At 32.9% G+C, this 72,089-nt stretch overlaps 5 protein-coding genes and 2 pseudogenes across 5 annotated transcripts in view; 1 reads left to right on the forward strand and 6 right to left on the reverse strand.

The window, feature by feature from the left end:
- LOC114713779 (transcription factor bHLH19-like) overlaps positions 1 to 3,438 on the reverse strand; it is a 4,190-nt gene extending 752 nt beyond the window's left edge. The window contains exons 1-4 of the mRNA XM_028898453.1: positions 3,287 to 3,438; positions 701 to 757; positions 523 to 610; positions 1 to 409 (exon numbers count right to left, since the gene is read on the reverse strand). The exon at positions 1 to 409 is cut by the window's left edge and continues 80 nt beyond it. Of these exons, the coding sequence (XP_028754286.1) occupies positions 1 to 409; positions 523 to 610; positions 701 to 757; positions 3,287 to 3,438 (706 nt within the window). The remainder of the gene's footprint in view (positions 410 to 522; positions 611 to 700; positions 758 to 3,286) is intronic.
- Positions 3,439 to 9,409: 5,971 nt separating this feature from the next.
- On the reverse strand, positions 9,410 to 12,078 carry LOC114713780 (cation/H(+) antiporter 15-like). Its single transcript, XM_028898454.1, has 3 exons — positions 11,890 to 12,078; positions 10,756 to 11,784; positions 9,410 to 10,666 (listed from the first exon to the last, which is right to left on the reverse strand). Exons 1-3 carry the CDS (start codon positions 12,076 to 12,078, stop codon positions 9,410 to 9,412), a joined length of 2,475 nt encoding a protein of 824 aa, XP_028754287.1.
- A 4,759-nt stretch (positions 12,079 to 16,837) lies between these two features.
- LOC114713786 (transcription factor NAI1-like) lies at positions 16,838 to 18,568 on the reverse strand. The gene is made up of 5 exons (XM_028898459.1): positions 18,498 to 18,568; positions 18,340 to 18,412; positions 17,880 to 18,242; positions 17,384 to 17,779; positions 16,838 to 17,237 (listed from the first exon to the last, which is right to left on the reverse strand). The coding sequence occupies exons 2-5, from the start codon at positions 18,382 to 18,384 to the stop codon at positions 17,163 to 17,165; spliced, it is 879 nt and encodes a 292-aa protein (XP_028754292.1). The 5' UTR covers positions 18,385 to 18,412; positions 18,498 to 18,568; the 3' UTR covers positions 16,838 to 17,162.
- A 2,069-nt stretch (positions 18,569 to 20,637) lies between these two features.
- Positions 20,638 to 22,120, reverse strand: LOC114713781 (transcription factor bHLH25-like; annotated as a pseudogene).
- A 2,464-nt stretch (positions 22,121 to 24,584) lies between these two features.
- On the reverse strand, positions 24,585 to 27,029 carry LOC114713789 (COMPASS-like H3K4 histone methylase component WDR5A; annotated as a pseudogene).
- A 5,159-nt stretch (positions 27,030 to 32,188) lies between these two features.
- On the forward strand, positions 32,189 to 35,539 carry LOC114713788 (uncharacterized). The gene is made up of 9 exons (XM_028898460.1): positions 32,189 to 32,696; positions 32,842 to 32,993; positions 33,149 to 33,244; positions 33,345 to 33,407; positions 33,737 to 33,805; positions 33,905 to 34,007; positions 34,120 to 34,191; positions 34,769 to 34,857; positions 35,189 to 35,539. The coding sequence occupies exons 1-9, from the start codon at positions 32,381 to 32,383 to the stop codon at positions 35,336 to 35,338; spliced, it is 1,110 nt and encodes a 369-aa protein (XP_028754293.1). The 5' UTR covers positions 32,189 to 32,380; the 3' UTR covers positions 35,339 to 35,539.
- An 11,325-nt stretch (positions 35,540 to 46,864) lies between these two features.
- LOC114713782 (transcriptional regulator SUPERMAN-like) lies at positions 46,865 to 47,671 on the reverse strand. The gene has a single exon (XM_028898455.1). It carries the CDS (start codon positions 47,669 to 47,671, stop codon positions 46,865 to 46,867), a length of 807 nt encoding a protein of 268 aa, XP_028754288.1.
- Positions 47,672 to 72,089: the final 24,418 nt, after the last annotated feature.

The raw sequence follows: 72,089 nt of genomic DNA on the forward strand, positions 1-72,089 counted from the left end.
CGTGATCTTGGGCTTGGAGTGGATTTCTCGTCACGGTGCCCGTCGTGTTCCTCAGTTTCTGATCATTTATGTCTTCATAGTATGATCCTTGGCAGCTCAAAGGCGAAAAATTCAATACGTTTTCTTCATTCATAGTTTTGAGCTTAACATTGGAACTCTGGTTGGAACATTGGTGCATATTGGAGTGCCCAAAAGAAATCAGCCTGGAAGCAGTATCAGACTTATTGGTCTTCACCTGCAGCTTGCTTGGTCTTGGTACTGGTGGGGCAATAATCGACTGGGGATTCTGTGTTTTCTCGGAGTTGGGACTCTCGTACGAGGAATAACTGTCGGAGACCAACGATTGGAAATCAAGCCCGTCAAAATAATCCACCGGCAACTGCTCAAGCATTGTCGTATCCTCCATCCCCTTATAAATTGAATTAAATAGTCCAACTCATGTTACATGCTGCTCTAGTTTAACTAATATAACTCCATACCAGACTATGATACAATTAATAGTTGATGAGTTTGGGTGCTTACGAAATCCGGCAAGTACATGGCGGAGGTTATTTCCATCATCTGATTCTGAAGAAGTTCGTCGTCGTGGACTTGGAAACGGGATGAGACACTGAGTAGCACCAAAATGACACCACAAAATGTTAATTCTGAGAAATTTGAAGCTTAACTGTTCTGGTTTTGAAGAAGGAGGGTGGCTCACCTAGAAAGAAGGAAGAGAGCAGTGGAATAAGGAGAAGACGATGGATGGACCTGATCACTGAGAGCAGGCAGAGATGAAAGGAAGGAATCGTGAAAGATCAATTATATATAAGAGATCGTACACGCTTCGTACCCCGTAATAACCTAGACACGTGTGAAAATGGAGTTATTATCTGCGTTTAGATGTTAGGATGCCGTTGCTATAACTTCACTCGGTTGATTAGTTTGGTCAAATAGTGGGTTCCATCTTTAATTTCTTCATTAGAATTTGATTGCTTTTTTTCTTTCCTTCATTTCTCAGAAGCACCACGTCAGCAAATGATATGCATGCATTACTTCTCCATATCTCATACCTACCACCACTGAAACTTAATTTCTTCCCAAAGCCTCTCCTCTCTTCTAACTCGTATTTGATTTTGTACCATCATTATCTGAAATTTTTTACTCTAAAGTAAACAGTACAACATGTGTTCCAAATTTCACTCCCCCCCCCCCACACCAACTATTAATAATAATAAGAAAAGAAGATCGAATTTATACGAAGCTTCCCCAAGAATGCTTCTGCAGTTCAAAGCAATTTGAACACGAAACTTGGGGAAAAGCCGAAAAAGAAAAATAAGGATAAAATGAGATCAAACAGAGAAGGGAAAAGTAGAATTATTATCAACAAGCATTGGAGGGTTTTGGAGCTGAGTGATAGCTTATATTCTGGTGTACTTGTTCTGGTAAAGGAGACCGGCCAGAACCGAACTTAGAATTTAAAAAACAAGGTACACCAAGTGTTGATGTGTCATTTAAAAATGGGCATATCTGACCTGTGGCTACGATGTTACATGTGTGAGACATTGGGCGATATCTTTATTCACTGGGAAAAATATCCATCACAGTGTCTGTAAATATATAGTAATTTTTTTTTAATATGCCCGTAGCAATTTATGCAAGTCAGGAGTCAACATAGTAAATCGTAACTACAATAATGATCCGGCGGATATCGCGCAGCCAGAGCCCTTTGTCTAAAAGTCTCTGATTTGATGCGCCCCTTTTACCTATTTTTAATTCATTATATATATATGGGGGATTAATTCACTTAATTATTAGAATTACTGACAACAATAATGATTCAATCATTAATTCTAGAAACTCTGACCCAAGCCACCCAGGCATGGATCATACACAGATAGGTAGAAAGCGATGTGAATGCAAGTGACTGCCAGGAAGGTTATAAACGCGTTCAACAGATTTTGATTTTGACTTAATGTAGTTTATCCAACGTTGTCTCGTTGAGTTATTCAAAGTTCGATACATTTTCATTTGTACTGCTACTAGTTACTGCAGGTCGACTTGATGTAGCGAATGGTATGATTGGCTTTGATAGTTGGATTTATGCTGTTAGTTCTGTATTTTGGAGTTACGGTTGGAATATTGAAGACTTGATTGGATCAAATTCATAGGTTTCTTATGAGATTAATTATAAGTGATTTGATACTGCCGGGTTTTAGCTTCTGCCCTGCCATGTCAGTTTAACCTAGAATTAATTATTTTCTCTTGCACATGCGTTTAATTTACATTCGTAACGGGATTCCCTTGGGGCCAACCCCATCTCAAACTTGACTTCAAATCCAACTTAATTTTAGTAATTCCTCTTTTTATTTTTATAAGTAACAACTACCATTTTCTTTTTTTCCCCCTAAATATAAACAACATTTATAAGTTATTTTAAATTTTTGTAGTAAATTTCCTATTTCACCCATATTAATTACTTATTTTAATACCAAATATATTTATTATCTCATTTCCCAAACTATTATCTTTCTCCATTCACATTTTCTCTCTTTCATATTTTTTTTATTATAGTAATTTTTTTTATTCTCTTTCTTATACTCTTTCTCTCCTCCCACAAATAAGGGTATTTTAGAGAAAGAACTTTTAATTTTTACCTATTTACTATCTTTAACTAATTTTTTTTATTTATGTGATGGAATCTAAAATTACTTATAAAAAAGAATGGAATGAGTATTGTTTCAAGATGTTTCCTCAAAAGCACAATGAGTCGTTCTCACCCGCCTCTTCATCTTGATGGATGACACATGTAAGGGTAAGCAAAACCAAACCGTAACTGATAACTGAACTGAACAGAAATTAATTCAGTTTTTATTTTTATTTTGGTTAATTTTTCAGCTATTTCGGTGTTTGGTGTCCATAAAAAAATATTTTAGTTATAACCAAATAACTAAATATAAACCATTTTTATTATTTTATTTTTTTCTCCCTTTTTTCACTTTTATTTTTCTCCCTTTTTAAAAATATTTTGGTCAGTCCCTGACTTCCTTTAGTCCATTAGTCTCTTGCCTTCTCACTCTCACAAATAGACCCAGAAACCAAGTGGCCAGTAAAACTCTTGCCCTCAAATGCGTAAGCCGCAGCAGCGTAGCCTTTGTCCTTCTTCCCTTCTTAGCTTCTCCTGCCACAAATCACACTGTCATCCGTCTACCGTCATTGCCTCGCCTCCTCACCTCCATTGTTCGTCTCTTTGAATTTCAGGTTTGTGGCTTCTGACGTCCTTTCCTCCATCATCATTTATTCGCACTTCGCCTCTGCTTCATGTCTTCTAGCCTCCTCAACTCCATTACTCAGCTTCTCAGCTTCATCGATTGTGGCCTCCTCAACCCCATTGCTTAGCTTTTGGGCTTCATCTAAGCCTTCCAGTGTGGTGGCATCCTCTCCAGTCTCCTCGATCATCTATGAGCAGTTCTCTCCTTCGATAGTGACATAGGCACACAACGTTACTCTGTATCTACGTGAGGTGTGACTAGTGAGTCTATGAGTGATAGTGTTAAATTTAATTCTCTACATAATATTCCTCAACATTTACCGAACAATAGTGTTAATTGATTTGGCATGTAATTCAATTTTTCAAAAGCGTCATTTGGTTTTTTATACAATCTATTGTAAATAGGTTTTTTTATTCAATTAGATGTCTTCTCATGGTGAAACCATAGGCAATGCTCAAGCGGGAGATGATGGTGCTACTCAAACAATGAAGCCTTCAATGTTAATAGCAAGTGGGACTACAAAAAGAAGAAGCATGAAGCCAAGATCAAAAGTTTAGGAGTATTTCACCAAAATTTATGAATTAAAAAGGTGAAATTAGAGGTAAGTGCAATTATATATTGTGGAAATGATCTTGCATGTGATCCAAAAGCTAATGGAACCACTACACTTAACAACCATTTGAGTACTTGTAAATTGAAGCTCCCTCCCAAAGAACTTGCACAACCTCCTTTAAACTTTAGTGTAGAAGATGACAAAATAGGTTTTGCAAATTGGAAATTTGATCAAGATTCTATTAGAAAAGCCTTGTCATGCATAATAATTACTGATGAATTACCTTTTAAGTTTGTTGATAGGAGTGGGCTTAGGTAATTTATGTCCATTACTTAACCAAAATTTAAAATTCCATCAAGATGGACTATTGCTCGTGACTGTTTTGGAATTTATATTGAGAAAAAAGTTAAATTTAAAGACTATTTGTTGCATAAAAGGCAAAAGGTTTGCCTCACCACTGACACTTGGACTTCCATTCAAAGAATTAATTACATGTGCATTACTGCTCATTTCATAGATGATTCATGAACATTGGGAAAGATGATTTTGAATTTCATTCCAATTTCTAGTCATAAAAATAGGAAAGGATATTGGAATGGAAATGGAAAAATGCCTACTTAAATGGGAATTGAAAGGATGCTCACAATTACAGTGGACAATGCCGGTTCTAATGATGTCATGGTTCAATATTTACAAGGAAAAATTATGAATTGGGGTCACTTAATTATGAAATGTCAATTCTCACATATGAGATATGTTACGCACATAATCAACTTGATTGCTACTGATGGGTTGAGAGAAATCAGAAGTTCAGTGAAAAAGGTTAGAGAAGCAGCTTGCTTTATTAGACAATCACCTCTTTAAATGAGGAAGTTCAAAGAGAGTTGTGAAGATAAAAAGATTCAAAGTAGACAAATCCTATGCTTAGATGTCCCAACTAGGTGGAATTCTAACTATTTGATGTTAGAGATTGCTCAAAAATTTGAAGTAGCCTTTACAAGGTTTAAGGATAAAGATCCTTATTTTTCATTTGATCTTCAAGATGGAAAGGGAGTACTTGAGTTTGAAGATTGGAAGAATGTTAGGAGGATGATCATGATGTTGGGTTATTTTTATGAACTTACTGTGTGGATATATGGCTCTTTATTTGTAACATCCAATACTTTTCTTCATGAAATTTATAAGCTATATCATTTTTTGGATGAGTAGACAAAATGTGATGTCTGGGAGTTGGCTTCCATGGCAAATGGAATGAAAGAGAAATTTGATAAGTATTGAGAAGATCCTATGAAGATGAACCAACTTCTTTACATTGTTGTTGTTCTTGATTCCCGATATAAATTAGATTGGGTGCAATTTGCCTTGTGTAAAATGCACACAAGTGTAATTGGCACAAGTTTGGGGATGCATGTTAAAGAACTTTTAATCCTTTGTATAGTGAATATAAACACTTTTTTCCCCCCTCAACCCAATCTGAAAGGGATTCATTGCATAGCACATAAGAAGATTGTCATAAAGATGATGACCCTATTGTAAAAGTCAGAAAATTGCTTGATATTGAGGAACAAGAGTTCATAAATGATTGTCTTGGTAGAAGAACTAGCAGAACTAAGGTTGGTAGATATTTGAATAAAGAAATTGAGGTTAATAAAGAAGATTTTGATATTTTAGGTTGGTGGAAGCTAAATAATCCTAGATTTTCCTATTCTTTCTCTACTGGTAAGAGATGTTTTGGATATCCCAATTTCCACAGTTGTATCAAAGTCTACATTCAACGCTGGAGGACGAGTTCTAGATTCATTTAGGAGTTCTTTAACTCCTAAAGCTGTGCAAGAAAGGAATAATATCAAAGTTCTTTAATTTCCACAGTTGTATCAAAGTCTAAAATTGGCTTAGACGCTCAATTTGATATGTTGTAGAAGAAGGGAATAATGATATTCAAAAGATAGAAATTGGTGATATTTTTCTTTTACTTCATAACAGTACAAGAATAATATAATGCTTGATTTATTATGATATATGAAGTCTGATTTTGTTTTTCTTTGTGTAAATTTGCAAAAAATTGTATTGGAGGCAACTGTTGATATATTGTAAATGCAATAGGAAAAAAACGACTAAACAAATCTTGTGTTTAATTTTTTTTTTTTTACTCTAAAGTTGTGCACTCTTTAATTTTCTTATTTAATTGTAGTTATTGATGACTTGGCGTTTGGTCGCAAGTTGCATGTAAGGAACTTGGGGACAAGGATTGGCTGAATTTGTTGTAATTTTGAATTTTACATGTTATGTTGTTGGTACTTGGTTAGTTTGTTTGGATTTTAATTATGTTTGGATTTTTATTTATTATTAGTTTGTATGCTCTTATGAATTGATGCTTGAAAGAAGTTGATTATTAGTTATTTTGTCTCATAACATATGTCCTGTGTAATGAAATATATTTGATTTTGGAATTTATAACTTTTATTACACCTTTCAAATATCCAAATTCATTATACAAAAAAAGCACAAAAAATCCATAATTCCTACTATTTACACCCTTTTTGTGCTGGCTGGGCTAATGAATGGGTATGATACTTTTAAAAAAAAAGGCTAAAAAAAGGCCCAATAACCAAACAAGCTTACTAACTAAACTGAATATATTTTGGTTATTTTAGTTCAGTTAGATCACTACATTTGGTTTTGGTTCGATGTCGGCATTATGATATATTTGGTTATCCAGTTATTTCAATTATTTCCATTAACTAAACCAAATAACCAAATACTCATGTTTAGACACATGCCTACATAGAGATAAACCCCCTCTCCACCCACCACAACCTGTAATGTAGTGCATCTTGTAGGATCAACCACAATATATTGAAAGCAATTTGCAGAAGCAATAGGGGGCTAAGGTAAACCCCGTCACCATCCACCACAACCTAAACCTCCTTGCCCTTTGATTTCTATTCCAGCACATAATGTACAGAATGATGTCTAATTTTTATTCATACCCCCCCCCCAAAATTTTTCCGATTTGGTTCTTGTTAGCATCTCCCGTACGTATCTTGACATTTTTAACATGGTATTGAATATCTTTTTTTTTTTTTTGCCGGAGGTATTGAATATAATTTTTTTTGTCGGAGGTATTGATGAATATTATTTTCTCCATCAGCCAAAAACAAAAAAAGTACACATCCTTCCTCTCCCATGCGCATACATCCTTAAAAACATTAAAAAAAAAAAATGCTATTCAATCGAAAAGGAAATTCTTTGCACGAAAATTAAAATTTAAACTTGTAAGGAATAAATGACCCCAAAAAGTGCACATTAATTTGTATTTAGACATGTCAACTTAAATAGATAGGGAAATTCAATAGTAACGGATGACTCAATTATAAATATGACACCAATAAATAATAAATTAATCTTTTTGGCAGACTAAGGGATTGTTTAACATTTGAGTAAAGTATTTTTAAAAAAGACTTTCTACAAATCAAGATAAATTTCTCTATATATTTATTTTGTATGTCGTAAAATTATTTTTAAAATTATGATTTTACTTCTGCCTAAACACCTTCTAAATGATAATAGATGGACAGCCATACGTTATTGTTGTTTTATCACGTTGGAAGACGTACTTAGTGGGCCAATATTCCCATGGACCCAAAACTCAAATCTCAAGGCGACCAACCCGAACATTATCACAAACCTCACGAGATCAGGCCACAGTGGGCCCGATTCCCTAACAGGAAAAGACATGCACAAATGATTGAGCACCGCTCATAAAAGTTGACCTTTTTTGTTTTTCTATTTTATTATTCTATTTATTATTTTTTAATTTATCTAACTTATTACATATATTATTAGTCAGAATTACGTAGGAGTATGTTACATAAGAATTGGAGAGGTATTAATTACTTATTAATAAATTAAAACTTATTTCGTTTTCATGCCCACCTATTATTCATTCTAATACTTGGGGAAAATTAAAAAATAAAAAGAAAAGAAAAGGGGAAACCGTACCCCATAAGAGAAAAAAAAATAATGGTGACCACAAGCAAAACGACAATCTCGAATCCCATCTCAATGTATGTTTCAACGTTAAGAAGAGATGATGAAATCATCGTGATATCTAGTTTTTTAATCGTCTACTCCGAGTAATGTACACCGAAGCCAAGTAATTAAATTAAAATTAAGATAATGACAAGCATGAACTACTAAATCTTTTCATGCATTATCTTGTTTAAGTTGAATCCTGGATGCCTAAAACAGTACTAGAATCATTCTTATATATATATCTGTGTGTGTGTGCGTGTGTGTATATCTCACAAAACACATATTGTGATATTCTTAAAGAACTTGACAACATACATCTCACCAAACTTCAATTATATATTAATGTTAATATTTGCGAGATCTTGTTATTAGCATTAGGTCACATATATATATGAGATGCTGTCAAGAACGCGTCTGGGCACATTAAATTAAAGCTTTACTGGACGCACTCACGCAACGTTTAATTAATATGATGGGCCAAAAAAAAGAGTCTTAATTAAATTATTATGAACCTTTGTGCTGTGCTGTTTCATTATTTGCTTAAGGATTAATATAATTTTTAATCCTTCGAGTTTATCCTCATTTTAGTTTTAGTCCCTCAAACTTTAGACCATTATATTGGTTTTGGTTTCTCAAATTTCTTTTCATTTAAAATATTAGTCCCTATAATATAATAAAAAGCTAAACTATTTTGCTCTTAGAAGGACCAAAATCTATAATTTGAAATTTAAGAGACTAGAACTGAAATGGGGACAAATTTGATGGACTAAAGATTATGTTAACCTTTTGCTTAAGCTCTCTATAACGACAAATTTTGAAATTTGGTCATCCATCACGCGATGAATTAATGAGATTAAGGAAGATCCAATATCATACCATGGTATCACTTATAGATTTAAAATTTTGACAATGAATCAGTACTTTGTGTGTATAAAATTTTAAAAGTAGCGGTATTTGAAATAAGAAAAGCATTGACTGACTCAAACATTTCTTTTTTATAACTAGTTATGATTTAGTAAATGTGACTGAAATTCTGAGAAATTCTCTCGTGAACAATAACAAAAGAAAAGTTATTGAAAACGATAGTTTTAGTAGTTCCTTAGCATCCTAATATAGTGCTCCCAAGTAGTCCTCTTGGTTTGGGTAGATATTGCATTAGTGAAAAGAGACCCCATATACTTATGGTCCCGAATGAATGTTTAGTACATAAACATGCATGAGATTTACTCGTGTTTCATAGAATGGTTACAAAAATGATTTGGAGAATTTGTTGAATTGTGTGTCAATATTGTGTCAGTCGTTAATTAAAAATCTACCTATGGAGCCAAGTAAGCACTTTTTCTCCCATGTTTGCGAGATGCCCAATTCATAATTATAAGTAGAGACATTTAATGACAACAAAAGAACAGAAGGAATTCCTCTATCTGTATGTATTGGGGTTTGGAAAGAAGAAGAAGAAGAAGAATAGAAACAAAATGTTTAGACTTGAAACCGTTAAAGTAAATTTTACTTTGGCTAATTCAAAATTTAAGAGTTACTATTATTCATTAACTCAAAATGGTAATTTATATTATAGTGTGTTTACAAAAGGCTCAGATCCTCCTCCATCAGTCTTTGTGGGGACATCTCTATCCCCAAACATCATAACTCTAGATCCAAATTGCTGGACAGAAAGCAAGGAGGATCGAGAACCGAAAGACTTTGATGTCACTATGTCCCCTATAACTCCAAGTTCTGGGTTATCACACCATTCCATGAAATTTAAAAACATCACCGAGTTCCCACCCCTCCCTCGTCCAATAATGTACAAATCACAGTCGTCTTTATCTAATTCATGGAGAAGTGACATGAATTCCTCACTGTTGTGTACTTCCTCCTCTGAGTATGTTATAGAATCATTGTTATAAACCCCTTTGAATCTGAACGATTCTATACACTCTTCATCTAGCAACTTTTGGCTTTCTTCATCTTCTGCTGCGGAAGATAGCCATTGAATTTCATCGTGGTTTGATGTTTCTGCTTTTGCTGCAGCCTCACCAGACAAAAGAATTCGTATCGTTGAGAGCTTATTTCCCGGATGCCTGGCCATTCTCCAAGCAATGGCTAAGGCTTCACGATCATCAGGCCCTCCGATGAAGATCATCATAATGTGTAAGTTGATTCTGGACAATGACCCAAGACCACGATCCACAAAGATTGCCACAGAACAAGGTGCATCTTGCAGAACATTCTGGTTTATGTTCCTGCATACTTCATCATCATTGCTTGTCTCCAGATCACCATTTACGTCTAGTTCTTTGTGAAAAGGCATGAGAATTAAAGCTGTTCGTTTTTGCTCTGCCAAGTCTTGTATGTCCCGGTGGATGGTTTCATAGTTTGAAACAACATCAAGAGTTTGGACTCTAACTGCAGCACATGCCTCTGCTAGAGTCTTAAAGATGGTGCTAATGTTCTCTGACAATAATTGTGAATGGGAAAGGTTTTGCAGTTCAGAATTATTTGCAGGGTTCCGCTTTATTTGGGAAGCAAAAAGTGCAGTAGCTCGTCCAATGAGTTCAACAAGATGAACTCCAAACACGTGTAATGGAGAAATTCTGGTAGCATTAAATGCTCTTAGGACGTTCACCATGCTTGTAGCTTGCCGAATATTGAGTACATAAGATATAACTCGGACCTCCGAATCCATCCTTAACTTTTCAATGGTCCTTAACCTGACATTCTCGTATCTTTTTCTTGGTTTATATATTGCATTAACCAAAAGAGGCACCAAGATTGTCATCATGAGAACTGCACACACCATAATTGAAAATGCTACCACGGACAAAATCTGCATACGATGATTCAGTTAGTAAGATCTATATGAATAACCAGAGAATATATAGATGTACATGTAAGAAGGATTATTTAATTTTATACCTTTCTATCCCAAGCTGTGTTTAGAATTATGATGGCCAAGACGCCTTTAGAGTTGAGGAGGAGTCCAATACCCACACCATCTCGAATGGGCACACCGAAGAAAAAGGTGGCTATCAAAGTGCTTACAACTTTTGGGATGGATAGCAAGAACATAATTAGGACCATACAAGGCCAATATGTTTGCTGGGCAAGCATGAAGAAGTTAACGGTTAAGCCAGAACGGAAGAAGAAGACAGGTGACATAGCCACAGAAACAAAATCATCCAACTTCCTCATCACAAAATCAGCGAACCTCCCATGAGGTAAAACCAGTCCGTACACAAAAGCCCCTACAATAGAATGCGTGCCAAGCACATCTGTAACAAACGAACAAGCAAAAGTCCCCATCAACACCACCAGCAACAAAGAATTATCCCATGTATCTTCTTCTTCATTCTTGCTCCCCTCAATGTATTTCGTCATGACAGGGCGCAATACGAAGATGCAGAAAGCGATGAACGTTACCGTACCCAACACCGACCAAAAGGCCTGCACATCGTTATTTGCAAATGGGATTAATATTATGAGTAAAAGCCAACCATAGGTGTCGCTAATCATGGCTGTCGTTAAGGTGGCTTTGCCTAGGCCGGTGTAAAGGAGTTTGAGATCAGCAAGAATACGAGCAAGCACAGGAAAACTCGTAATGGTTAGGGCTAAACTCCAGAACAAATAAGCTTTAGCTTTGAATTGATTATCCGCTCTAAATATCAAAATTGACGGCTCTTGGTAAAGTTTTTCTATTAGAGCATAGAAGCCCAATCCCATCAACATTGGGATGATGATACCAGAAATGGCAATGGAAATGCTTCCGGCTTTCTTCTTTTGTACTTTGAGAATGTCATCTAAATTCATTTCCAATCCACTAAGGAAGCAATAACACATGATGCCCATAGCTGCGTATGTTTCAAGGTTGATGACTCCTTCCGAAGGTAGGAGAAAGCGAACCACTATGTTGTCTGTAGCTAAGAAAAGACCCAGACACATACCGGCCTGCACATGAACATCCATAGAACCATGATATATGTTTATTTAGAATATAAGTAAGAAAATGCTCAACTCAATATCATGATATTAATGATTACGACGTGTACTTACAAGAACCTCAGCGATAAGACGAGGTTGATGAAGAGGTCTAAGAATGTAGTGAAAGATGTTGCAGATGAAGATATTGAAAGCAATCTGCAGAAACAATAGGGGGGCGTATTTGGTCAAAATGGAGCCCGTTTTCCAGATCTCATTAGGATTAAATACTTCTTCAACATAACACGCTTTTGCTTCTGCCATGTAGATAATAATTTACTTTCCTTGGCTTCTTGTGACTCAGGAATCACAATCTTTCCGAAAATCTGACTCAGGAATCACAATCGCTCGACTTATATATTAAAATCGGTAAACGATCGAATGCATTAATTGTTACAAAGACATATCAGGGTTTGTTTCATTATTATACAGAAAATAGCTAACACACGTATATTCACTATCATCCTCCTATCTCGAGTCTATGAAAAGGAAGTGATTAACAAATTCTCCCTAACTGAATTGGTTTTTCATCATTTGACACCACTGACAGCATATATTTTTAAATAAATCCGTTTCCATCTCATTTTACTAAGCAGACCAACAATATATTTTTTGCCAGCGACAAATTACAAACAATATAACCACTTGTATTGTATGGATGTAAGTATACTTTTGTATGAGAAAAAGTAAAATAAATTAATATATATAATAAATGAATAGGCACGCAATATGTCAAGATCCTCTGGAAATTCAAAATTCTGGATCTTGATTAATTTATCTTTTTTTTTTGTTTTTAACAAATTTAGTATGATTTATTTTTTATTTACTTGAACTTGAATTAGTTTGATTTCTATTTCATTAATTTGATAAAATTTTTGACAAAAAATTCATATATTAATCAATCATGTAAATATATGAGGGCCACTACATATAGTGTATGTATGTATGTGTATAGACACACAAACACACATGTCAATAAAAATGACAATGCACGTTATAGTATTTACGACGCATTATATTAAATTGTATCTTCAAGACTTCAACTTCCGCTTATATATGAGTATATATACATGTGCGCCTATGCGCCCGTGTACGTGGGTGCGAGAGTGAAAGTGCATCTGCAGTTTCAAATATAATATTACCTGGATGCTTGATATAAAAGCTACTTAACTAATTTGAATAAGTAAAAAAATTAGTTAAATTAATGGTTAAAGTATATATTCAGTCATTTGACTTTATAAAGAGTTTCAATTTGGTCCTTTAACTTTAAAAGTATACTTTTAGTCATTTAATCCTAAAATTGTTAACAAAAAAATAATGACATTGAGATCTTAAATGTTGATAAAACATTTTCACATGCTAACATGTTAAGTTTAATTTTCAAAATAACTGTAATTGTTACAAAAAACCATAATCTATGTCTAACAATTTTAGAATTAAAAGACCAAATGTATGCTTTTTAAAATCAAGGGACCAAATTAAAACTTTGTATAAAGTTAAAACCAAATGTATACTTTAGCCTAAATTAATTATTTGTAATAAATATAAGTTGATTTTCTTAAAGTATGCTTTTAATCATGATTATCTTTGGATGAAAACCTACCCTTACTATGTGTAATCAATAGGGATACTTTAAAGAATAAATTATAATATGGGTGATAAAATGGATTGAGGTATTATATTTAGGACAAAATCTAATATCAACTAGTTCTTATATTAATGATTCGAGATAGTATATTAATGTGGCATTTATGAGATTAATTGAAAATAATCTATGTTTGACGTATTCCAGTTAATCATCCATGTCATATTGATTTACCATTTGATAGCTTTGATTTAACTAATTTGTAATTATATCCCTATTTATAACAATAATAAATCTTAACTCACCATCTTGAGTCAGCTACATGGATCGTAATATTATACTAAAAGAAACTATGTGTGAATTGGTAAACAGAGAGAAGCTCACGGTGGTCAACAAAACAATATATAAATATAAAATATGTGCCCCCGCCCGCGCGCTCGCGCGTCTATATATGGATCCACGCGGAGTACTATGTTTGACAGATCTTATGAACGTTGACCTGGGAATTCACGCGGAAGATGTTAATCAAGCTTTCCTGCACGATCAACGGCACTACCAAATTGAAATATTAAAGCCTAATTAAAGGGTGTTTTATGCTTTCCATTCTTCATTAATTATAGTTCCCTTCAGTGTGATTGAGCAGTGAAGAGATTTTTCCAATGCATTGAAACATAATGACATGTGCCAATGCAGAAGCTTAATTGGTACAGATAGAGCCGGGAAAACAGGCCGAGCCCGTCGGGCCGGCCCTTTTAGGCCCTGAAATTATGAGGGCCGGGCTTGATATTTTTCTCTTAAAATGAAATATAAGCCCTGGAGGGCCGAGGGCTTAAAAGGGCCGGTCCTGGAGGGCCACGGGCCGGCTCTTTTAAGCCCTTTTATATTTTTTATATTTTTTAAATTTTTTTATATAATATTAATGTTATTAATTTTTTACATTGTTAATAATATTTCAAATATTTAGTTATTATTATCATTTTAAAAGTAAATTTAGTTTTAGATAATAATTTATCCAATTAAATTTTTAAAAAATGAGTTAATTTGGACTTTAATAATGATTTGATTTATATTATATGCGTTGATATTTTTAAACTATATATATATATTTGATAATAGAATATTTTTATACTTATATAACTTGTGATTCTATAATTTGAATTAGAAATTCATGAGTTTCAACAGCAATGTTTCTCACATTAAAGTAAAATAATAGTTAGATTGCAAAATTTAAAAATAAAATTCTTATAAAGAAGAAAAACTTGATATTTTTGTTACGAAAGAAAAGTATACTTATGAAAAAAAGTAATTAATTATAGTGATGATGAAGTTTCAAAAGATTAATAATAGTGTTTATTTATTGCACAATTGCATTATAGATAAAACTTTTAGATGTTGTTATCTTGTTAATGAATGTTTTAGATGTTCTTAGATGTTGATGAATATTTATATATGATGATATTTTATATGTGACTTAATTTTATTCATATTTATGTCTTTTATTAATAATTTCATTGATTTATTTTTATAAAAAATATGATAAATATAAAAAATAGTATTTTTTCTTAAACGGGCCAAAAGCCCGCGGGCTGGGCCTAGCAAATTAGGATATTTTTAAAATTCCAGCCCTGGAAGGCCGGCCCTTTTAAGCCCACCAGCTCTGAAGGGCCGGCCCTGATTCCCGACTCTAGATACAGATAATCAGATCGTTAGACAATAACTTAACTCTCTTACCTCAAAATCAATACAGTGTGCTAGTCAACTTATATATAATATTTAACATGAATTGGCCTCTTAATATGTGTATGTATCACTTTTTGCTCACCGCCTCAAAGAGAGAGATATATATATATATATATATATTTGCCAACATTTTTATATTCATATTAATTACAGCTGCTTTAGTAATTAAAACCACAATTAAGATACTCACCCTAGTTGTAGGTTTTTTTAATGAAAATGGTCATTATATATGGTTGTGCCCCTCCATTTGCGAAATACCGATTCATTAGGGTTGTCAGAGATTTAATTACGAAGCCAGAAAGAAAAAAGTCTAAAGGGGCTGCGTTATAATTTCGACAAACTCAAAATAATGCTAAGACATAGATATTTAAGCAAGGGGACCAAACGTATCCATAATTTCAATTTAAGGAGCTACATTAATGCGAAATTCTCTCCTTAAATGATTAATACATAGACGAGAGGCTTAGATAAGCGCATTATTTCAAATAATACAAATTAAACTTTTATTTTATTGTTAGAAAATGAAATTACTATTATCTAATTCAACAGTATGGATATGAGATAAACCCCACCATATTGTCCCTTTATATATCACTTTGCTCTATTAATCTGTTTCATAGCTTTATTATTAACTTCACTTTTTGCATTATTCGCCATTATCAATTATTCAATACAATTCCAATTTTTCAAAACACGCACTGTATCATGCATTAATATAACAGGAATTTGAGTTACATGAAAGGTTAGGTTATATATTATTTATTACAGTATCCTACCGCTGTAGTTTAATTTGTTATATTTTACTGTTAAAGAAACTAGTGGAGCACAAAAACAGGGAAGTTGAGTTAATTTAATGGGAAAAATTTTAAAATGAGTATGAGTTTAATAAGACTATTTGTATCAATAAAGAAATTTTATTAGCTTTTTAAAACAGAATTATATATGACAACTTGATTTTTGACTTAATTTTAAGTTTGACTGGCATTTTCGCGTAAAATGTAAATATGGACAAAAAGATCGATGTAGATACAGCTATTCCAGAATGAACATTATTGACACGTCTAATTGCATATTTAATACCAAGTTGAAATCCATCAAACAAATTGAGATATGAAAATTAATATAGTAAATCTACGTACTCTATCAATACTCCGATGACAACAAATAATTAATGCGATAAAGTATATATAATTTTATTTTTCAAACCAAATATAATTTGAAAAATGATTACTTGACCGATTTTCGACAAATCAAATAATTGAGACATGTGAGTATAGACGCAAATTTGGCATTTATGATATTACGCTTTTAAGGTTGGTTTGATTTGTTTTCTCGCCGTCAAGAAGTAGAAAAAAGTACACTTGATAGATCTATCAATTTTATCGGTGCCATGTGAAATTAAATACTAATTGATAATTGATTTGCCATTCTTTTATTCTATTTTCTTTTTTCTAAGCATATTTATGTCAAACTTTTCATTAATAATTGATAACTAGTTGAAAAAACATATTCGTGTATTTCCTTTGAATAAGAATATTCTTGTCAGCATACATTTAAAAAGTGCAATAATTTTTTTACAATATATGCATAGTTTGATTCTATCTATACAAATATTGTTCGAAACATTTCAAAATTGGATGGCAACCTTGCACGAAGCTCATGAAAAACCAAATGCGAATCACACGACAGAAAGTATTGGAAACTAAAATAATAACATAAGTTGCAGATTTACAAGTTATTAATTCCACAAGTTTCTTAGGAAAAAAACCATGATCAAATCATCAAATCCTATATTTTTCCAATGTGAATGACCAATCCAAGAGTTCTAAGAGTGCCATCGGTTGCACTATCAACATTTACACGGAAGAACTTTAAAAGATCATCCTCATGTCCTTAATGTAAGACTTATTTTGTAATATAATTTGCACTATAAAATGGGTTGTACATTTGAAACCAGAGGAAATAGTAACTTTTTGGTACTATTTTTAGAAGATTTCCTTCCTATTCAAACGCAGCTGTAAAGTTACATTGATTGTGAGAGTGCCATCCTGAGATTTCTAGCGAGCTCTTTCCCGCCCAAGTTGAACTCATCCTCCATCTGCAATAATAATACATAATCAAATCTAAAATCAGATTAATTAGATTCTTATTCTCCAATAACGCAACAAGTGACATATAATTTCCATTCTGAGTTTTATTAATCACAAATTAACAATTAAATTTTACATTAATGACAAAATGTACCTCAGCTATGATGGTGATGTCCAGAATGGAAGTCCCAAATGGCATCACGCTGCTATTTACCACAGACAAGTGGAATTTTTCTATCTCCTTAATTGTCTTCACCATTATTCCTTCTTGTTTCTCGCATTGGACCCGAATTAACACGTTCTTGTCTGAAACCCTTGCTTCAACATCTGCTTCTGCTACTGTTCTATGAGATTCTGAGGGATCAAGGAAGTTTTTGATATTGTCTGATGAATTATTAAACGACATGTCCGTAGATATCAGCTGAGACTTCTTAACAAACACCAAGGATTCTCCAGTTTTCTTCTTCGTCTGTTCTTCCAATATTTTCACTTGTTCTTGAAGCTGCTTCACGTGCTTTATAGCTCCCTCCAGCACAGAAGCCTTATCCGCCTGGAAAAAAAAAAAAGAGATATGTTCAGAAAGAAGACAAGCAACATGGATTTGAGTGATTTATAAACAAGTGAAATAGTTATGTTCTGATAAAGTTAACCCTTTTGAGGCCAGGAATTAGGGCTGAAAGAGCAATGAAGTGCTGGGAGATCTTTCCTCTCCTTATTCTCTCGGCAAGTAAGTGATCTTGTTCTCGAGTGTTTCTACCCTCCGCCATGCCTCTTTCTTTAATTCTTGTTTGAATCTGCAAGTACCCCTTTGAAGGGTCATCAAAAGAAGCCTTGTCTTGTAGCATGAAGACAGAATTTGAACTTGAAGGATTGCTCGTGATGATGCCATTTTCAGAGTTGAAGGTATCTGTATTATTATTATTATTATTCCAACTAGTTCCAAAGTTCTCATGTGATGCACTGCCTAACAATTCATGAGCCCCAAAAGCAAAACTGAAATCACCAGCTATTGCCTGTCAACATGTATATTCAGAAACTGATCAGATTATGTCAACAAGTGTTAATTACAATTGATCAAGGGCATAAAATAATCATGGTCTGATGAATTACCAAATCCTGGAACAAGCTTTCCCAGGATTCCTCCATCGATTCCATTTGGGCTTGTAATATCGATCTGTTTCAACTATTCAAAAATCGAAGTCAAAGGATGGTATAAATTCCAAATTATGAAAACCTAAACAAACGTTTAATCATTCATATAGACATACCAATCAAGCAGAGAGGACTAGGGCATAATCGTAGTGGCCATTTGGGTTTGTATGCTTCATTAATCTACGCAGCTTAAGGATTTCATAAACCTTCAATTCTCTCTCTATATATGTGTGCTACATTTCAGTCATATATGACGTGCTTAAGCTTAATTCTTACACGTAGCGTTTAATTGCTCCACAAATTAATTAAATGGACGCTGGTTAGTCCATGCGCGTTCTTTCTGTATGTTTTGACGAATTGAAGTGATATTAAATAATTGATCGTTGAATTCACATACGTAACAGTACAGTTCTTAATTAACAATTTAAATTAATAAGCAATCCATGCTATATATATATATATATATATATCTTGGAAAGCACATGCAATATATGTACACACATATTTTTTGTTTTTGCACACATAGATACGTGTGTGGTGAGTACATACCTTTTTATTTACTTCCTGGTTTTATGATGAATATAAAAATATACGTACAGGAACCCTAAAGTATTATACAATCGTATATGTGATAATGTCCAGATCAAAATGTTATCCTTATCAAAAATTAAACCAGCCATGAATCGCAGGTCTACAATTGACCTTTCCAGTTGATACTTACACGCAATTCATCAGTACATTTCCATCCATATTCATTCCGATTTTCGGATTTGCAGACCACTGATACCATACGGAAGTGATCGATCATGGTTTTCATTTCTTTTCCTTTTTAAAATTAAATGAAGCAATCAGAAAATGATCGTTCGTATATTAATTCAAGTGTACGACTGCATCTTAAATAAATCTAAACTATCTATTATTACACGAAACGGATTGTTAATTATTAATTATATTAAGTATTGTCAATTGTATATTCATGTTTTTTGATATATTTTTCTTTCTTTTTTTATTACTATATATGGTACTTCTTTCGGCCGATAAAAAGCAATCTCAAGTTTAAAGTGACTTGAGGAGAGTTTATACCAAAAAAATCTGATGACCCATCTCCTTAAAAAAATTTAAGGGCATTCTGAAGTTGTGAAAATTATGACATTAAATTGAGGGCACAGTTGAAAAGAAGCACAAAAACATTTTAAACATAAACTAACCTAACATGTTTTCTTGATGTGTGTAAATAATAAAATTGACTCTCATAAAGACGGAGGGTGCATATATTACTAATCTAGGTTTGAGTATTATTGGGTTTAAATAATAATTGGTCTCCCAACATATATAGTTTTTCCACCCTCAATGCTTAATCCTCTTTGCTCAAGTATACCGATTCTCTTGGTCCATTCCACCTTTTAAGCATTATGATAATTATGATAATTTTTCTTGATGCACATCGATTTCAATTATTTAAAATTTATTGGAAAGTGCATTTGATGGATAAACTAGTTCTTTATGTTTAATTTCTTAAAACCACGCTGGATGGATGGAAGTAAATTAGATTAGAAGTTATATTCATTCTTTTTGGGTTTGGGATTTAGAAATCATATTATGCTGTATTTAATTTTAATCCCAATAAATTGTATTAATCGAGTTGAGTATAGGCTTGCTTAATTATGCTCTTCTATTCACATTTGAATCCATTCCTATGGATTTTCTCCATTACGCTTCCTCCGCTTTTAATCAAAAGTGCAAACAAGTAAACACGAACTATTCAAACACAAACTTATAGAACGAATTTTATAGAGTTTTTGGAAACTCTTTCCCGTCAATTTTGGTCTAATATATCTCACTGTCAATTTGTGAGAGCCCGTGACAGTGACCACACACGTATTCAGCAAAAGCTAGCTACTACTCTGGCAGCATCTCTACTTTAAAAACGGTGATTCAAATTGAAAAATACAATAATAATAAAATTTGAATGGCTCAAATTAATTTGAGATCGATTATATAACTTGTAAGTACACCTGACGGCACAACTTGCTTCTCTCATGAATTTTTTTGTTCTCCTCATATGCATTCAAAGTAAATTTATGTGTTAAACCTTTGTGTGCATTTGAAGAGAACATGATTTGATTTGGAGAAATATATAAATCAATGCTTCGTAAGTTGTCTTGAACAGGATCTATTCATAAACTGGGCTGAGATCGAACCCCCGGTCATGATCCTGCATTATATTTTCCCCCAAGTATAGAAAAAGAAGGCCAATTAATGAAGTCTCAGTTTTTTATTGTATCTGGCTGCATCATCCGAGTGCGACTCACTTAAAATAGCCACTCGTAGGTTCTTTACGAGTTCCCTCATCGTCAAGCTGCAATCTTCGCCCATCTGCAAAATGTTGGTCAACCATGCTTCACATATATATATCTTGACTCATTAGTTAATATTTGTTTCATGAGACGAGAGGATCGATGATTCCGTACCTGAGCAATAACGGTGACGTCAAGATTGGAGTCCCCGAATGGCAAGACGCTGCTATTGACAACATAAAGTTGCAGATTCTGAATCTCTGCTAGTATTTTCACCAAAAGTCCCTTGTGTTTCTGGCAGTGGATCCGAACCAGTACCTCCTTCTCCAACACTCTGCTTCCACTTCAGCAAGTCCTTCTTCATCATCGTCATCCTCGAACAGTTGCGATTTCTTCGCTTTAACCACTGATTCAACTCTTCTTTTCTTGTTCTCTTCTTCCAGCAACCTCAGTCGCTCCTTCAGCTCCTTCACGTACTTGATAGCATCCCCAAGCACCGAAGCCTTGTCCATCTGTTTGACAGCATGTTTGCTTTCACATTAATTTCTATACATCTCATATCTTTCATTTATAAAGAATCTATGGAACGCGTGTGGTGTACCTTTTTGAGGCCAGGGACAAGGGCTGAAAGAGCAATGAAGCTCTGGCTGAGTTTTTCTCTGCGTTTTCTCTCAGCCATGATGTGATCACGGACGTGAGGGATGGGCCTATTATTGATGCTTTGGGTGGATTTGGCCTCAAAGTTATGATTTTGGAAAAACCCATTAGGAGATTGAGCTGAGAAATAATGTATATGATGTGACGGAACCTCTAGCTCCTTGTTTGGCTTCAATGTCGTGGTTGGGTCAAAACCATGAGAAAGGCTGGTGCTGTTGGTATGCGACGAAGTGTTATTATTAGAGTTATCAAAAGACAGAAGTTGAGAAGAAGATGAAGGATCAGATATGGCGGAATAATTCCAACTATTATTGGATTTGAACTGCAAAAGAGGCCCCTCGAGGCTAGTTTCAGCAGTAGTGCATGAATTATACGAAGAATAGCTCTCACAAGACAAAGATGGCTGCAAGTACTGCGCCTGCACAACACTGGCTATGTCATGTTGTGAAATAAACAGATCGTCATCGATAGAGTTCAGGTGGCACAAGGGAAACAAATCGTAATCATCCATTTCCTGCCAAGAATGAGCTAATTGAAATTATTAAATGAAGTATAAAGAAATATAGTTATTAAATCACTAAGAGTTTGAGTTTCTGCATATACCAAATCAGATAACCAGTTGGCTGGAGATGGTTCCATTGATATGTACGCAAGTGTCTGAATTTCTGCAAGATCAACCTCACCTTACTGTTTTATCTGAAGGAAATAAGCAAGGGACATCCTTAACTTTCATTCCTTCGATCTTTTTATAGCCACAAGACTCATCATGAAAGCAAATCGCAATCTTCCACCTGTCACCCAAATTAAATAATAATTGGTCTTTGAAAAGAATTAAATAAAAACTGGGGAGGGCTGACGAATGGTGGTTATCGTTGAAGCGTTTAAGCTTAGTCTGGGATGATGAGTTGTGATCAAAGAAATTAAATAAGTAGGCTAATAAGAAATTAGCAGCTTGATCCCGCAAGATATGAAGCATCTCAGGGATATGTGTACAAATAGGGAATTCCCGATCATGACTTCTTCATCTTCTATAATACTGCCAACCAGCTGGACACTACTTCCTTTATTTGACAACAATAATTCAAGGTGTGGCATAGCAGTCAGCCATATATACCTAATTAATCGTTCACATGTGATTTCTTTAATCTTTTTTGTGATTTGTAAAGCGTAAGAACATAATATGGTGCTTCCTCTAGATATTTTTATCGTAATAGCTGGGTTTTAAAATTTATGTTTATTTAGTCCCCGAAATGTAAGATATTGTTTATGTGTTTGTTTGTTATCTTTAAAGTCTGTGTAAATATACTTAATATAGAACCTAATTGAAGAATTGATATTAGTTCTATATATGAGACTTATTTCACATATTTATTAATTTTTTCACAAATTATGTATTATATTAAGGACCGAAGAAGTACTACTTACTAGCGTCCAAGTGTTGGTTATCAAATATAAGAAATATTCAGATACTTATAAAAATTTAACCACATGATACAAAAAACAGTTTTAAAATATAATTAATCCTACTTTTTAATATTTTTTGGTGAAACTATTCTTTCCGAAATTTAAAATCTATGAAGATATATGAAGAAATAACGAAGAAACAAAAATAAACAAAATAGCATGGAATCTAATATTATACTTTATTAATATGTTAATAACTTAATATTGATGGCCAAAGAATGCTGGTTTGGAATAGTGATGCAATCATCATATATTATTAAGTAGACACAGCCAATGACTCTCGCCTGGTGCTCTGGTTTCTGGGAATTTCACTCCTCCCGACCAGCGGATTTTTTTAAGGGGAAAAAAACAAGAAAAAATGAAAATGGCAGTTGGAAACAAAAAAAACCATAAATTATACAATTTAATGGTCCACGAGTGACAGGATTTCAGCGGCTCATGTATTTATTTGCAACAAAATCTTTAATAAATAATATTAAATAGGATAGAGTAATGATACAGAAATGATCATAGTTCTTCAATTCAATTCGTATACTCATATATATATATATATATATATATAAGATTCCAACTCATAGTTCTGCAAAATAATATAATCAAAACAAACAGATGAGATGGGCATGGATAGCATAAAACGAAGATTACGCATTCCTTTGTGGATGCTAATGATCCTTTTGCTTGAGTTAGAAGATCCAGGCTGACACTATTCTCTCATTTATTTGATTCTCCTTGAAACAAGGTGTTCCAAATTATATTGAAGAATCGTTTAAATCTTCAAACCAAACAGCATAGAAGAATCGATCATATTTTCTGATGAGAACGTAGTGACAGACTAACAGTTCTTGTCTTCCTCTGTTCCCACATGTGGACCCTCAGTTTTTTATCTTTTGTGATCAGTTAGTTCTATTTTATTATTATTATTATTTATTTCTGAAAGGATATTCATCATGACTATTGCTGCTCCAGTTTTATGCACAGAAAATTCCATTTCAACCACCAAGAGATAAAACAAGATTGATTTTCTTAGGATGAGGTAAACGACATTATTATTTGACCCAAGGAAACAGAATTATTTTTTTTCCTGGTCATTCAATTCAACTTTTCTGGTGATCCTGGGATAAATTTTACTACTACCTCCAATCCTTAATATAAAAACTAATTAATTGATTTGAGTAGATTAAAAAAACTAGTTAAGTTAATTATTTGTAATAAATAAGTATTATCTTTTCTAAATTACACTTACTAATTAAGTATATTAGCTAAAATTACCATTATTACAAGAACTACTTTTGAAAAAAAATAAATAAATATGAGAAACAAAGTAAACTTATGTCTTATATTTAGGACCAAAATAAAAATTAAACAAGCTTTTATACATATTAAGGACCGGAAGTAGTATTATAATTGCTGCAATTTCATTTATCCTCAGTTATTCAAGTTCAACTTCATTTTATATTTTGCACACCATAAATATCAGAAAATGCCTTTCACTGGGATCACAGGCGATCCATGTATTCGACACTAGATTAAACAATGTGCACCTTACACAATACTAACAATTTGCGCAGATAAAGGCGAATGCACCACAAAGTGCCGATCCCAAGCTTGAAATACCACTCACATCCACACATCATTCTGAACAGCTTCTCTACTGTGCAGACAGAAAAGATAAATTTACAATTCAATATAATTAAAATATAAAAAGGGCCCAGTCAATTAGAGGGAGCGGAGATGCAACGAGGAAATACCAGAGAAGCCGACCTGCTCGCAGTCTCTGGTTGGTTCTTAACGTTTAAAGGGGCATTAAAAGTTGATATCTTCTAAAAAACAGTCCCTCCATACTGAAATCCTGTAAATTACAAAGGTGATCTCCTCGAAAATACAGCTGGTGAAGCTAAAAATTCCTGTATCCAAGGCCTCTAACAGAAAATAAGCAAGAAGTTTCATGACCAAGTTATTTTGTCCTCCTAATTCAAGTCTACAAAACCATAGATGACTCCTCACCAAGAAGAAATTCAAAATAACTCAGTTTTTCTGTTGAGTCCAGATCTTCACGGTTTTATCAGTGCCCAGAGCACCCGAAGCAATCATGTTCTCTGTAGGGTGACATGACATAGATATAACAGCATCGGAGTGACCTTCCAATTTCTGAACTATTTTCCTCGTTTGCAGTTCCCACAAGTATATAGAGTTATCTTCAGAACCACCAACAACATACTTCCCATTTGTTATAGAGAAGGCAGCGGAAATGCAGTATTTTGAATTAACATGGCCAGTGTATGTCTTCAGAAACTTCCCAGTTGAGTAGTTCCACAGCCTCTGCAACATTAATAATGAAAATTCCCATATAAAGACGGGAACATGAAAAGTAAACTCACTGGATTCTCAAATATTAATAAAGAAGTTTTTTGCTTCTGTTGTAGTGAACCAAGGCAGAAAGAAAATTGACTACTCAGTCAAGGAACAAGAAACAAACAAACTAGGCAAATGGCTGGAGGTAAACTCACGCAATAAAATATCTTGTGCACAACGGAGAATCCAATAGAGAAACTGAACATGAAAAACGATTTGTTTTGCTTTCCAATACAGCAATGCTAGAAAATAAGAGTGTATATCATATGCAGCCAACATATTCCAAAATCTAAGTTGAATCTGAAACTCTAGATTAAGATACAAAAGTATTCACAAGAACATTCAGTATTCAAGTACCATATCTCCATTTTTAAAACCCATATTTTCAGCAGTTCTGCCAGGTTTCTGAAGGCAAATCTGTGAAACACATGGATATAGCGAGAACAGAGTACGAAACTTTCTACCAAATTTACACCATAATGGTCAGTTCAAATCCAGGAACAAAGTAGTGTAAGATTCTAAGCAATGTGGGTTCTAAAACAGAAAAAGAACAGTATAATCAGCTCGGGTGCATTTTGCAGAACACAGATTATTAGCAATTTTTAATCCTGCACTATCTAATATGGCAAACAAACAACTGAGGAAATCTGGGATTGAGATAGCAACAAGCTGAAGCAATCTTTCTTCTCATGGAGAAGGAAATAAATTACCAGGATAATGAAAAACATGTGGAGTCAAATTAATTAGTTACTATTGAACAACAAACCAAAAAGATTCCAACAAACAGAAAATACAGCAATTTAGGGTCTAGGAGGAGGACAGAAATAATTGTTGGTTCAGAGATTCTTTCTTTTGGAACTCTCTCAACACACGGGAAGGAAACAAACTTCTACGATGAGAACAGCTTACAAATAAGTTTAGTCTATCACCATTAATCTACAAAATCTGGATATTCTAACAAGTCGAAAAAAGAGCAAATGAGCCAAATGATCATATTAAGCCAAATCTCGAAATAGCTTAAATGAGTCTACTATACACACTTGATTAATTTCATGAATGCCTCTTAAGGTGATGAATAAACATGAAAAAGGACGGCTCCAACAGCTCCAACGTATAAGGAACACGTATAGTCAGCTAAAAACACACAATGTCGTTGAAAAACTAATGCTGAGAAGATATAAACTAGCTATTCAATTGAATCAGATAAAGAAAAAATTAAGTAGAAGTACCAGAGTGTTGTCCAATGTCCCAACAAGAATAAACTTTCCATTGGGCGAAAATCTGACGAAGGAAACAGGAGGATTCTCATCATCGATCAAAGTCTTCATGCAATGGCCAGTTGAGGCATCCCAAATCCGACAGAGCCCATCATAGCTGCTGGAAACAATGAGGGAGCCGTCCCGATTGAAATCCACAGCAGTAACGGGATCAGAGTGAGCTGGAAGGACCTTCAAGCACTTTCCGGACTTGACATCCCAAACCCGAACAGTCTCGTCGAAGGAACCCGAAACGATGACGTTGGATTGAGGATTGAAGTTGACACAGAAGACGTAATTAGTGTGGCCATGGAGGGTTTTGATGAGCGAGCCAGTAGGAACGTCCCACAAGCGAAGGGTCTTGTCATCAGAGGCGGAGACAAGAAAACGAGAGTCGGAAGAAAAGGCCAAGTCGGAAACGCCCTGGTCGTGGCCCTGATACTCCTGCATAGGAGAGAGGATGAGGCTTTCGGAATCGGAATCGGATTTGGTAAAGCCATAAGTTCGGAGGGTCTTGTCGGCGGAGGAGGACGCAAGGAGACGGCCGTTCGATGAGAATTTAACAGCGGAGACGGCGCGCTTGTGACTAGTTAGGGTTTGCGAAAGAGTATAGGGCTTGAACGTCTCCGTAGAGTTCGTCGACATTTGAAAGATCTTAACGAGGTTTCGAACACTTGCGCTTTGAGAGGTTTTAGGAATCTAACATCAATATTAATGGCAATGACTGAAGATTCAGGCCAGAGACCAACCAAGCCGTCCCGAAGCAGAGCTCCAATAAGCAACTTTGGCGAATTTCAGACACCTCCCGGCTCAAATCTCGAAGCGGGATTCATCCGTTATCCAGTGACGTCAGAAATTTCAGGCCCGAAAAGAACAGCAACGTCGGATCAGCATTCAGCAACCTTCATTCTCATCCGAGTCAACATCATTGTCATCATCCACGTCATGCTAGTCAACAGCCATGTCACCATGTTTTCATCCACTAAGCCCCCTGTACTCTCCTAGTCATCATCCACGTCACCCATTGGACCTTTTTAGGTCACGTCATGGGTTTTTGGGCTTTGCAATATTTTACCCGGCCCAATCTCCCAACAAACTGGGACTTCTTTTGCCGGGGAAAAAAAACATGAAGTATAAAGGGACCACTATCGAGAATGACATACTTACCCTTGTTGGAAAAAAAAAAAAAAAATAAAAATCCAAGATCAATGTTAGTTTAAACTTTAAACCATTTGCTTGTTGTGGTTTTGAGAATAATAATCTATAATAATGAACCGAGCACATGGATGCATCTAGATTTACTTCTTTTTTTGGGGGGGGGGGTTTTTTTAATTTTTTTCCCCCTCTTTACTAGGTAAGGGGAAATCTTAAAAGAAGGAAAAAATTTATTTCCCGAATAAGTATACTAATTTGAATAAAATTTTTGTGAGAGATTCAAAATGTAGGTTCTAGTAGTAAAAAATATATAGATTATTTGAAAAGTTAAAACAACGATGATAAAATAAAGAAATATGCAAAACCCAATGCAAGTGGCATTATCATATAACTTAGGAATGTATAAAGAAATTATATTGTTTATAAATTATTAATAGAATGGCCTGTATCAATTTTCATATTGTATTTACTTGCTCGTGTGTCTATATATCAATAGATAATGCCAAGAGTAAAAAAATTATTATATGTAAGATATTAGTGAAAATTAATACTACCTTCAGCCTTTAATATAAAATATAATTTATAGTTTAAGTTGAATTAAAAATAAATCTTATATTAAGCATGTAGTAATATATAATAGCCAAACATTATAATATGGAGAAATGGCGGAGACATGAGAAGCGGGAGCTACGCCCCCAACTTTTGAAATTTTTTTAGTAATATGCGGGGTTATATATTTTCGTCCCCAGAACAGAGCATTTTGTATATTTCATACTCCTTTTCGATCTTTAATATAAGACCTATTTAACTAATTTGATTAGATTAAGAAAGTTAGGTAAATTAGTTAATTATAAGAAAAGTGACACATTTTTCCTAAAACACTATAATCATCTTTCTCAATACCCATCTTCCTTTTCTACTTGATTATGGTTGGGGGAGTATCCATAAGGGTAATTTAGAAAAAATTAAAAAATATGATAAATGGGTCTTATATTTAGGACTAAAACCAATTCAAGAATTGGATCCTATATTAAAGATCGGAGGAGTACTGACATGCTTTACTCAATTACTAAGCATGCATACAATGATATTTAAAAAAAAAAATTCCTCTCTTCTATAAGAAGTGTTTATTTAATTTGAATATATTAAAAAAATTAAATAAATTACTTAAGCATAATATTTGTAAACCTAATTTCTTTAAAATAATCACGTATAATATTAGATTATATAACAATTTATGAGTTAGGTAAATTAATTAAAAAAATATAAATATAAGAAATAAAATGAATTAAGATATTACATTTAATACCAAAATCTAATTAGAAGTAATTTTTTTACTCTAAGAAAATAAATGCTAAACATAAAATATAACTTGCTTTTCATAAATATAAACAAATATCCAAAGTGTTTTAAAAAGCTCTACTATATAAAAAAAAAAAAAAAAGTTTCCTCGCTGTAACTGTGAGAATTAGTTTGCATGCCATGGAGTGGCTTTATTTTCTCTATTGATTACCATCTCCGAAGTCCTAGAGCGTCAAGGGTTAATTTTTCTGGTATTACATTAATATCTATGTGCGTGTTAATTAAAAGAGTTATATGCCTGTACGTTCTTGCATTTTGCCTCGTCCACAGTCTCAATACAGTTTGGGAGAAGATCAGCTAATTACTAGTTGTTAATCATTGACTTTTAAGCTACTTTTCTTAACTAAGCTGCTCGTAATTCAAAAATGCTTATCTAATAAGTAATTACTATTTCTGATCCTTTTAAAAACTAGTTTGATATTTAATCTGATTATAAATATAAAACTATAATTTACTTTATTTATTTTATTTATTTATTTTTTTCAAAGTACTTCTTGTAGTTGCATATTTTAAAAGGTTCATCAAATGGTAGATCTAGCTTATATATAAAATTAATAAGGGTAGTTTAGTGAACACAACATGTACTTATTACAAATAATTAACTTAACTAATTTTTTAATCTACTCAAATTAGTTAATTAACTCTTATATTAAACACTAGATGTAGTATTAGCTTTTTATTTTGCAGCAATGCGAATGCTAGGGATCTCAAGGCACCATATCTCCTCTCTCTCTCTCTCTCTCCCTCTTCAAAAAAACACTCCTAACTACCATATAAGCGCGGAAAAAAAGTGCTGAAAAGTAATTTATATTATTAAAATGTTAAACTTTATTTAATTGAATTTATCCTCCAATTAAGATCAATGTATCTTAATTACTTTAATTTGTCATAATACAATTAATAAGGGTATTTGTGACCAAAAGGAATTTAATACTAGTTACTTTTAGCAAAATGACTTATGTTGGGAACTATAAAAACCTTCTAGAAGATACTGCTTTGGTGCTATTTATATGTTGCCTCCGACATGTTTTATCAAAATAAAAAAAATAAAATGTCATAACTTCTATTTTAAAATTAAATAATTTTTTAACTCTAACCCCATTTAATGTATACTTTTTTGAAAAACAATATTAGTGATCTACATACTACTCCTCCGGTCATTCAATAAATAAGGAATAAAGTAATATATTTATGTTAAAAATTTAATACTCCTCCGGTCTTTAATATATGACCTAATTGTTAAGTTGGTTTTGGTCCTAAATATAAGATCCATTTCTCATATTTATCAATTTTCTCTAAACTACCCTTATAAATACTTACTCAATCATAATCAAGTAAAAGAGGAAGAGGGAGTATTAAGAAAAATGATTATGGTATTTTAGAAAAAAAAAAGTATCACATTTCTTATAATTAACTAACTTACCTAATTTTCTTAATCTAATCAAATTAGTTAAATGAGTCTTATATTAAGAACCGGAGGAGTATTTCTTACGGGGAGTATATTATTTATGATATGTGATTAGTGGGTATTCTTTATATTTTGTATTTAGGTCAATACAATCTTTGATCCCTCAAATTTATTTTTGTTTGATTTTTAGTTTCTTAAATTTCAGATAATAGGTTTTAGTCCCTTTAAAAATAAAATGGTTCAAGTCTTTATTGAATTATAGGAATCAACACTTTAAATGAAAAAAAATTGAGATACCAAAATTTATGGTTTGAAATTTGAGAGACCAAAACCTATAGTTTGAAATTTAAAAGACCAAAATCAAAATGAGAACAAATTTGAAAGACCCAAAATTATATTAATATTTTATATTTGATATAAATATATTAATTGATTTGAAGAAAAAAAATTTGCGTGAAAATAAGGCAGAGGGATCTTCTTGCAATTACTACTTTTGGGCACTAACGTTTTAAATTTAATAGAAACTTAAGTGTTTCTAGGATTATTTAATTTAACCTGTATTTCGATTTACGCAACTGTTCCAATAATTTGATTTTAAAAGGAAAGAATTTTTATTTAGGAAAAAATATATTAAGATCCCACTCAAGAAAAATAAATATAAAAAAATTTGTTAAAATTTAGTATTTAGACAAGTGAAATTTCTTATAAAATCTTTTACAATGAGACTCTTTAGACTTTATCTTAATATGATGATTTTAAGAAAACTTTTTATATTTGTTTATTTTGAATGCAATCTTAATGCAAATTTATGAAAAGGTTCAGGCTCCACTGAATTGCAATTATGGTGGCTTCCAATTAAAATAAAACAGACTTATGTAGAATTTATACCGAAAGCTTTTATGCGTACAAAATCTTGGTTTGATTTATGATTGGGACTTTTAGAAGAAAGAAGTTAATGTACCCAAAAAAAAAAAGAAGAAGAAGAAGAAGAAAGAAGTTAATATTTTTACCTCCGGTCCTAAATCCTAATTATAAGAACTAATTGACTAATTCTAGGAGATTAAGAAAAGAAGTTAAATTAGTTATTTGTCATAAATAAGTGTTATCTTTCTTAAAATATCCTTGCTAATCAAGTATGTTGGCTATAACTACTATTGTTAGAAAGACTATCTTGAAAAAAATGCATAAATATTAGAGATAAAGTGGATTGGGATCTTATATTTAGAACCAAAATAAAAGTCAAACGAGGTATTGTATTAAGGATCAGAAAAATTTAAAAAATCTTATGAAGTCCTTAAGAAATAAATTTGATTATTTATATATTTATTCAAAATTAAATTAAAATCACTTCTAAATTTTGTTCTCGTTTAAAGTATACTACCTCCGCTACTAATTATAAGATCTCGTTTATATCTAATTCTAATTTACTACTAAAAATTTAAAAAATCTTATTGAAGTCCTTAAGAAATAAATTTGATTATTTATATATTTATTCAAAATTAAAATCACTTCTAAATTTGGATCTCGTTTAAAGTATATTATTTTCTGTTCTAATTATAAGAACCCATAATTAGTACTAGAGATAGTATATCGGATAGATTTGCCCAAAAGAGGAACAAGTATACATATGCACTGAACTGGATCAATTAACTTAATAAGGAATAAAAAACTATAAAAGGCATACCTAAAATAGAATCAAGAGGGGAAGGGACTAGGGAGAGGTAACGTTATCTCCACATGTCACACCTTGATTGGCTGGTGGGATATTCCCACATGAAGATTAATCCATATGAAATATCAGAAGTTCAGCGGAATTAGGATGGCTGTTTCACCATCACACGAGCCTCTTTCAAGTTCCAAACGTGAAAATAACAACTCAAGCGATCAATATTGTTCCAGACTTCTAACACTAGGGCCATTCGTTCATATATGATATACATCACAGCCAGTCGATGAAGGGCAATAAACACAAGCCTCTGCTTTATCAGTTTCAGCTTTGGTTCTGAGTTTTGACCATCTCTCTCTACTTTGAATCCTCCTGCTCTGTAATGGAGCTCCCTCTCACACTCACTCCAAACCATTCGGCAACGACATCGTTTTCTGCAGCTCTCGCCCATTGCTCATCCAAGCTCTGGGATTACCAACCCAGGAAGAAGAGGATGTCCTTTGACGCGGCTAAGATTTCTGTACGCTGTGTTAAGGCTTCTGCGGAGCAAAGTGGCGAGAGAATCGAGGAGGGGGAGAACCGGGTCAGGTTTACAAACCCGGCTATGGAGGTCACCACATTGAATCGAACGTTCAACGACGCAGATTTCCCTGTTTGGGAAAAGATTGGTGCTGTCGTCAGGCTCAGCTATGGCATCGGTAAGCTTCTCAGTCAAACTTAAAAGTATCCATTAAAAGTTGTTTGCTTTAGAAATGAATAAACGAAAGGCTCCTTTTTGTCTGGCTCTAATAGTTAGTATTTGAGTTGGTTGAGTTGATTTTTATGTGTGATGTTTGGTTTCAGGGATATATGGGGCCATGGCTGTTGCGGGGAGTTTTATATGTTCGATCACCGGAATCGATTCCATGGGGGGTTTCCAGCTATCAATAGATGCCATTTTGGAAGGACTCGGATACGCAGCCCCTCCAATTATGGCCCTTTTATTTATTCTTGATGTAAGTTCGTTTCAATTATGGTATAAAGGTCTCCCTGTTTTATTAGTAATTGTATTTCCATGTATTTGTGCGTACCATGGGGTATGCTGAGGACATTTGTAGGGGGAAAAAAAGAACCATTGGTTTTCTTAGCTCATTCACATGCTTAATTATAGGATGAAATCGTGAAGCTATCACCTCATGCTCGTGCTATTAGAGACGTGGAAGATGAGGAACTATGGAGCTTTTTTTATGGGATGTCCCCTTGGCAGGTACTTATTTATTTATTTATTTATTCTTTGGACTCACTGAGTGAACTTTATTCTGGTGCAATGATTAAGAATGAATGATTGATTTGATTTTACTCTGCAGTTTATACTGATGGTTGCTGCAAGTTCTGTGGGAGAGGAGCTCTTTTACCGGGCCGCTGTTCAGGTTTGTTCAGATGCTTCTCTAATTGGTTTCATCATATCTTCCTGGACATGTCCCTGAAATATCTTGAGATGAGCTTTGGTTTTGATGGGTACCTAAGTGGGATCTGAAAGCTACCTGCAGTGGTGGGAGAACTAACCTACTTAGGTATTCCATTGAGCATCTTATACTACGTATTGTGGAATTTAGTATCTCATACTACCAAGTTGGCTATTTATGATCCTGAATATAGTTGGCTGATGCTGGTAATTTGGTAGTGCTAAAAATTAGATATATGAACTATTTGGATTACGATGTCAGCTGAATGGTGTATTAATAATGCAACTCTACAGGGGGCATTGGCTGATATATTTCTACGGGGCAGTGATCTGATAGCTGATGCCAGAGGAATGGCATCATTGGTAAATGTCCCATTCTTTATTTTTGTTTGGGCTTTTGCCAAAACAAATTGTCTCTCATTGATCGGTTCAGTGACAGTTTGATTTATTTGCGAATTGCAGACAGGTGTGTTGCCACCTTTTGTTCCATTTGCTCAGGCATTTGCTGCTGTGCTTACTGCTGTCCTTACTGGTTCTCTTTATTATGTGGCTGCCTCTCCTAAAGGTTATCTTTTGTTGTTGTTATTCTCAGATTTTCCCAATCTTCTGTGTTACTTTTGTTCAAACTGGATTATTTATTGCCTCTGACAAGTTTTCTTCCTTAATCTTTCTTTCAGATCCCACTTACGTCGTGGCACCAGTATTACAATCTCGCTCGGGTCGTCAAGATTTGAAAAAATTGTTTGAAGGTTCTATCCTTTTTCTCCTATTAGCTAAACGTGCAAGCTGACTTAATTGCGTTTGGATATTATTGCTTTGTTAAAATTCGAGAGAAGTGAAGCTACTTAGTTTTCATTGGAAGTAGGGTTGTCATGTACCTCACAGACCATTCACCTGATTTATGAATATTGGAATCCCTTTTTGGCAGTGAGTAACAAATCTCTATGGATAAATTTTTGGTCTCTCAAGTTTTAAATTATAGATTTTGGTCCCTCAAGTTTCTTTTCATTTAAAATATTGATCTTTATAATTCAATAAAAACCTGGACCATTTGGCCCCTTGAGGGACCAAGACCTATGGTTTGAAGCTTGAGGGACCAAATCTCTATAGATAAATTTTTATAAGCAGTTATTAGTTCCCTGGAGATGAAATTACCTGTAGTTATCTTCAATGGAGATGAAGATTAAACTGTTTCTCAGTCGTTAGTTGTCAATTAGGAAGGTTCCGTTTGGTTGAGAAAATGAAACGAAAGTCTAATGGGATCTTCTCAATATGGTTTTCTTGTACATTTTCAAGCTCCATTAATGTCTGTTTCTGGTGTTGCAGCATGGTATGAGAAAAGGCAAATGAAGAAAATCTATTCCCCACTTCTGGAAGGATTGCTGGCTCTCTACCTAGGTTTCGAATGGATTCAGGTATCCTGAATTTGCTTATTCTCTATAATTAACAGTACAAACACGCTCCTTAACAGTTACACTTCAAAAATCTGAAATTGACGCCCTTTAAACTTCCACGCTTCAGCTTTTAAAACCTTGTATCAGTTTCCCGTTAATGGAGATACTACTTGTCCCTTTCTCCTGTCACTTGGCTTGTTTCCATTATTAAGTGAAACAATGGAGACATGCCACGTGATATATAGAATGTGAAAGTTTCAGAGGCTAATGTTCCTGGTTTCAAAGTCAAAGGATGTTTTTAAATGCAGAGAACGGAACTAATTGTGTCTTTACTTTAATGAACATGTGACAGACAAATAATATTCTGGCTCCCATAATCACGCACGGCATATACTCTGCTGTTATACTGGGGCATGGCCTTTGGAAGATACATTATCACCGGCGGAGGCTGCGGCAAAGGATCCAACAGCTCAAATTAGAAGAAGAACAAAATTCCAACTAAATTTTGAAATGCTCTGTGTTTGTCGTATAACTGTAGAGTTGGGCTAAGAAATGTATAGTTTGTGTGAGAGTTGTAATCATGTATATATAGGAATGTAAGTGTACCATGAATAATAGCCCAAGTCTTCATACATACTTTCTTCAGCACAATTTTGTTTGTCTCTAACACATTGTTGGCTAAAATGATTCTTTCTTTTTAAAATTAGAGGGGTAGACATTACGATTTGCATTGGGTACTCATCAGATCTAGACGTTCTAGATTTAATTTAATTTTAATTTTTTTAAATAATTATTTTAATAAGTATAGGATAAAAAATAAAAATATCTCTTAACTATCATTCTTTAAAAATATAATTTTTTTTATTTTAAAATAATTATTTAAAAATATTAAATTTGAACTAATCTAGACGGCTCAGATTGCTTATCAGGTGATGAGCACCAAATGCAGAACTCAGACATTAACAGTTAAAGGATGCGAGTGGGATTGATCTGTGGTTTTATCTTATTAAGAAGTTTTTCGCGTCACTAAATTGCAAGGTGATGACTGTTAGCTAAAATGATAGAAAAGGAAAACACGCTATTCCTTTTTGGTTTTTTAAGGCAGGTCATATCAGAACCAAAAGTTTGACTCGAACGAAATTTTGGAGCGGCACGTAAACGAAGCGGATTGCCCTGTTACTTGTCCACAGTTCATTAGGAGGACAAATGCAAAAAGTTGATTTTTTTTTTTTTTACTGTTTCCTTCAAGATTGGAAGTTGTCCTTTGTTTAACTACCCATCAATATCGCAGTTAAATAAAAACAATTAGATTTAAAATATTAACTCCCACGGTCTAGAACATCCCATTAAAGTAAATTGAAATTTTCAATTAAATAGAATCAATTCATTAACTCATTAATTGGATAATCATAAGCTCAAGAGAATTAGTTCATAAAGAATGGACTCACTAAAAGTCCCCCATACATTGAACTTCACAAGCATGATCCACTATCATCACGATCATTGTCATGTGACTAGGTCTAGTGGAATAAATTAGTTCCTTCTGAATACTCATAGGGAGAAGTGCTCACTTTTAGTGTTTGATAATACCTTGCACATAATTATCTCAACAGGGTTATATACATATATACTTATCTAATTATAAATATAAAACCAAATTTGTAGTGTAAATTATATTATAAAATAAATCTTATATTTATAACTAACATTATAAAATAGGTTTTATATTTGGGATAGACAGAATATGTGGGTGTGCGCGCGCAAAGTTTTAGTTCAAGTACAACTTTGTGTTAGAACTAGGCCTTCTTTACCCAAAAGAAAAAGTGGGCCTTGGTTGGGTTTTGCGAGATTCAAAGTTGGGCCAAAAACCTCTTTAAACTAGAGGGCCAGACATTAATGGTTTGAGGATACAAGTTGGATTGATTTTGTGACTTTTATCTTATTGGAAAATTTTCATGTTACTAGATGACAAGAAAATGACTGTTAGCTAAAATAATAGAAAAGGAAAACACATTGCTGGCTCAAATGATTTTTCTTTTTTGGTTTTCTGAGGGAGGTCATATCAAAACCGGAAGTTCGACTTAAGAACGAAAGTTTGGAATCGTACGTAAATAAAGTAGAAAAGTTTTATCTCAACTTATACTACATTACTTTTTAAAAGTGATTATAGGCGAGATCATATGATAATATTAAGGGAACCAATATGTATATACTCCTCCGGTCCTTAATATAGGACCCAATTCTTGAGTTGATTTTAGTCCTAAATATAAGACCCATTTCTCATATTTATTAATTTTCTCTAAACTACCCCTATGGATACTCTCTCAATCATAATCAAGTAGAAGAGGGAGATAGGGTATTAAGAAAGATGATTATGGTGTTTTAGGAAAAATGTGTCACTTTTCTTATAATCAACTAACTTACCTAACTTCCTTAATTCATTCAAATTAATTAAATGGGTCTTATATTAAGGACCGGAGGAGTAATGTTTACCAACAGTGATTGAATATAATGAAATGAGTTAGTCTCCTACAACATAGCTAACCAATTTTTAAATACTTGCTAGGAGAGTTGCCTACTTTTGGTGTCCAATACTACCCTGAACAAAATTGTCTTCAATAGGATAGTATATGGGCTACACCCATGTGTGTAAGGTTTTAGGGGGTGTTTGGATGAAGCCAAACCATGGTTTGGAGAATAGCTTCTGGAGAATAGATTTTGGAGAGAATAGATTTTGGAAGAATAGATTGTCTGAAAAAGTGATTTTGATAAAGTGAGAGTGTTTGGATATTTATTGTCAGAAGTGCTTTTTTATATGTAGAAATTACTAAAAAGGACATAAGTTTAAATGATAATTACATATAAGATATATTTCATAATATATGCTTATTTGAAGTAATAAATTTGTTAATAATATATATTTTGGCAACATAATAAATAAGACATAAATAATATAAATAAAAAAAATTAAAACGTATATATATTAATAAAATAAGTAAATATGTTTTTTGTAAAATAATTTACTTTGCCAACAAAAAATATGATTAATTATTTCAGAAAATATGATTAACAAAACATATGTTTGTGGAAGTAGGATCCGCGAACACCAAGTAATATATTTTGCAAAGCACCACCAGTGAAAGCTGTAGCATGGAGCCTCGTAGAGCAAAAGAGGAAGGAAACAATTGATATTTGCGGGGCCCACCAGCAGTCAATAATCAGCCTAGAAGCAGCTCCTCCGTCCCTTCTTCGAAACCAAGGTTTTGGGGGGCCAAAACCATGGTTTCAAATTTTTGATGGGTGTTTGGCAAATTTTTCTCCAAACCATGGTTTGGAGAGAGAGCCAAACACCCCCTTAGTTTAAGTTCAACTTTGATCTGGAACTGGGCCTTCTTTGCCCAAAAGAAAAGGTGGGCCTTGATCGGGTTTTGCTGGATTCAAAGTTGGGCCAGTAGCCTCTTTAAGCAGTAGAGATGAAAAGAATAAAACGTGACCCAAAACCCAAAGCAGTGAAGGAAAGCTAGCAAGAAAGAGAAAAAGCCAAGAAAAAGGGCAAACACTGACAAAGCAAAATGATAAATTGGAGGACTTTGTTCCATGTATAGTACTCCAATTGTCGGAGCGTGAATGGACTCAAGTCTTGTATCGACATGATTGGTGATACCATTTTCACCTTTCTTATCATTACTCTCCCTCAACCCATAGATTCCAGCTTTCACACACACACTACTTGCAATTCTTTGCTTATTGGAATCCAACTAACCGGTTCATTGACAGGAAGATGAGAACAACATTGGGACGTAACCAAAACACAGCGAGCAAGCCTAAAACCTAAAACTGAAACATAGGTGGTGGTCGGGAATTGTCATTCTCATCAAAAGATACACAAGTGCATTAGAGTGAGAATATATATATAGTTAGTTTATATTATACATGTGTCTGTGTGTGTGAGGGAAGTGGCAGTGTCAGAACAGTCAATAGTTTAGAAGGAAGGGAAAATATAAAGGGGACAATGGGGAAGAGGTTCGTGGTCATGCAGAAACAGAAATGCATCAGATTGAAGATTAGAAGAGGCAATGATTACTGATTGGTAAACTGGGTATGCGAGCCCCATGCACTGACCATGACTAAACCTCAAAACCCACAATTCATCTCTCTCTCACCCCCACCTAGGCTTTTGCTTTTAACAATTCCACCAACCCCTCTTACTGATCTCTTAACTGTCCGAATCTTGGTCTACATTACTATTCAGCCCCTGACAGATCCATTAAAACCAACCTTTGAATCCAAAAGGGAAAAAAAAACATCAAAAGGCTCAAATGCATATATACATAGCTCTTTTCTAGGTTTTTTTCCTGCCTATTGAATGAATGTGTTTGCAGCTAGGGTTCTTGTATGTATGAATATGCAGACACACAGGAGGGGGGCGGGGAAGAGAGAGAGAGAGAGAGAGAGAGATGGAGAGCGTGTACACTGAATTCTTGGCTGTGAGATTTCTGGACATCGATATCAGTGACAGAAGAGAGAGAAGGGACGATAAAAGAGAGGGATATATTATGCGTATGGTAATATTAATATATATTAATAAAGTAATAAAGAAGTAATAAAAAGAGTTGATAGGTAGGGTAGGGGACCAAAGAAGCAGGGACAGAGAGGGAGAGAGGATGCTGCCAAATGAGCCTATATTAATTGATAGTTTTTGTGTTGCTCTTAGCTGTGGCTCTCTCCTGCCTACCTATGCTTCGTTTTCTCTTAAGGGGCTCTACCACCCTTACTTTTTCTTACCTTTTAGGGCTTCCTCTCTTCTACCTTTCTGCTTCATTCTAATTTCCACATCATGAATTCCACACTCATCAAAACACTATCTCCTGTACACATCATTGATGTTCTAATTGTAAAAATTCTTATAAATTTATGTACGTACTATAGCATATACCTATCTTTTGTTTGTTAATATATTACCTTTTGCATTCGTTTCAACTATTTATTGTTATGATTGAAAGGGATTCTTTTTGGTGAAAACGCAGTATCATATACTGTTGAAGTTTAAAAAAGGAAAAAAAAAAAAGTTATTTGTTTATCATAGTTTATAGACAGACATACGCATACTAAGATTGTGTGCTTCTGCTTCTTGAAAAAGTAGTCCATGATAAAAGGTCTTCTTCAGGCCCCCACCCCCCTACCATGGGAGGGAGGCCTCTTCTTGTTGTACTGGATTAATAGTTCAGAGTAGAGTTAGATTTCGAAGACCACCATGCCGATTCTTGTGCTTGCATTGACCAAAATGAAGCATGAAGCACGAAGCACATGTTTGATCGTACAGAAATCTCACAGCAGAAACTTGATGGTAACATATAGATGAACAAGCTCATATTCTATCGATGACACAGATGACAGATATGTATATATACGTAGCTAGCTGTGCCCACATATGTCTCAGATAGCCTATATGTATAGCATAGTATTCAAACTTTGTCTTTTTCATTCCTTTTTAGCTTCAAGGGAGAAGTAGAGCAATGCAAAGTCATTATCTGCGAACAGGGTGATCAGGAAGCTGGCGTGTAAAATGCATGAGTGTGTGTGTGTGTGAAGAAGGAATAAACCAACGTATATTGTAATATTAAAATGTTCATAAGGGGTTGAAAAATATTGGACTTTATTTTTCCTGTCCTTAATTTGGTGAAATATGGAAGACATGAATAAGATCACTGGTACAAGTGTTAATAACGCCAAATGTCTTATCATCATATATGTTTAGATCTGATCAAAAGTAATACGCAAAACAGCCTAGTTGATTATCTCAAACACCTGTATATATAGATTCTTCTGAGATTTGATCATCAATATGAACTTTTCTTTTCTAGTTGAATGATCGGAGTAACACTGAGAAGCGGGAAAAGAGGGATGATGGGTTTAATTACTACTTTCGTGTGGGATTTATTGGGAGGTTACGTGTAGGGAATGTTGTGATCATTTTTAGGAAAGCTATATGTAGTATTGTGCGGTTTTGCAGCAGCTTTTTGAGGAGGAAGCAAATATTTAAGAAAAGAAGAAGAAGAAAAAGGCAGGCCTATACCTAGTAATGCAACAAGAGGAAAGTCCCTCATCACCCCACTAGTTTACAGTTTCTTTGTACTCCTTCATCTTCAACACAGCTATCAAATCTTTCTTTCTTCCTTTCTTTATACGCATTCTCTTCTGTTTAATTAATCTCTCAATTCATACCATTAATAAAATCTTACTCACTGTTCACCATTCAGTACGGAGGTACGCCTTTATTTCTTCACTCCCTCCCACCCATTGTTTACTTATCTAAGAAGTAAGAAACACTCAAGTTATTAATAGGATTTTATTTTCTTTTTCTTTTTTTTTTTACCTAAATGCTCCTGCTTTTTTCTGATTAATAATTAATTAATTGGTCGCCTTTGACCAAGTTTTTGTTGGGACTTTTGAGAACCTACAAATTTTGCGTTGTGTAATCCCTTTCAAGCATATTGATGTCTGAATTTACTATCACTTCTGTAACTTTTACCATCTTTGAATAAAAGGTTAAAAACAATCGTAAATAAGGGTGACCATCATGTGGGCCGGTACAGTACTCCTTCCTTCCCATTTGTTTTTTATTTTGTCCCATACGCGTCCTACATTAATCCTGTTTTCCCCGTGAAAATAAGGGGGTCATACACAAGACAGATCATAATCTCAAATTCTTTTTTTCTAAAAAATTGTTAAAAAACGAGAAAAAAAATTAAGCAATAATGGGGGGGGAAAGGTAACAGAAAAACCCAATAATTCTGTAAAGAGAGATTGAAAAAAAAGGGTGAAAAATTGCAATAAGCTAGTTTTAGGAAAGCAACATAATTCAGGAATAATATATACCTTTCTATGGATTTTATATCTTATGTTGATCATTACTACTGTACTCCTTTATGTAAGTCATTTTCCAGAAGAGTTTTATATGTCCTTTTGCAAGATATCTATTAATATTAAATGGAAACCAAAGCATCTTATGATGTCTTTGACTATTTGGATAGACGAATATGGGTTTTCTCCCAATCAAGTACTCATAACACACATAATAGGCCGATCAAATTATTAGCACCGATGGTGTCCACAAAAATTTAAAATTATTTTCTCAAACATAACAATTACCGATGATTTAAAATGGCATTCAGTTGATAGCAAACAAAACATGGTTTTGGCTTTTGAGTTGCTTTTATCAAAACGTAATTTTGACCCATCCCAACATGATTCTAAACACACTATAATCGCATAACAGATATCCCATTTATATTTTTGTGCAATTCTGTTTGATTATTTTTTATTCGAATAACTATATATTTAATTATTTACAATTTATAATTATACAATATCAAGTTAAAGTATTGTTTTGACATCTTGGGAGTGATTAAGTTGTTGAATAGTAAAAATAGACTACATATTTCAGCCTTCCTTTTAAACTTTCAACCAATGCAGGACTCGAGCATTATTTAAATAAATAAACTTATCCAAAGTTTTTACTTATCTGAAAATTAAAATCAATTTCTATCTTATAACTTTCAGATATATTTTCTTATGGTGTATGACTTAGAAAGATATTCGAGAGCCCAGTAAATGTAATTTATGGTTCTCTGTTCTTGCAGTTATATTTTCTTATATAAAATATAAATTAGAATTTGAACGCAACACATAGCACGTCCCTGGATTTCACAAGTTTCCACTGAGCAATAAGTGCAATACTTACCCACATTTCAAAAGTTTCCATTTTGAAAGAGATAAATATATGTAAATTAAGAAGTAACTTGGTGTGATTTATGAGATATGAATATCATACATAACCACATCTTTTGCACTCATTTCTCTCCAAATGTATGAATGCACAAATTGAAAAGATAGAAAGACGATTGTTAATTGCTAATACTTGGTGTAGCGGCATGAAGGGTACCCTATAGTAGCACTTCTCATGAGTTCGAATCCATGCCTTCAAGCAATAGGTTGCCAAACCGGGGGAAAAAACAAAAGAAAAGGAAAGATATAATTGTTCGTATCATGCCTTTTGGTTATAGCTATACTCTCTATCTATATATGGATATGTAACTTGAGTTTTGTGATTAAAGGTTCGTTAGCAATCAAAACTAAAATTGCAAAATACAAAGAGGGACTATCTTTTGAGGGACATGAAGCCTAATTCATTTCTCGCCATCTACTCTGTAGCATAGGCTGTTAAGGATGATCTTTCCAATACAAGGTGGAAGTCAGCCAGCACCACAAGTGATAGAGTGGAATACGCAATTTTGAGAGACATTCACCTAATTCATTTTGTCTCTTCATTTATTATTCCTATCTATTCTCACGTTCATTATAATTCAACCAAACCCTTTATATGCTTATGCATCATCTTTCCTTAATTACGTATCAAACAAATTCATGTAATCATTATTACATTATATTATATCACATTTCATTGCATTCCTTTTGATTCAATGAACCAAAAGAGCCGTAGATATTTATATATGTACATATATAAAAAGCAAAGCAAAGACATCTCCTAGTATTTGATCATGTGGACAGGTATGGTTAATTGATTGTTCCTCCATTATATTGCTGTTTGCTAAAGTTCAGCTAATTTTGAAACTAAACAATGGAAAGTTTCAAAACCATTTTTGCCGTTTTGCTTTGCCTTGTTGTTGATAGTTCCTTGTAGCTTTCATTCGCTGTCCCTAGCCTCATGGTCCACGAGCTCAGAAGTCAGAAGCTGGTGAATTGCGGGGAGGTACTAATAGAGAGATTGAGTGGGTAAAAAACAAACCAAGTACAAAGAGAAAAGTGGACTTGGCGCGCAGCAGCAATAAAGAGATTGTAATTAAGGGGTGGGCAAGTCCTATTACAGATGAATATTATTGCCCTTTTGAAGAAAACTGACAGATGAAGAGGCCATTGGGTTCAAATACATAACCACAGTGCGCACCAAAGCAACTTACTCAAGAAAGTACATGGAATGAAAAACAAAAAGTTTTCACAGTCCTTAATGGAAAGTACAACCTCTTCCTCTCTTTTACCAAGTTTAATTAATTTGATCACTTTATGTTAGGGAGACTGAGTATGAAATCCGAAGGAAAATATTAAATTGTAAAAAAAATCTCAATAACGAATGAGTGCATAAATATGTTGTCATTTTTTTTGCACTAAAATCTGTCTTCCTTAGTTGCGATTAAACTTTTAGATGATTAAAGATCTTCCTTAAAACCTTATAGTAATTCCCTCATATTACATCATATTCCAAATGCAAATCGGGAATCTCATCCAAATAATTTCCTCACAGTCAAGTAATATCCATGAACCACTACTTACAGCCAAGTCATAAACACTAAAGGAGTCTTCATTGGAAAATAGATATTAATTACTGGCTAGACTGATATAGTCAAAGTAGAAAATGATCAAAGGTGCAATTGAATGAGAATTAATATAAATCAATTGTTGTTTCAATTATTGACAATGAAAGTATTTACTGAGACCAAAGCCATCGAAATGACGCATTGTTTAATAATCAATTAATATTCCATCATAGTATGCGCACCTTTGGCTGAAAAGAAAGTTTCTTGATTTCTTGTGTTAAAGAAAATGATCAAAACAATTATTTAATAACACCCGAGAAATTTTAGTCTGTTTTGTTAGTATTGTATGCCCTCATAATAAGCTTGGTTAATCATCCAAATATAAATTTGTATAAGGATTTTCAAAGTTTCACTAAATTTCAGAAAAAATACAATACAAATGACCTCATTTACAGTTTGAGATTCATTCGCTTTCATTCTTTTCACTCTCCCTTTTCTATCTTGCATTTTTTTTAAAATTTCCGAAAATTGTAAAACATTTATTAAAAAGAAAAAAAGAAAATTCTAAACATCCCAACTCTATATATTTGCCATCTCTAAACTCTGTGTTTGTGTGGTCACAAGCTGGAAATACTCACATATGAAGTTAGGTTTAAAATCTGTACCTGCTTAATTTTCTTAGCAGGCACAGGGCTACTGATCATTGATTAGTCGCCACTAATAAAACAAAAGGAGATCAGAATGGACTGTTCAGTCAACCAATTATAAAACAGAATGAAAAAACAGAGATAAAGAAGTGATCTCTCAAACAAATATTAACCTTATATATGGGAAAAATTGCAAATAAAGACCTCTCAATATATAAAATTATGATTTGAGACTCTCAATTTGGAAAATAGCACATAAGGACCTGGTCTCACTTTTACAAATATGAAATCGTGGTGAAATGTCTGAAATGCCCCTCAGCCAAATAATAAGTTGACTATGAAAAATGACAAGTTCACTTTAACGAATGATAACTTCAGTAGAACAAATCACAACTTGGCTAAGGATATGCCAAATGACGAGTTGACTATGGGAAATGATAAGTTCACTTTAATGAATGACAACTTCAGTAGATCAAATCACAATTTGGCTGAGGGGCATTTTAGACATTTCATATTTGCAAAAGTGAGACCCGATTTTTATTTGCTATTTTTCAAATTTAGGATTCCCAATAGCAATTTTACATATGGGGGTCTTTATTTGCAATTTTCCCATATATATATATATTGATCGTCGACTAAAAATAGTACGGTACACATACATAATAAGTTACATGTTATCCATTTGTGTTACGTTTGTGGTATAATCTTTGAAAGTTTTCACGCGTTTGAGTTCAAAAATACTGCGCAAACTAAAGATTAGATTAATCTCCGATATTCTGAAAGCAGACACATCTTTTATTGCAGACTCCGTTCAAAACCAAAATGCAACATTAGATGTGTGTTATTTGAAATACCATCTCTGGTTCTAAATATAAAATCTAGTTTGCAGTATAAATTATACTACAAGCTAAATTTTTGCACCAGTAAACTGAATCTTATCTTTAGAACCGGAGGTAGTAGCATGTATGAGCATCACCAAAAAAAAAAAAAAAGGAGAATGCCAACTGATTAAGCCATTTTCACAACAGGGCGCAACAATAACCTTGATGGAAATTATTGTATTATATGGAATTGCAAAAGCAAATCAGCTTGTTAGGAAAGATATGATGATAATCTTTTTCACACGAGAGTATGTACGCAATCGTATTCTGCTGGAAGCCACTAATTACACTGTAGTAAATTTATGGTTATTGCAGAAAAACTCTATGAAGTGTAGATTAGATTAGGAGCCAGCGTAGCTTCCAACAACACATTTCACTAAACTGATACGCGCGCGCGCGCACACATATATATGTGAACTTCCGCAATGACAGAAATTTATATTCCTCCACTGATATGATTTAGAAAGCTAATTAATTAAGCAGCGAGCATATTTGCCTCCTGATCTCTATTGTGTGCTATGTAAAATATGTACAAAGGAAAAGAATAAAAATGAGAAAGCAAAATGTAGTGAAAATGGTAGATCTGTATATATAGAACAAGCTATATGCATAGGGTGTGAAGGGTGGACACATATATTTTTAGTTACGTGTGATGGCTAGGTATGGCTAGAAAATAATCCCCACGGAAATGCATAACCAGACAGACATGTTTATGCGCACTCAGACATCTGAAAAGGAAAATGACACTCCACTGCAGCCATTATCATCAGTCTCTAACTGACGAAAAAAGAAAAAACACAGAGAAAGCAAAAATAAAAACAAACCCTAACCTCCTTTCATTATTCTTCTTTTAATGAAATTCTAATATAATTATAATGATAATCACCTTTTTTTAAAATTTACATGGGGTGTGTGGGGGGCTTCTCCTTTCCCTGTCCCCCAAAGTTGCTTTCCCTCTGCATTACCCCTTTTGGTCTCGACAACTCACAAAAGCAACAATCAGACACAAAGCAAAATCCAATCAACCAAAGAAGAGAGAAATTGCACCAAAGATTACCCACACAGGTTTATCACAGCTTACACATCAACAATCACTCTCTTCCACACTGCTGCAAAAAACAGCGATATTAATTAATCAGCAAACTAATTACTATTATTATTATTATCATTCTCTTTTTCTCAGGCACACCGTTTTCTGATTTCTGCTAGGTGGTGGTCTGTACCCCAGCCGGAGCTCTAGATCAAGATCCTCATGGCCGTTTCCAGCGAACGAGGATGCCGTGGGCTGTTCCAGTTTGCTAGAATCACAGCAAGAAGAATTGACGAATCCTGCAGGCCGCCGCTCGGCTTGAAAATCATAGGAGGGGATGCTAGTTGACACCAAGTTGCTTGGTGGGTAGGGCATAACGGAGAGAAGTGTGGTGGGTGATACTGGTTCTCTACATGCATTCAAAGAAGAAGCGAGAGTATTAGTAGCATTACTAGTACCAGAGAAGTTTCCAATCCCATCGGGGCTTGGCAAATGGTAGAGAAAGTATCCGCCGTTGTTTGCAACAAGCTCTTGATGATGATGATGAGGTGTCAGGTTGCTGTGAACAGAAGCAGCAGCAGGTGGTGGTTGGTGGTGGTGGAGACGGGCACGGTCACGGCGGTGGACGTTCATGTGGCCGCCAAGAGCTTGGGCTGAACGGAACTCCCTTCGACAGAAAGTGCAGGTGTAGGACCTGGGAGGCCAAGTGGTGCCCATGACGTTCGTGGTATCCTGCGCAAAGGCTCTGACCTCCCACGAGTCATCCTCTTCCTGAGGATCCCTAGGCTTCCACATGACCCAGGAGGTTGTTGAAGAAGAAGAAGAAGAAGAGCTAGGGTTTGGGAGAGGATGAGGTTGAAGAAGCTGATTGGGATGGTTGTGTTGGGATTGTGACAATTTTTGGATCTGGGTCATGGAGAGAAGGCCAATCTCTGTGCCCATGGTACTGTTACTGACATTTAAGATAGATGAGTGATAATGGAGGAATTGATGTGGAAGCTAAATTTACAGAAAATATTTGATTAAATAGGGATGGGCTAAAGAGGAAGGTCAAGACAAATTCAAGCCCTAACACCGAGTGTATCACCCATCTTAGAAGCTACCTCTTGGATCTTTGCAGATTTTCACACATTATTATAACTCAGCCCATCTCATCAACAACTTCTTCCTTTGGCTTCCCCGCCTTCTTTTACACTATTTTTTCCCCATTTGCTGCCAATGATTTCTGTATCCGTGAACGTCTTTGGATCACGAAACTCTTGGGAGTTGACAAGGGAAAAGTAAGAATTAATTAAGGACATTAACTCTTTATTCTGACTATATGAAGAGTTCAAAGATTGAAGGAGAGAAAGCTAATTCCAATTGCGTGCCTCTCATGACGAAGATAAGTAGCAGGAATTTTGAGATACATAATCTGAACAACGCGATAGCGCACACATATATATAGAATTATATAACAGATGGTCAAAAGATCGATAGCCCCTGCTGAGATGAAAATGATCTTTTACATAAAGGTGAGCTAGAGTAGCGTGTGTTAGGCCGTTCTTGTTTTAGCTAGTACAGCTTCAAACGAGCTGGGGGACCATGTGATAAATTGTTCAGAAGTAATCGTTCGAGTAATTAATAGGCTTAGAAGACGAACGAATTGAAATGAGGGAGCCAATTAAATTATGATTCACGGAAATGGATAGTTAAACACACTGCCGACTTTTAAGTAGTAATCTTTTTATTCTTTTGCGGTGCTTTGTTTTGCTCAATAAGATGATTTAGCATTGGGTCAAGTCCAATGCTGTGTCGCTTAAAGCAATTCTCTGGTTTTACTAGCTAGCTAGGGGTCACAGGGCTTGAATCCCTATGTGCCCCAATTGAAACACAGTGAAGAAACTACCCAAAAAAAAAAAAAAAAACACAGCGAAGAAGGAATTGAATTAAGAAAATCCAACTTGATGAATCTCATTTTTGTCTGTCACTTACTGTCGCTTTCTATTATATCTATATATTCTTTATATAATGCTATTTGCTTTGCCCCGTTTATTTAATTAATTAACAACAAATCAGCCAATAGTTTGAATGTTGTTTAATTTCCGTTTCGTTACGGGCTCCAATTGTTGATCACTATGTCCCCATATAGATGTTTGACAGGTAACAAAAAGGAACAAGACAGATTCATAAATAGTTATATAGACCTACAAAATAAACATTTGAAACATTTATGATCACAATGCTACCTTGTTAATTTAATGCTCTCTTTTGTTTGCTTCTTCTTGTCAATGTTCCTCCCTCACACGAAAATATATTTATTTATATTCAACGCGCCTTTAAGGAAGGAGGCAAGTCATATAGTATTCTATACACACACACACATATGTATCAGAACCCCGTTTGACCAATCAGAATATGACTTGGGAACATAAATTAATAACATATTTATCTGACTAATGAAGAAACGGTGTCCAGAGAAAATGGACATCGCTTTATTCGCCTACGAACAAAGCAAAGCAAGAACAACACTTATTGTTACATTAATTCTTGTGTGCCATTGTTCATGTCGTCGTCCTCTGGGTTCATCTGCTTCCTGGCATCCCGACATCGTGGCACTCGCAAATGATTAATACTCCACTCTCTGTCCAATTAGATTATTAATTGTATATCCTATACTACTTGTTAAGGAATTAACGTCTGCTGTTGTTTTAACTTTTACACGCATTCAACTTGAGCAAAATCACTTCCGCCCAGACCTTTTAATAATTTTATATCATTGAGAAATTTAGTCCTTTTATTGTTTTTCTCAACAAAAAAAAGTAAGTTAGAGGAGTTGATTGCATTAGTTAGTTAGGGAATAATCAAAGAGTAAAGGGTATTGAGGAAAAAAGGTTTTATATTAAGAATTGGAAGGAGTTTCTTTCTCTATTTTTTTTTTCTTCTTATTTTGGTTGGTTAACTTGAGCCTGGTGAGTAACGAGATTTGAGAATGACATTACCAGATGGTTAAAATTTAATTAATCTTATCCTTTGCCAGCCATATTATTTTTTATGTATGATGAGATTATTCTATAATAATATTCTTGATTTTTTTATATAATAACATCATTGATTGATTCAGCATGAACCCCCAGACAATCAAAAAGGTCATGCACAAACAGGCAAAAAAAAAAAAAAAAACAGAGAGGATAATATAAATGGTCTTATGCTTATTTGCTAGCTAATTAACAAGTGCCACACAGTTGTCGGGACTAAGTCTGCAAAATTATTTCATATTGACCAGCAGGGTCAAATTAAGCCATATATTTTATTACTAGGAGCATTTTTTTTTTATTTGGAGAATTTTATATGTGCAATAAAAAAAATAGTTTTGCATTAATATATGCTAAGGATCCAATTGAGTCGAGAAGGTCTCGCGCGAGCTGTCCATGCGGCTATTATTCTTTTAACGAATAATGCTTTTGTCATTATCTAACGTTGTTATTTTTAAACTTTCACCCAATATTATTAGTAATTTGGGTCAAAGTGGAAGAAAACGTTAATTTTCAAATTATCAGAAAAGAACTAAGTCAGAGACAAAATAGAAATTTAGGATAGTCCTAATCCTAACCATAGTAACAATAAAAAAAGATTAAATAGTTATTGTTGAAATTCTCAAACTAAAATGGTCTTACACGGAGAGAAAATTTCTCCATATGATTGGAGACCATCAAAGAGCAAAGGAAGTTTGGTACGTGTTAGCTGATTAAACCATATCCCTAATATTTTTCTTTCTTCATCTGGGCAGCAATATGGTTCAAAGAACAAAGGGGAAAGATAAGATTGTCCCGGGAAAAAAAAAAAAAAAAGATGTCTTTTTGGATCGAAGAAGATCAGAGATGCAGAGATATTGTTTTTCCTGTGCACATAAGATATGATGACGGGAAAAATGAAACTGAAGCTGGGAACTAACCAAAGAAAGGTGTAGCATCTTCATGATCCACCTAAAAGATGTTGTTTACTATTATTATTTATTAGTGTTAATATAATTTTTGGTATCTGAAATTTGGATATATTTTGGTTCTAGTCCTTCAAATTTTAAACATATGGTTTTAGTTCATGAAATTTAGTCCATCTTAAAACATTAATCCTCAGAAGTGTAACAGTATCAAAGTGTAGATAATAAAAAGGAAAAAAAAACAAAGAACAGGTCCTCAAAACAAAGCTCTTTAGACTCCTTTTTTTTCTTGTCATTATTCATTTTTAAAAGCTGTTCACTGCGCTATGCCTTGTTATCCATATAAGATCGTATCTTAATATTGTTGCACTTTCAGATGCTGACATTTTAAGACAGACTAAATTCTAATGACTAAAACTAGGGGTTTAAATTTTGAGGGACCAAAATAAAAATAGGCTCAAATTTTAGGAATAAAAAATTATATTAACCCTTATTCTTTTCTTAATTATTATTATTATTATAATATCCTATACCAAAGACATCCATTCTAGGCCTTAATTATTTTTTTCAAAAAAATGCATATATGAGTTCGATATCACATTTTAACCCAAAACTTAAAATGTTGACTTTATAATAAGTATTTTCGTTCCACTTGTATAACTCTTTTTTACCATAACATTTCTTTTTGCTAAGCATAGATATCCTCATAGTGTAGATAATTCTATTTGAAATATTATTAAGTACTAGATGTAGACATCTCTCTTAATGAGAATCAAAACATTTTTTAGGTAAAGATTTCCTTATTCTTTCCACATTAGCTCACACTTGACTTCCCTTACTCTTGCAGCTCAACAAGGCAAGGGGGGAAAAAACTTTGGTTACACTTGTAGCTTAATTATATACAACTAGTTATACCCCCAAAAAAATTATGTACAACTAGTGATTTTTTTTAAAAAAAAATCTTTGCATATAGAATTATTTATCATGCCTATAAATAAAAAAACAAATAAATGGAGATTCTTACCACAAAATAATGATATATAATAATTAAATCATAGACGAAGGGTAAAAGGGTAACCAATTAAGGCTTTTGAAGAGGAAAGGTAGTAAAAAGGTTGTATGATGTTTCCCCTCTCTCACTCATATATATATATATATATATATATATAGAGGGGGGAGAAAGAGAGAGAGATTTTGCATAATCCATTATGAGTCATTTTCTAGCCTAACTAAGGGTGTTAGCTTTTGAATCTTCTTTTTTCCCTTTTTGAATCAAATTAAAATATTCAAATAATCAAATTAAAATTAATGATTGCAGCTAAAAAGTAGGAGGAAAGGAAAAGATATAGAAACAGGCCCAGAAAACCCAAACAGTCTAAACATTGGACTTTTTAGGCCTATAGACACTGGGCCTTGACTTATTGTTATTGTCACATTGCAATCTGGAAGTGACTGCTCTGGGCCTTCAGTCCCATGAGCCCATAATTCTTTGGGCCTGGTAATCCGCAGTGTCTTCCCTTTTCAGTACTCCCGTTGGTTTCTGCCCAGACTGAGAAGAGCCAGGAAAGCTTGGCCACATATTGTCAATATATATATATAATGAGAAAAAATTACTGTCATTCTCATGTATTTATCTTATAGAGTGTAGAACCATTAAAATAGGGAAAATCTCAAAAAAGAGACCCAAAAATTATTAAATCTCAAATCAAAATTGTTTATAAAAATGCATTGTTATTTGTAAGTATAATGAAAACCTATTCACAATGTACTCAAGATCTCTGGGATTAAAACAGGCTTGAAATGAGCTTGCACCTTAGCTAATTCTATTTAGGAGGTGTTTGGATAGAAATCAAACCATGGTTTCAGAAGTGCTTTTACGGATTATAAAGTAAATATGTGGAGGAGGTTACCTTGTTTTGCAGAAAAGTGATTTTGAAACCTAGGTTTTGATTTTGCCAAACACTCCCTTAATAGTTGTGGCATTTTCAAGAGGAAGACCAAGAACTGTTATTCTGTTTGTCTTTATTGGACTCACGGTTGGTTGATGAAGACCACCCAACCACAATAATTTAGGGTCAAATCAAAACAAAGTTTGTTGACTTTTGTGCCCAATAAAGACACAGATTTGGTGTGGTAAGTACAAGCTTGTCTTGTGGCTAACCATTCTGTATCCCCACCCATAAAAATTAAAAAAAAAAAAAAAAAAAAAAGGAGGAAAAGCAAGGCCTGTCCAATGCGAATGCCCCATTTTGCCCCCGCTGCGTCCGCCTCACCTACCCGTTTATGGGAGTATAATTAATTAATAAGGCCACCTAATGATGTTGGCATCTGATTTGTTCTATTAAAAATTTTGAATAACTTTTGCTTTCATGATATATAATATATGTTCAATAAGAGTAAACATAAAAGTTTGTTAAATTTTAAAATATAGTTAATGAGGTTTAAGTTTTTTCTCGACCAGATAATATATATGGATATTAATTAAGATATAACAAAATTTGAACCTAACTAACAACAATTAAGATATATGGACTCCATCGTGGTGATAGGACCATTGCTGATATGTTCCTATCGATCTCATTATTTCAATGGCTTCCACACCTCTAATCCCATGTTAATTAACAACCATCAACTTACATAAAGTCCCATAAATTTAATCAAATTTTCATGAAAATATAATAACAAAATTTCTCATCACAGTTCTAGAATTTGAGATGAGGATCACATGGCAGCGTGAAACCCACAAATCGACAAATATCAAAATTATATACCAAACCCAATAAAAGGTCAGACCTTTTCTCACGTAATATCTGACCCCGATTTTTTTGATTATTGAGCAGCACGTGATCATGTGGCTAATTATTATTATTAATAATTACGAGTATTAAATTACAGTAAACTCTGTTTCAGTCAAAATTCGGTCCCTCCGAATCTTTCGGGCAAATGATCCCCTCATAGCCCATCTAATTTTAATGGGCCTTCATTTTGGGCCCAATCACAATTCCACCGCATAACTTCAGTAATTTGTATCACTACGTCTGGTCATTAATATAAAGTTTACTTAACTAATTTAGATAGATTAAAAAAAGTAGTTAAATTTTTTATTTGTCAAAAATATGTATTGGTTTTTCTAAAACACTCTTTTAAATCATTTGAAATAAAATAGATTGGGATTTTGAATTTAGGATTATAAAATCCAACCCCCTGCTTGCTCTTATACTAGTAACGGGAGGTAGTAATAATCTTTAGTTTCTGATAATTGTCTGACAGAAGTCACTGAAGAAGTTAATGTTAACTTTTCAGTGTCCCCGTTAACTCTGTCTCTTATAAGTTGCTATAACCTTTTCTAATTACAGTGTCCCCTTGCTGTAGCGTAACAACTGACAAGTTCATTTGATATAATTGTTAGTTAATCTTTGCACAGATTAACTTGCTCAATTAAAGCTTCTAATCAATCAGGTTTTTCTTTATTTGATTCACTTTGTAATTAATCCACTTACCCATGTCCGGATCTTCTTAACTTTACTTCATTATCTTCCGATGACGTTTGAAATTGTTCTTGTAATTATACTAATTTATATCTTTATTGTATTCAACTCATTATATTAGTTTATGAGAGTCTGATTATAAAATACTGTATATATTAATGATTAGACTTTCTTATGCATACAATATAAATTAGTTTAATCAAATTAATTAAATAGTAAGAACATTGATACCTGTGCAAACTGATAAATTAATGTGAAGAACCCGCAAATTGAGAAGATAAAGACTAGCCTATATAGTCTAATTATGATAATAAAACGACAATGTTGTGGTCATTATCATCCACATGGTCCACTATATTAATGCACCCATGGTTTTCCTTTAACTTTTTCTTCCTTCCTTTCTTTCTTTCCGTTGATGAACCACTAGTTCTTTAATTATAAAACAAGAGAGAATCTATGCTTCGAAGGGGTCTAGCCATTTAGAAAGGAAAAAAATAAATTCTAAAATAAAGTGCAGGCCTTTGGTGAAAGAAACCAAGGAACAAATGATATAGTAATGCCGAATTTGAATATTAAATAGGGTTAACTAGTTGGCATTAAAGCATTATAATAATTAATTAAAGCTGGCTTTTCTTCGAAATGATGGGCCAAGTAAGAGACTATTAAGATCGATCATCAGCGGCCTGCGTTCAACGAAACACGATGCGAGAGTGTGGTGTCCTTGGAGTTTCTTTCCAAGTTGGCACCACTATGTTTTCAAATCTGTGTGCTTCTTTCACAGAGCTAGGCGTCTTTAATTTCCCCTTTCCTTAGGGTTCGTTCAGGCCCTTTTAGACCAGTTCCAAACCTAATACCAACCACAGAAAGATCAGCGTCACACCCACACACACACACACACACACAGAAGTTTAATATACATTAATCAAAGTCAATCATGAACACTTGTTAATGATATTATATTAAGCTTTTAATTAGTCTTAAGTAAGATGAGATTATTGTGTGTGTGTGTGTGTGTGTTACGTTGAGGAAGTCAATTCAGGGTGAAAAGGAAGAGGGTTGAATTATTATATACATGGTTGTCATGATCTGGAACCGATGGAAGAATCATGGAAACTTGATCTTATTATAGCCATTTTCTACACGGTTTTGTGCTTTTTGAATAAAAAGGATTGTGGCATTTTACTTTTCTCTTGCTTGTTGATTAAGCACCTAAACAGGCGTAGTTTGATGAATTGGAAGGGAAAAAAAAGGCACTTTTATGCATAAATATAGGGATTAATTAATTAGGTATCTTATATAAAAAGTCATTGAGGCTGTCCTTAAATGTAACCTTCAGATCTATGTCCAGAAATATTTAAGTAATGATTCGACTGATGTGTGGTTTTAGTTAAGAATTGACGAACTTTTTTTCTCTTTTACGGTTCTCATAGTACAAATTGATCCTTTTTTAATCAGCGAGAGGTCTGGCGCCTTGGGGAATAATTAAAGTGAATATAAAAGGCTTTGCTAAAATCAAGCATTGAAAGCTTTTTAAGTGATCTTTCCAATTTAGATTGGCACAATGGGTAAACAAAAATGGAGGAGAGTTCTAGTTAATTACAGCCATGAACATATCTAGGTTCATCAAATCCTTTTGAAATCATCCAAGATCTTGTTTTGTGAGCATCCCTCCTTAAAGAAAATGTTCTCAATGCCTAAGAGATAATTGAGTTGTTTGCAATTATGTAAGATTTCTTATTATAATTAAGAATAAGTAATATAACAATCCTTTGAATTAGGGATCTCAACGATGAACTCACTAACAAATTGCCCTATATATAGACGGGGGGTGCCTCCCATCATTTATGTCAGGAAAAGTAAAAACTTAAAGTGATCCACATTAATGAACAATTAAACATCTCTAAAATTACTTGGAAAGAAGATTATATGCTAAGAGATATTTATTTTTTTAAATTTTCTTTCACTAGGTGAAAGCATGCCTAGCAATAGCATGTATATGTGGTCGCTAGGAAAAGATATGCCTATATAATTAATAATTAGAAGAATTTATTCTTCTAAATTCATCAAGGGAGTGATTAATTCTCATTTGTCTGAACTTAATATCTTCACGAACGCACGAGTGTCAAAAAGTTGATATGTTACGTTAATCCTTTTAGCATTATATATTTTATCTAAAACTAATATATGGTATAATTTTTTACGGCCAAGTTTTAGTTTTAACCTTACCTATCGTCTCTCGCTTTAAGTAATTGATATACTATAATACTAATTCTATAAATACTTTGCATTTGAATTTATTTGTGTAAGTCATTGTGTTTTTTATTAATGAGAGTTAGAACTTGGAACTAGCTTGTGTAGAGTTGAACTAGATGACAGCTTATATTCGGAAGCAACTTATTTTAATTAACACATTAAAATAAATTTAAATGTTACTTTTGCCAAACAAAGATACAATATAATCCACGTAGCAGCGATAAGCTGATTTTCTTTTTATTTAAATAACAACATTGGATTATATATATGTTCATAATATATATATATATATATATATATATAATATGATCGTTTCCGTAAGAGGAAAATATCCTAGCTAGGTTTACGCATTTTACATTACCCTATCTATCAAAATAAAGACTGAGAAGACGTAGCACGCAGGTGCTCAGATCGATTTAATTAATAAACTTTCGACTTAAGAAAAAGTGATAGAAGTCAGTATATTTTATCTTGGATATAATACACACACACACACACACACACACACACACACACATATAATTACTCGCCAATGATTATATAAAAGGCGGTTAATTGTGGTGAATTCTGCAGCTCACACAGCAGACAGGTGGTTAACGAAAAAAACGTTGCCTTATCAGTAATTAAATCATTGATGTTGACATTATTACCCGATAGATCAGAATTAATATTAAACACAAACCAATTTACTATTTACTGTTCAAGACTAAGAGGTTAAATTAGCCAATGCCTGATGGCAAAATGAAGTTTAATCAATTAATAGCCATCATATAGCTAATTAATTAATATCATCATCAACTTTTAAATATTGTTAAAACGTTTTACTTTGAAAACAAGAGGCAATGGGACGAGTCTCGGATTTAAGGGAGTTTATAAGGTCAAGTTAATCACTACTTTGGTATCCGACGACGACGTGCTACTGACAAGGCTGATGTTAACTCATGAGATTATAATAATGATGTTGTTGATTCAGAGTTTTAGATTAATTATTATTTCAACAAACGACAATTTTGAGCATAAGGGCACCTTGAAAAAAATAATATGCGGATAAGTGCGACCAATTATTTATTAAGTTGAACAAGGACGAGGAGGAGAACCATGATGCTAAATTTTTATATTGTTAAGCTGCATTCACTGTCCTAATCATATCACTAATCGCTAATTAATATTATAGAAGCAATGGCATAAGCATTTGGACATGTACCTTTATTATTTGTTAATCATCATGGGTGCTAAATAAATCTTCAACTCCATCTCTCTTAAAATCGAAGTTTCAACTTTGAATCTGCTTTACTTTGAGTAACATATATATATATATATATATATATATGTTACTTTGGACATTATTATTCTTTTTCACACCGCCGTTTACTTGTAATGTCAATATTTTTTTCATCATAAGTACAAGACCGACCAAATTAACTAATCTATAGACATTAAAAAAATTAATAGAACTGATTATTTGTCATTATTATGTAAAAATCATGCGTAAGTACTTTTCTTTAAATACCCTTCTTTTAATAACAGGAGTATTAAATGTGGGGGAAAAGAAAATAAGAAAAATTGTGAAATTGATGAATGTAATATGGGTAAGAAAAAAAACATTAAATGAAGGAGACAAAATGGATCAAGTTCTTATATTTGAAATTGAAGAAGTATGATAATCATTCTTATTAAATACTAGTATATAACAAATTACTCTATAAGTATAAATAATAACAAAGTACGTGTTACACACACACACGCACACACCACTCAAGGGAAGGCCCTATACAAGAGAATTTTAATTTAATGGAGCAAGTGAGATAGATGATTTTGGTCCATAATCTTGCATGTACAAGCTAAGGGAGATACTTTATATATCTCCTCACATGCATGCTTATATATAAGCTAGTCGTGATTTTGATTAAGTTGTTATTTTATGTAATAGTGAAGTCGTGTTTTAATATCTAGCTTAATCCTTAGCTAGTTCGAACTCCCAAGTGAAAAACGTGGCTTTTTGGCAACTTATTTTCTTTTTATTCATTCAGCTTTTTCACACATATATTATTGGACCACATATGTAATTTTGCTTTTATTCCTTCAATAGTTTTCACGTATTTGAAAATGTTTTAGATGTTTAAAAAAAAGATATAATTAATATATAAAAAAGAAACTTGAAGTTATTGGGTGGTGTATTGCATGAAAATCCTAATCTTCAAAGACAAAGACAAAAATAAATAAATAAACTCAAAATATTCACTTAACAAAATATATATTTGAAGATGAAACCATGACAAGACACCCTGGTCTTGGGTCCCATTGTGTCCCAAAATTTTTTGTCTTCCTGTGATCATAGGGATGAGACACTCATTTTCCTATTAGAATCATATTTAAGATACTATTAGACACTAAATGTAATATTTTTTTAATAAAAATTTGAATTTTGACTCATCATATTATAAAGGACTAGTTTTTTTCCACTAAAAAACCATCTAACTAACCGTTGCTATAAACTACCTATCTAACTCCGTTGCTATATATCATATATAATGCATGAAGTCAATAACAGATGAGATATAAAAATTTACTGAAAATTGTACTATTCATGAGTTATATTAAAGGGGTTTTTTTGGCAAACTTTTTTTTGAAGAATTACAATCAAGTCCTAAAAAAAAATTTAATTACCCTAAAATTTGTTAGCAACATGAAGAACATGCAATAACAATTGATTTTTGCTGCTGACTTGTTATTGGGGCTTTAGGGTAATTAAATTCATTTTTTGAGATGTAATTGCAATTCCTTTTTGTTCTTTTTATTCATTCAGCTTTTTTCACACATATATTATTGGACCCTATATGGAATTTTGTTTTTATTGCTTCAATAGTTCTCAGGTATTTCAAAATGTTCTAAAAGAAAGGATAGAATTAATAAATGAAAAAGAAACTTGAAGTTATTGGGTGGCGTATTGCATGAAAACTCCAATTGTTTGAATTTGGTTGTTAGGTCAAATGCCATTTGAGATTGAACATATTTGAATAGAAAGGAATCCGATGCAGGCGATGAAGAGAGTGAGAGGGGCAAAGTGATGAGCTTGACCTTTGGATAGCAGCGAAAGGCGAAGAGATATATGACAAGAATATACACATCCACGATCCTAATGCTCTTGCGTGCTTCAAATCTCAAACCTCAGACCTCACACCGACACACACGTATTCCTTTGTCTCTTGTATTGTGTTGCTTCATTCGCCAAACGCCAACACGAGCGTTGTCATTGACAATCAGAGAGAAAGAGAGAGATGGATGGATGTTGACAGGAACGGGTTGGAAATGGAGTTGGTGGTATGGTGGATCTTCCAAGGACGGACGGGATCGGGCCGGTCCTATCAGTAAGTCAAGGGGGGTAGTTGTTTTTCTTCTTGTTCCCTTGGTCACTAGTTCCATTATATTATATAATATATATATATATATAATACCAGTACGTGTATGTGTGTAATATTATACGCAGTATGGCTCTTTAATATGTTTGTTCTGATTCTCATGGGCTGCATCTCTAGTCCTTCATCTCGTGGGTTTGTCTTTTTATGATCCTTCTTCTTCTTCTTTGGATGGCCTGGTTCCTCTGAATGGGTCAGACGTAAGAGTGAGAGCCAGCCCTCCAGCTCCTGCCCCTCTCTTTCACGTCTCTGCCTCACTTACTCTCTTTTAACATCCCAGAGCGTTCAGTCAACGAAAGGCGCTTGAAGATCACGCGCCACCCTTTGCTGGGAGCTGAGAGAGAGCTGCACTGGCGGCAGATTAGGTTAAAGAACTTTTACCCTCCGGGATTTTAGGGTCTCCTATCTGTGTCTGTCGCCTCTTGCAATAACACAAATAATCGTCAGCAATCAGGAAAGAAAGATCACGTGTGGATATAACAATAACCAGAGAGGTCATAAATGATACTTCATGTACTACTTCTGAAACATGGGTACACTGAATTCTTTTAAGATGTTCGGTTACACTGTTAATGATCTTAATCATGAAATGAATGAAACACGAGAGAGATCAGGGCTGTGATTGTAACCGCGGCATGAAAAACCAATTCCCAATGGAGAAAACCGAGGGGGGGGGGGGGAAGAACTTAAAAAAGTGAAAGAGATAGAGCTGCCTCGTGGTCGACAGCTATCCGTCGATGTATTCATTTTTGACTTCAATGTGCTCCCACGTGATCTCTTCATCCTCATTGGCCTTATTTCAAATCCCAAAAGCTATAAATATATATATTTGTGCATAGGAGCAGGCATGTGGGTATAGTACATGGAATTTCTGATATGAAACTCCATGGAGATGCAGGAACAAGACTTTGTCTTCTTGTTTGCATACATGAATAGTACAAGTAAAGAAAAAAACAAGGGAAAAAGGAAAGTGTAGAATTGACCTTGTAGAGAGAGAGAGAGAGAGAGAGATCGGAATGACCTTTATAACGTGTGGATAAGGACAATTTTGATTTTGATTTGGCTGCTCCTTCCTCTACTTTGAATCAGTGATGGAGATTGGGGGAATAATTAATATATATGTGAGTACTAATTTCAGAGGTAGTGGTTACTGGTTAACCCCAACCACTCATGCCTAGAAAGATACTACCACCCCCCAGCCATAAATGTGCCTTAGCTTTCTCCATGCATACAAGTTTTACTTACCTGTATATATATATATAATAAAATATCCAGTACACATGTTTCCAATTAGCTCCGCTTAACCTAGTACAAATTTTGGTTCTTTAATCTTTGATCAATTTTAGAAATATCTCCTCCACATATTACGAGCCACTTTTGTACTTACGTAAGGACAAGCTTGAATTACTCACATCAATACATATATGCAGCTACTTGTCACTGCCTATATATGAATTAATCCCAGCCACCCATTCTCGAGTTCCTGTATTTACGCCTCAATTACGACCACTACTAATTACGATTAATAAATCATATATATACAATTGTATAGTGTATCTTTTGCTTGAATATATATGAAGGAATTAAATTATTTGTAATCTAGCTAATTTTTCTTCCCTTCATATGACACTGACCTAGATGGGTCCAGGCATCGAAAAAAAGTTTAGAAAATGATTATCGATTTCACATTATTTACAATTTGTAATGAGAGCAATTTGCTATAATAATTTAATATTCGATCGTGGTTATTCATTCAAGTATTTTATTATTGATCTTGCTTATTTAATTTGGTGTTCTGATGTTTTTTTATAATTTTTATCCATTCAACAGTTACAAATTCGAAGTTTATAAAACTAGTGTAGAGAGAAGAAACTTTATAAAATTATGATGAGTGTGTATAATTATATAACTTGAGATTTGATACTTTCTCCGATAGTCTTATGTAGTTATGGGAATGTACTCATATTTGTCTTGTCAAGACTAATCTGGGGAAATGTTAAATTTAAAATTATTAGATATATATTTAAATATTCTTGAGACCTCTTTCAAAGATATTTTTCGCCCTTTATATAGTCTAACTTCCACTAATAATTTATCATGCACGTTTGCTGATATCTTTATTTATGATTGGAAAAGAGATTGAGAAAGACACACATCGTTTTAATTAAAACACATTAGTTAGATAATAATTAAAATGTAGATAAATTAAGAATCCTCGTACAATGTTTGATATATGTTATATTTTTTTTTTTACCCAACAACTTGTAAGTGAGAGCCTATAATTAATTATAAAATTAAAGTTCCAAAAATGTGCATGCATGTTCCCTGAGTCCATAGCTTATGATTGCAATAGACAAGACCATCACTAACAATGAATGTGAATCATACTTTATTTACTCAATTGGATCACCCACTTTAAAAAACAATTTTAATAGCACAAAAGTATATGTCAGATCCAACCGTATAAAGGTTTTATATCACTTTAAGAATATTTAATTATATTTAATGTACTAAATTACCATATCAAATTGGTCAGTGCTCCACTAATCAATCAAAGCTTTTTCTAAAGCAATTATGTTCACTTTAGTTACCATATGGCCATCACAAAGATCCTAGATAAACATGGCAATTAAATCGTCACCTTAAATATGGTTATTAATTTAAAATAACAAATGTATTATATGATTGAGAAAACGGTCTATAAGATTTTAAGTAAATCTAATTAAATTCGAACACTTCCAATGGATGCATGTCCGTGGATTATAGTGCGATCCCGGAATAATGATAAGATTACTGCCATATGAGATCTGGAAATTGCGGGTTCAGATCCTGAAAAATCTGCTTGCAAGAACAAAACTACAGGCATATATCTCTTCCCAAAACCCTACCTGATGAGAGCTTTATGCACTATGCTGTCCTCTTTTATTTATATATATGTGTGTATATATATATATATATATATATATATATATAAGAGTCATCATCAGATTCAACTTTTGGTTGCAATGGAGGGTGGAAAGTGGCTAACTGATGCCCGGAGAAGCTTTTATTCTGGTGGTGTGTGACTTCACAATCCATTATCTTTGATTAAATTAATGACTTTAATTATAATTATACTTAGGTAAGTCACACGGTTCATTGTAAACGTCGGACCTTGTTCTGATCAGAAAGCAATATGCTCTTCCTTGTGTGGAAGCCTTGAATTGGTCGCTGTGGTAAAATAGCTTTATCAACCTCGGAAGATGCCAGATTGATTGATTGATGAACAAGGTTTAATATTTTAATGTTCTTAGAATTCAGTCGGACTGATCAATCAGTTTAACTGGTAAACGACCTACGAGAGTAATAACTAATCTGATTTGGGCTGTTTCCATAATTATTGATCTAGTTTAAATATCGGCCAATTTTCAATATCATTAACCCCAAACAACGACCGAGATAGAATTTTTTTTTTTAAAAAAAATCACTTACATATGATATGATCGATCTACCTTTAAAATTAAAGCTAAATACGTATATTTTGACTGAGTTTCTGCAAATTTATTGATCAATTTCAATTTTAAAAATATTATTTGACGTACATAACTTCACCATGTGTGTGTATCAGCAATTAATTTTAATCTTCCACAAAAACCGGAACAAAAGTTCAAAAAGTAGAATCACCACCTAACAGTTAAAAGAAAAACTATGATATAATATTTCGGCGACTTGACTAAGAACATATGCAGTTGTGCACCAAGGATTCAAGTTTAATTCTCCAAAAAAAAAAAACTATTTTTTGTTTTACAAGAATGATTTCCATGTGATGCTCATTGATAACATAATGTTGACGTTAAATCATAATTAAAGAATAATCAATAGGGTTGAATCTAGTGAAAAGAGCTAACTTTTCACAATGTGGCCGTATTAATGTTTGAGAGTATCTCATATAGAATTATCTCTAATATGAAGATATGTATGTGTGGCAAAAAAAATCATTAATTAAAGGGATAAGCAATGTGATTGTTAGATGCTTTTTGTAGTCATCAAAACTTGCGTTTCCTGAATAATCTTGCGGTTTTATTTCCCCTTTGTGGCCCTTTATGAACAGTTTACATTTTTCATTTGGTCAAGACAAGTAATCTATTTTGCCAATACTTGTTTAACATTGGTCATTGAAAATAGTTTTTTTTTTATGCATGACACATTTAATTTTTCTTAAAGATTAATTAGAGAATCTAAATAATATAGATGTAAAATATAGTAAGTTAGCTTATCTTTGTAAATTTTATTTATCTGCCAATTGGTGGTAGTGGTACTACACTAGCACAAAAATGAACAACTGAGCCGGTTAAAAATGACTTTTTAGATTAGATACGAAATCGATCTATATACAGATGATTTAGACTGGATGGGCAAATATTTTTAGAAGAAACTAGATTTGGAAATTTTGAAGAACCTAGAACAAATTTATATTTCATAAAATCACAACAAACAATCCAACAATATAATAGAAAATAGTAATAAACTATTCAAAAAGATCATCAAAAAACAGCCAAGTTTTTCAAAAACGATCTCAATTCATATCGGTTCGAACAATGTGAATAGATTTAATGAATTTAGGATGTTGGAAATTATTCAGAAAATTGATGCATGATCTTATAATAGTATATCTGAATGGGCATGGATCAAGGCAGTGACATGATAAGAGCTTGGGACAATATAGATCTGAATGCAAAGAGCACAGATTTAAAGGTGGCACGGAGGAGAAGATGAGGCCACATGAAAGAAAAGAGAGCCAGTCTTGATGTAGCCCGGGAATGAAACTGGAGAAGTTCTCTTGTGAGAGTTTAAGAAGATGAAAGCTTTAAGCAGGCATATTAATTAGTTGCAGAATTTGAACATACGATTTATAAGTTGCAATTTTAACAACTAGAAGATTCGCATTAAACTCCAGGCAATTGTTTGTTCTTTTAATGTTTTTATATTAGAAAAATACAAAAAAATGACTGTTAAATTTTAAAATTCCAAATCAGAAATTATTATAAAAAGTTGTCATTATTTACTTTTTAAATGTAATCATTTTCTTTATAAGTGTAGTAACCAATACTGATTTAAAATTTTAAAATTCAATAATCATTTTTTTGGGATTTTTTTATATTTATCTCAATAGAGTTTAGATGATAAAAATGTTACACTAAATTTATATAATTAAACGAAGATAGAATAAATTAAGTCACTTAGGACAAGTGGCAAATTATATTGAAGATGATGATACAAAATAGAGCCGGTATGGAGGGCTGGTTTGAAGAAAATAAGAATCATTTTAATGCGAACTGAAAACCTATAGCCCGCTACGGGCTAACCCGCCAGCCAATTTTTTATTTTTAAAAATTTTTATTTTTATTTTAATAAGAAATTTTTTTATCATTTTCACTTAAATTACATATAACTTTGTATTTTGTTAGAGATTTTAATTCTAAATTTACTTTCTCATTTTTAACTGTTTTATCATTTTTTTATACTAATAAAATAACTATTAATGATGAATTATATGTTCATATTTTAAATTTCAAAACTAATTTAATTATATAATTATATGAAAAACATAAAAATAAGAAGAATTTAGTTTATAAAAATTTATACTTTAATTCAAAATTTTTTAAATATATATATAAAATTTTTTTAAAAAAATATGGAGGCTGACGCAAACCCACCAACCCACTCCTTGGAGTAAGTGGCAAATGATATTGAAGATGATGATACAGACACAGAGTATAGGTAAAAAAGTTTTTTGCCAGAAGGTAAAAATTAAAACTTCAAAGATTCATAGTGTGAAAAGATGGTTGAAACTAAGATGGGAAATTATACTGGAACTAACTCAAATAATAAAAGTATTATGCAGTGTAAATATAATTTAAAGGCTAAAAAACCCAAAAAAAAAAGAAAAACAAAAAGATGAGAGGTTGAAATTAGAGTTAAAGTATAATTTTGACCCTGATCTTATTTTTCAGAGGCAATTTTGCCCCTAATATTTTAGTAGTACAATTTTATCCCCGATCTTATTTTTCAATTACAATTTTACTCCTGATCTTTTTTCTCAAGTATAATTTTGCCTCTGATCTTTGAGTACAATTTTGATCTAAGGGATAAAATTATATCAAAAAAAAGATCAGAATCAAAATTGTATTGTATCTGAAAAATAAGATTGAGGTTAAAATTATACGTTAACCCTTAAAATTAAGCTGGGAGAATGGTGGGTGCGACGGTGAAGGAGGGCCGTGGAGGGCGCGGGAAGGAAGAAGACAAGATTGGGACCCACGCTCGGCTGCATCATCTCCCACCTGCCCATTGCTTCCTCCTTTCTCTAAAATTTGAAATCCATTTCCCAACCTTTTCTACAATTAAGAATTTAAAATAATGACGATATATGTACTGTATTTTTTAACAAAAATAAAACTATTTTATAAATAAAAAAATTAACCTTAATATTATCAAATAATTTATTTTTTTAATTATTAAAAAATGATAGCTCTCATTAGAATTTTCATTTACAGGACTTATATATTTAATTTATTTTAAAAAGATTTAGCTTCTCCCCCTTAATTATTCACTATTATTACTAATTTTCGTTTTCAACGTAAGAGCTAAACAAAAGGTTTTTATTGTCAGAATAAGATGTTTGTTTTAATTCCAAACATAAAAATATAATTTATTTTCTCTTAAATTTATAATTTTTTTTAAAAATATTCCTCTTTATTATATTAAGGGGCAGTTATAATATATATTATTAGAAAAATATTTTAGAAAATTAATATATATTTATTACAAATAACTAATTTCTTTGATTTTTTTAATATTTGTAAATTAATTATTTATCTTTTATACTAAGAATCTCTAATTCTAATTGGTATAGCTGCCTTGTTAACCCAATTCATAAACCATGGTTAATCAGTGTCAACCAGTAATACCCACAAAGTTCAAAATTAATAAATTACTAATATCCCATAATCTATTCCCCACCTCAAGCGCTCCCCTAATTAAGTCCTCTATTAAACACCCACAGAAGCACGACCATTTTTAGCCACATATTTCCACGCGCCCTTCACATATTTCTCTTTCTGTTGCTTTTTCTAAAAATATTTATTTGTTTGGTCCGTCATAAGAACCTCTTTAGTGCCTGTTTGACATCACTTATTTTGAGCTTATAAATAGCTTATAAGCTCTATAAGCTCGATTGACACAATTGAGTCTGTTTGGATTAGCTTTTCTGCAATCGGGCTTTTGTCTGAAAAGCTACAATAAGCTATAAGCTAAAATTAACAGCTTATGACTTATAGCTTATGGCTTATAGCTTTTGAAATATGGAGAGAGAAAAAGTTAAGAAATTTATTACCTCTTTTGGTTCTTATTATAAGCCTCAAATAACTAATTTGTAGATAATAAAAAATCAGTTAAAATTAGTTGAAAGTAATGAATAAGTTAGAAATATATTTTTATTTTTAAATATGCTCCTAAAAATATACTTTTATTTTTTTATGTTTCACTTTATATTTAAAATATTTTTTTATGACTTCTTCATATTAAATTATTTTAATTTCATTATATTATGTGAAATTATTTTTTTAATTATGTTTCATTATTTATTAAAACTCATATCTATTTTGGTCATTTTACAACCAAACTTACTTTTACTCAATCATAATCCAAACAATCTTTTACCAATCTCACTTTTGCAATCTAGCTTTTCTGAACTCTAATTCAAACACAATTCAGCTTATCCAATTTAGCTTTTATCCAATTTCACTTCTCTATAAGCTACTTTTTAATCTGCATAGCTCGCTACTCCTTTTGTACCTTAATACAGTTTTCAATTTTTTGTTTCTTTTCCTAAATATACTCCATCCTGTTCACTGTGTAAGATATTTTCAACATATATCATGCATATTAAATAAATTCTTTTTTTTAATTTAAAAAGAAATTGATTTATTTTTTCAGTTTTATCCTTGCACATGAGTTGCACACCAACAATTTTTCATGCATGATCACTGATGGAATATGGGATAAGAAATAGTTATGATATGGGATAATTATGATCCTAGGATATTTAGATTTATTAGGATTTTTTATGATTTGATAAGGGTTAAAGGCTTTTCACCTCTCCTAACAAGTACTCTTGGTAGGATTCGAATTTATGCTGTCCTCCTAATCAAGATGAGGCCGATTAGATTTATTAGGATTTATGAATATTTTAGAATTTATTTAGATTAGATTTATCATTATTTTATTATTTTCATTATTAGGAGTAGTTATCATTATTTTTATTGTTATTTAGTATAAATAGATCTAGGGTTTTATAGATTATACTTAATTATTGAATAATATTACAATTATCTTTTTTTTTGGGTTTTCTCTTTTCTGTTCTTATTTCTTCTAATCTCTTTCCTTCTCCTCTCTCCCTTCTCTAATCCTTTGCCAGTTACTTCTTTTTATTTTACATAAATTACTCAACCCATATTAAAACATATAGGGTTAAAAACGAAAGCATGTTTCTTAAAAATTCGAAATGTCATGTGAAACAACATTCTTAAATAAACTGATAAATTTAACTTTTTCAGAGTAACTTCAAGAAATATTTTTTTTAATAACCAAACCATGCTAACAGCAAACTCAAATCTATTACAGTCATATAAACTAACTTACTATATAATAATGTTATCTGTGATAGAAAAGAACAACACCTAATTATACACCCTATTATGGATAAAAGAACTTTCATTAACTCATTCAAAAGCAGATCAAGTTAGAAAGGATCAATCTCATCTAATATGATTGTAAAGCAATGTATTATATAGCTCATAAATCAAAATAGTAAGACTAATAAATTCATAATAAACAGATCTATGATCCTAGACCTTTGGCCAACTATTAGCATCCATACCACAACAGAACAAATAAAAGGACACAAAAACATGATAATGGATGAATCATTCAAACACAAATTGTCCTATGATAACAATATACAGGAAACAACATAACTCATAGGTCAATGAGGTGTTACAAGTCGTGAGTACAGCTTTACTCCTCCTGAGCCTTCCTGACATCTCTTCTTTAAAGCTTCACTTGGAAAATGTTAAACAACGGGGTAAGACAACATCTTAGTAGCTAAATTCGCACCTAGCACACACATTAGCATGGGCTAGCGAGGTGTTAGGTGAGATATACAGAGTTGATAACAGTCAATAGACATTTATTTAATAGTTAAACTCACAACGCCCATATAAGTCAAATATTTTTGTCATTCTCATGCAGTTGATAATTTCATAAGAGATAACATACTTTTTATTTATTCAAAAGACATAAATATTAATAAAGATTTTATGTCATATACAATCTATGAACCCAAATCCACTATTATATCCTCCTTATTTCCACCGACTAGACCCATGGCTAAATTTTTTCTATTTGACTAGCTACTCTCATAAGTTCACCACACAAGTGATATGGACCAGCCAAATACCACAGAACACTTCGTGGACCATGGGTCCCCTATTGAAGAACTAGTGGGATGTCGTAGTCTCTTGAAAAACTAGTAGAATAATAATAGTGGCCAATCATATAGTTTCATGTGGAGGTCAATATCACATGGCAAGTATATAAATCTCAATAACTTCGATCATCTCATCCACAACCCATACCAAATACAAGTGATTCAAAATATTCAAACAGATATACACATACACGGGAACATAACTTATTAAAACTTTAACTCACGTAGCATATTTCAAAGATCAATTATTTCCAAACTCACTTTTTTCAGTTTCCCACAAAACAGTATCCTACAAGACAGTTTTTGCAAATAAAAACTTCATATAAAAGAATTTAATTATAAAAACCACTCACCAACATGCAACAGATAAAAATTCAGTTACCTGGTCTCCTGGCTAACATCAAATACAAGTGGGGGTTGTACTCAAATAGGCCATGATAGGGTTTATATCTATAAATAGAATTAAAACATTATCCTTATAGTGTTAGAGTAAGTTACTCATTAAGTTCTAGCCTTTAACTCCCTCTCTAACACATTCATCATTGCTTAGAATTTTAGCTCAAAAGGCTTTTTTAAAAGTTTGTAGTAAGAATATATATAATGACTTAGATTCAAACCCTAAGTTCTTTTAACTTATATTATCCTTTAATTATTAGGTTATATCATTAGAATCATCAGCTTTGTAATCTAGATAGAAAACCCCTATTTTATAGCTTATATTCTATGTTCGAAGAACTTAGACAAACATGTTTAATTTGAGTTAATTTATTCTCACCACAAAAGTCTAATTATTGATCCAACTATTGAAGTTAATGTCTTATATGTCACTAGTCTACTCTTGAAATTTTGGATTGATCTAATGGTAATTACTGGAGAACGAATTTAAAAACACTAATTTACTATTTAGAATTCTATCTACCAAATCTGAGAAAATAAGTTAAAAACATACACAATAACTTATAACTCAAAGATCCGATGGATGATCTAACCGTTAAAATTGACAAGTTGGATGTCCTAACCAAATTTCAGGCTAATCTAATGGTTCACAAACTCAAAACTAGCACTTTTCTAAGACTACCTCAAATATATACAAAAATTATTTGCTTACTCTTAACTCTACCTACTACCTCCTATATATATGCTCTTAAAACTCTCTCATTTTAGTATTTAGTCAATGTGGGACTTCTATATCAATGTTATGTTATTTATTTCTATAATATTACACACATTCACGTGCATAGAGTGGTGATTAATTAAATTTGCCTATATTTTAACCTCTAGTAACTTTTTGCTAAAAGATACTTATTTATAAATTTAATTAAATTCTAGACATAAAAATTTAGGATGTTACATCATGCATTTAAGACTAACAATAGTTTATAGAAAATGTCCTATATATGGATATGTGAGAGTAAATGCTAGACAAATTTCTAGGTATAATTAATACTTATTATAAAAAATACTTATCGCGTAAATGTCCACTCTTTACCATGGACACTTGATTAAAGATAAGAATAAAAAATAAAAAAACTAAACTTTCACATATTATATACGTTGTGATGTGTTTTTATTTGTGTAGTTTCTAAAATTGATACCTACACACTATACTAAGGAATGGGGGAGCACTATTTTTTTTACCTTAATATTAGGAAAGCTCAACAATAGTAAAAATTTTATTATATTTAGAAGTTTTTTACAGTATTTTCTCTTATTTTTCTCTCACTTTTAATTTCCCTATATATACTTTTAAAAGTCCAAGTCTTTTTATTGTTTTAATTCTTCTTCGTCTTGATACATGGGAAGTGGGATCCCCAACAAGAGCATTTAATAAACTCTAAGCACGTTAAAAACTTATTAAAATTTTGGACAAATTTAAGGATATCATCCACTTTAACTTAATTTCTTATCATCTGTAAAGCTAGGAAGTCTTCATAGTATAGTAAGGATCAAAGGCGGCACAAGATTTAAAAAAGCAGAAGATATTTCACCCACAAACAAAACACGATATTTCAGTTATTCTAAATATAGTAATGGTTCTTAATCACAATTTATTTAGGTTTGTTTTAATGTTCAATTTCAAAATATATTAAATTTTACTCATCCACTTGCATGTCTTTGGAAGAATAAAATAAAGGCGCAGGGAGAGTCTTTATCCCGTATTTTAATTTAATTTATTAGTACACCACTCTGTTTTCCTTGTCATTGTCATTACTCATTAGGCCCCCTCTTAAATATCATTAAAAAAAAGAACATTAATAACATATCATAAATAACATAAAGTAGTATTATGGTAGGTCACTTGTTTCATAATTTTTCACTTAATTAAATATATGGATTATATATATAAATGTATATAATGCATCTTTATTCTCTTTACAGGAGAGTCCGTAATATTGATTCATTTTAGAACTCAAGGAGAGCAAAAAGGAGGATGATCATTCCTTCCTTCTAATTAGTTTATTAGACTTTAAAAGAGGAAATACTTAACAAGGACATGTGCAATCACCCAGGTGTTCTTAATTACCCCCCAAGAAGGATAAATTAATCTTTAATAAATGGGATTATATTATATATTTGATTATATTATATTATAAAATAATGTATTCTTTAATCTTGAAAAATGTTACTATCTTTAGTTACAAAACTCCCGCTTCGATATGATACACTAAAAATAGAAACAACCGAATCATTAGTTTTTTTTTTTTTTTCGTCCGACAAAATTGTCCAACCTTAGCTTGCTCATTTATTATTTCTA

This window comes from Neltuma alba, unplaced genomic scaffold (assembly GCF_004799145.2).
Source record: "Neltuma alba isolate B1F8T4 unplaced genomic scaffold, ASM479914v2 tig00011468_pilon, whole genome shotgun sequence".
Lineage (NCBI taxonomy): Eukaryota > Viridiplantae > Streptophyta > Magnoliopsida > Fabales > Fabaceae > Neltuma > Neltuma alba.

What these genes read in the sequence shown, in the direction of transcription:
- LOC114713780 (XM_028898454.1), bottom strand. Translation starts at nt 12,078, where the DNA reads ATGGCAGAAGCAAAAGCGTGTTATGTTGAAGAAGTATTTAATCCTAAT. An exon ending in GTCTTATCGCTGAGGTTCTT is followed by an intron (nt 11,785 to 11,889) that starts GTAAGTACACGT and finishes GTTCATGTGCAG; the next exon opens with GCCGGTATGTGTCTGGGTCT. An exon ending in ACACAGCTTGGGATAGAAAG is followed by an intron (nt 10,667 to 10,755) that starts GTATAAAATTAA and finishes CATCGTATGCAG; the next exon opens with ATTTTGTCCGTGGTAGCATT.
- LOC114713786 (XM_028898459.1), bottom strand. Translation starts at nt 18,384, where the DNA reads ATGGAATCGATGGAGGAATCCTGGGAAAGCTTGTTCCAGGATTTG. An exon ending in TAATTCCTGGCCTCAAAAGG is followed by an intron (nt 17,780 to 17,879) that starts GTTAACTTTATC and finishes TTTTTTTTCCAG; the next exon opens with GCGGATAAGGCTTCTGTGCT. An exon ending in ACATCACCATCATAGCTGAG is followed by an intron (nt 17,238 to 17,383) that starts GTACATTTTGTC and finishes TTATTATTGCAG; the next exon opens with ATGGAGGATGAGTTCAACTT.
- LOC114713788 (XM_028898460.1), top strand. Translation starts at nt 32,381, where the DNA reads ATGGAGCTCCCTCTCACACTCACTCCAAACCATTCGGCAACGACATCG. An exon ending in CCCTTTTATTTATTCTTGAT is followed by an intron (nt 32,994 to 33,148) that starts GTAAGTTCGTTT and finishes GCTTAATTATAG; the next exon opens with GATGAAATCGTGAAGCTATC. An exon ending in TGTGGCTGCCTCTCCTAAAG is followed by an intron (nt 34,008 to 34,119) that starts GTTATCTTTTGT and finishes TCTTTCTTTCAG; the next exon opens with ATCCCACTTACGTCGTGGCA.
- LOC114713782 (XM_028898455.1), bottom strand. Translation starts at nt 47,671, where the DNA reads ATGGGCACAGAGATTGGCCTTCTCTCCATGACCCAGATCCAAAAATTG.